Raw genomic sequence first — 72089 nt, 5'->3', positions numbered from 1 at the left:
CTTGAGCGGCCCACTTAGCCCAGCCAGTCCGCCGTCGACGCTGTTGAGTTTTTTCTGAAGGCCCTTCAGCTCAATTTTCTCTTTGGGGGCCCACGCTCTGGCGTCAGCCCCTACCACGGACAGGCTCTGGGCTGCACGCTGGGAAACCAGCAGCCTCTGCAATGAGAGGGAAGCAGATCAGGGTCACCCCTACTTTGGTAGAAGGAAATATAATAATGCCAGGCTCTGTGCTTAGCAACTTACATATATAGTCTCCAGACTTCACTGATAGCTTCTAAGGTAGGAATTATTTTACCCACTTTATAGGAAGGAAACTGAGGCTGAGCCCCGCCCCAACTGATTGGCGCAAGGTCTCACACACCGTGATTTGAACCGTGATCTGCTCCTTTCAGAGCCTGTGCCCTTTAATGGGCCCTAGAGAAATTAAGCAATTTGCCCACTCTCAATAAGGCTAGTTAGTGCTGTGGCAGGGACAGAGCTCCACTCTACAAGCTACTTTACCCCTGAATCTGGTGTCTGTGTGTGCTTGTGCGTTAGGAACCCTGTTTCTTCTGCCTGGAAACTTCTCCCAATTCCTTCTTTTTAAAAACATATTCCCGGGGTTCCCTGGTGGCACAGTGGTTAAGAATCCGCCTGCCAATGCAGGGGACACGGGTTCGAGCCCTGGTCCAGGAAGATCCCACATGCCAAGGAGCTACTAAGCCCATGCGCCACAACTACTGAGCCTGCGCTCTAGAGCCCGCGAGCCACAACTACTGAGCCTGTGCTCTAGGGCCCGTGCTCCGCAACAAAAGAAGCCACCACAATGAGAAACCCACTTGCCGCAACTAGAGAAAGCCCACTCGCAGTAACGACCCACTGCAGTCAAAGTATAAATAAATAATTTTTTTTAAAAAAGACACTTTTAAAAGTCACTCGTGAATGAATGAACACATGTGCCTGCCCTCAAGGGGCCTGCATTACATTTGGAGAAATGTGCGAAAACATTTCAAAGACTAAATTGTGTAGTTGAGAATATAAATGTAAAGGGAACTTGGAAAGCAAACCATTGGGCAGCATGTGGGGAAGTCTGAGGCGGATAGTTCTTGAGCAAAGCCTTGAAGAATGGATTTGCATAGGAGGAGCAGGGGGGATATTTCTGTGGCGGAAATGGGGTGAGCCCAGGATACCTGTCTGACACAAAGGGTGTGAGCTGCGATTAGGAAAGAGAGAGTTGAGCTGGGTGGAGTGGGTCCAGATTGCAGAGGTTCACAGAAGCCAGCCAGCCAGGCGAAGAGTCGCTATTCGTGTGGGAGGCCAGAGTAGATTATAGCAGGTTCTGGACTGGAAATATAATCATTTGCCCCAGACAGAGAGGAACGTTCCCACTCCTGCTAAATACCAGGAGCTCTTGTAGAAAACGCCTAGCTCTGGGCCTACAGCTCTGACCTAGGAGAGGGGAAAGGAGATGGCAGAGGAAATCAGAAAACTAACTCATCCATGAAGCTGCTAGAAGAACCTTGTTTAAAAACTTCAGCTAGGGCTTCCCTGGTGGTGCAGTGGTTGAGAATCCACCTGCCAGTGCGGGGGACACGGGTTCGAGCCCTGGTCCCGGAAGATCCCACATGCCGCAGAGCAAGTAAGCCCGTGCACCACAAGTACTGAGCCTGCACTCTAGAGCCTGTGAGCCGCAACTACTGAAGCCCGCGAGCCTGGAGCCCGTGCTCCACAGCAAGAGAAGCCACTGCAATGAGAAGCCCGCGCACCGCAACGAAGAGTAGACCCCCACCCACCGCAACTAGAGAAAGCCTGTGCACAGAAACAAAGACCCAGTGCAGCCAAAAATAAATAAATAAAATTTAAAAAAAAAAAAAACAATTTCAGCTGAATTCAGATTGTGTTTCAAAATCTCTAGTGCAAAAAAAGTAACCATCCTCCTTCAAGCAGTCATCCGTGTTAGGGCAGAGGTAGTGATAACTTGCAAAGCAGCTTTGGGGGCCCAGACAAGCTCTGGCCTGGGAAGCAGGTGCCCTGCTTTTTAGCCTTAGTTCTGCCACCAAACTAACTCTGTGACCTTGAGAAGTGTACTTAACCTCCTCTCTGGATTTCAAGGTCACCACTTCTGTATCTCTAAAGGCCTTTCTTATTATTAATCTATTTCTTAGAGAAAATAGTCATCTGATTATTATGAGAAATAATTAAATTTTTAAAAGTTGATTCAGAACATAGGCCAGATATAAGAATGACAGGTTTCTCAACTTTCTGCCTCTACTAAGCCCTGGAAGAATGAAGGGAGGGGGGAACGCACTGTGACTATCATTAGTGTTTCCCTCTTGCCCTTTTCCTTTGGGAGGTAGTGAAATATAATGGTTAAGACACAGGCTCTGGGATAGACTGACACGTTCAAATTCAGCTCCATGACTGACTGGGGAATGTGACCTCTCTGAACCTCTGTGTCTTCATCTGTGAGATAGGGGTAATAAAACCTACTTCACCTGGTTGTTGTGAGGGTTAAATGAGAGATACCATGTGATACCGGGCCCATAGCAGGGCTCAGTGAATAAAGGGTAGTTAATACAATTTGCAGAGTCACTGAAAGTCTAGCTGTACAGAGCTTCTATGTCTAGATTCCAACGATTTTCTTTCATCATTATTTCTTGGCACTCCCAGCACCATATGCGGCTTATAGACCACAGGCTTTACGTGTTTAACTTGAAAAAGCAGCACTGTTTCCCCCTGGAGTGTGGTTCCACTGTGGTGTTCGGCTACACCCAGAGAAGGAGGTTGGTAAGTAGTCGTGGAAGCGCACCTTCTAGGGCAGGAAGGCTCCAACGGTTCTTCTTGGAGATTACCATTCTTCTACCCCATTTTCTGAGTCAGCACAACAAGCATTTAGAGGAAGTTCCCTTCTTTTCCTCCTGATTTCTTCTCTTCTATCCCTTTTCCATTTCATCCTCCCTAAAGTGTGTTCGATGGTCAGGAATGCAGGTGGAAAAGAGAAGGAGCCAGAGACATCTCTTCCTTTCCCCCAACTTATGCAAAGATGCTTCTGAGCACCCTTGAACGACATGGATTTTAAACTACATGGAGCTTTGTAAGCCTGCAGCCCTCTTGGTTATCTGCATTTCAGTTAGAAGGTCTAAATAGAAAGCCCCTATTACTTCAATTGCTTCTTCTCTGTTCCAGGTTAACAAGACCCCCAGAGGCCAAGGCATGAGCCCAAATGCCCCACAAACAGGACCTGTGTTAGCCTCAGTGGTTCCCAGTCCCAGGAGTCCCCCAGCTCCAAACCCTGAGCTCCATGCAGTAGGGGAATTCTTTCTTGGAACTCCCAGCACCATATGAGGCTTCACCTCACTGAGCCCCAGTTTTTATGGCAGAAAACCATAGTCCCTACCTTACAGAGGCAATGTGAATACTCACTTGATTTTCTCCTCCACTCATGGTCTTTCTCATCCCAGCACATGCCAATAACATCTGTCCAGTTGCTGAGGAATCATCCTCAACTCCTCTCCTTCTCTCGCCCATCCCCCCACACCCAATACAATATGTTAGCAAATCTTGTTGACTTTACCTTCAAAATATATCCAGCATCTCTGACTTCTTGTGACCTGCACCATTATCCCACAGATCCAAGTCACCACCCAGCTCACACTTGAGTTACTGAAAATTTCATACTGGCCTCCCTGCTTAAGCACTTGCTGCTGCGCTGTGGTCTTTTTTCAATACAAAAACCAGAGCAATCCCTGAAAATATGTCAGATCATGTCACACCTCTTTCCAAAACCCTCCAATGACTTTTCAAGATAGTCGGAGTCAAAGGCAGTTTCTACAATGACCTCCATGGTCCCCGTGTCCTGGCTCCCTACTGCCTCCCTGATCTCATCCCTTCTCACTTGCCCCCTTGATGACTGCCGTCCAGCCACACTGTCCTCCTATTGCTCCTCAATATGCCAGGTATGTTCCTACCTTGGGGGCCTTTGTAATTTTGTCCCCTGTGACCAGTGAACTTTACCCCCAGGTATCCACGAGGTGGTGTTCTTCATTTCCTCAATTCAAATGTCACCTCTAGGCAAGCTCTTCCCTGACCATCTTATATAAAATAACAACTGCCCAACCTGAGACACTGTCGATCTCCCTTTCCCTGATTTTTTCCTCTGACCTACTATATATTTGCTTATTTAATTATTACTGCCTGTTTCTTCTCATTAGACTGTATGTTCCATGATTGGGAACTTTATTTAGCTCACTATTATATCCCCAGTACCTAGAACAATGTCTGGCACATAGTAGGAGCTCAATGAATATTATGAATCTCACATTATTTAGAATTTATCTATGTAGGGCCTTCTCTTTCATGAGATAACCACAGTGTCTTATGAAAGGAAGGACAGTGGAGGGGAGGAACCCAGTGAGAAATGATCTCCTAGAACTTCGATATCAAGATGATGGGGATGATGATGATGATAATAATGATGATGACGGCAACCATGGTGGGGAAGGGGATGACCCAGAGAGGATGGCTGCTGACACTGTGAGGCTGTGGGGGACCTGCAGTGTCACAGTCAGCTGACATTTACCGCTCGCTCACCGCAGGCACTATGCCAGGAATCTCACATGCTTCCCCCCGTCCATGCCCAGCGAGTCTTTGATGTAGGCATCACAGTGGTACTGATCCAGTTTACCGACGAGGGGGAACCACTCTTACACAAGGTGACGCATCTTGAGAATGGTGGGAGTCGGGCTAGAATCCAGGCGATTGATCCTGGAGCTCATACCCTCAACCAACACATGAATGTGTAGACCAGTAAGAAGACAAAGCCTAGTATGATGAGATAATTTATCCAAGGCTAGCCAGCCTTCTGATGAAATCCAGACTCTTAATAAGCACCATGAATCTCAGACCGGGAAGGACGGGAAGGGCTGTATCTCAACCTGACACTGGTGATTTACCTCCACAACTGCTTCTTCTCACCATGCTGCTGACGGACCTATTGTTCACCCCTCAGGAGTGCTGTAGGAGAAAAAGAATTATGAGAACCACTGCCTTAGCATGACATTAAAAAATCCTTCATAATCTGGGCCCTGCTTCTCTCTCTCTAGCCTCATGTCTTCCTCAAATCTCTTCCTACCCTACGTTTAGCCAGGCTCAGCTTTCCTATAGTTGCCCCACTTTGCCATATTCTCTCAGGAACTCAGCTTCCTTGACCCTTTCCCTGCCCCACCCCCAGTCTGGATAAGATGTCCCTCCCTGGGGCTATCCCAGCTCCCAGATGGGTCATAGCACTTACTATGATGTACTATAATTGCCTGTTTGCTTACTGTCATTCACACTGAACCTTTCAGGGAAGAGGCTGTCATCTGTTCCTTTTTCTCATCCCTGGTGCCAGGCAGTTTGCCTGGATTGAGGAGGTGCTCAGTCCACAATGGATTGGTCATTGAATGGCTACAACACTGTGTGACTTAGGATGCCAGACTTCTGATTCTCAGCATCCCCCCTTTCAGGGTACCCACTCTTTAGTGGGTGGGGGTGTTGGGAAAGTCTCAAAGTTTTGAAAGTTTAGAAGTGGGTACTATGTGGAAATGCAATGTTTTGTGATAGGCTCAGATAATTTGTTAATTTAACCAAAAAACCGGAAGAGGTGTGTGGAGATGATGGATTCCTCAGTGAATGGAATGGAGAGGTAGCTGCAAAAACCGTACTCTTCAGAGACCATTTTCATCCTGCCCTGCCTTGCTCAAGCATCTCCCAAGTCTCCTTATTAGAGTCAAACCACAATGGCCAGGAGTGTGTTGGGGGGATGGGGCTGTGAGAACTAAGCCTTCCCACTCACCAAGGATTCTACTCAACCTACCTCTCCCTGACCTACAGCCGCCTGCAAGCCTTCGTTCTTTGTTCCAGCTCTTCTCCCCAGCCCTTCTGCCTGGAAGTTCCAACTGCCTCCTTCTCTAGGAAAATCTAGTCCCTGACCACCTCCTCCCACCACCCCAGTTAGTCCCTCCATCATGTGGGTTGTTCAGAATGAGGAAGGGTGGTAAGGATACAGATTGGGTTTGATGCTATGTGGTTGTGTCCCTCTGGAAAGTTGTTTAACTTCTCTAGTCCTCATTTATAGTGTAGGATGAATACTTCACAGGATTCATGGGAAGTAATGAGTATGAAAAAGACCATTATAACTGTAAGTTACATGTACATAATTATCATTAATGTGTGTCAACTAGATAAATCCAGCCCCTCTATAATTCAGAGCCTATCTGTGTATTTTCAGCTAGAAAAAAAAAAAAAACATCCGTAAGCTGTGGCTTATAGTACCAATGGCCTAAGGTTGTGGTGAGGTTTCAGTGAAATAATATCAGTAAAGCACCCAGCATACCCTATTTCAGCAGAATGGAGATTATTATGTGATTAGTGTGATATCTTATCCCCACTAGGCCATGGACCTCTAGAGGGCAAAAACTTTGCCTCATTCACTGCATTATCCTTAGTGCTTATTGTTGTGTGGATAATTGACACTAAGAAAGTATTTCATGTGATTCATGCATTGGGCAAATTTGAGCATCTGACCTAGGCAAGGGGGCCAGAGCAGTGAACAAAGCCATCCAAAGTCCCTGCCCTCATGGAGCTTTCATGCCAGCAAGGGAGACCAGACAAATAACACATGAATAACTACAGCATGCTGGATAGTACTAAGTGCTAAGGGCAAAAAGTATAGTGAGGAAAGGGGAACAGGATGGCCATGGGATTGGGAGGGGGGTTGCAACTTTAGATTAGGTGGTCAGGGAGGTCTCACTGAGAAGGTGACATTTGAGTCAAGACCTGAAGGAAGCGAGGGGGCCAGCCATGCAGACATCTGGAAGAAGAGTCTTCCAAGTAGAGAAAAGAGTGAATGCAAAGTCCCTGAGATGAATCTGGGGAGCAGAGAGGAGGTCAGTGTAGCTGGAGCAAGTGACTAGTTCAGTCAACAAGTATTTATGTAGCCCCTACTTTTTTTTTTTTTTTGCGGTACGCGGGCCTCTCACTGCTGTGGCCTCTCTCGTTGTGGAGCACAGGCTCCAGACGCGCAGACTCAGCGGCCGTGGCTCACGGGCCCAGCCACTCCACGGCACGTGGGATCTTCCCGGACCGGGGCACGAACCCGTGTCCCCTGCATCGGCAGGTGACCTCTCAACCACTGCGCCACCAGGGAAGCCCAAGCCCCTACTATTTATTGAATAAATGAATACATGAGCACAATGCCTGGGACGTGGTCAGCTCTCAGCATGTGTTGCTGTTATTATCATCACTGTCATCATCACTCTTATCTCTAGGTCACTCCCACCACCACCCAGTACCCAGCCCACAACCCAGCACCTAGTTAGAGCTCAGTGAACTGAATCTCACTATGTCCCTAACCATTAACACCTGGTTATCCCTTGAAGTTTGGCTTCATTGGAGAGATCGTTTCCTGACGGCTGACCTTTTGCTCTGAAGATGCTTAGGTTTTAAAGTAATACCAGAATTGTATGTAAGTGCAGTATTGTATCACTTGGGTTGAATTCCTCAACCTTCAGAAAGGTAGACAGGGCAGACTCTACAGTTCAGATTCTGTGACTTCTGATTAGTCCCGGGCTTCTTCGTTTTATAGGGACAAACAGCAAGTGTCTGGGCTCTGGGCCCAGCATCCCCATCAGATCTGGGATATCACCTGGAACCCAGTGGCCAGAACGAGCAGCCTGCTGTCCGCAACTCAGATTAGCCTCTGAAAAGGTTTCTGCCTAAAAGGGGTGGATGAGAGTGAGGGAACTAGGAGCTCACCAGGAAACTTTCAAACACAGCGATCCTCACGGTGATTTGGGAGGCCTGTCCAGTGATGTGGAAACGATGTGGAAGAGCTTAAGAGTCACTAATGAACAAACGAACTCCTCTCTGAGTCTCTGCCAGCCAGGAGATTTCAGGTCACTTAGGAAGGAGACTCCTTGGTGAGGTAGGATAATCTCGTACTTTTCTCACAGCCAGGAAGTCAGTATTACTAATTTAAGCCCCTCTTGCTTCAATAAGCCTAGGTCCCCTTGTTCTCTCTTCAACTGAAAAAAATACCACCCCTCTCTTTGTCTATTTCTCTGACGTCCAATGAAGGCAAAGCAGACTTCTAATTATGGGAAGCTGGCAATTCAGTTGCAATGTCAGTCTTAATGCATTCATCCCTTCTGCAACTCAAGCCCCTCCAGGGCCTTCCAAGACCCCTGTTCTAAAGTGGACTGTGACCAGGGGGCAGAAGGGCCCTTCTTTTGCTGTCCCAATGTTTTCTCTCGTTGTTCCCAAACACACCCACCCCATAGGCAGCTGAGCTCTTTCTCCTCTCTGGTACCACACAAGTTCCTGCCTTCTAGAATGAATGAATTCATTCCTCCTCTCCACCCAAGAAAACACAGTTCTTCCAAGAAGAGAGCACTGGCTTTAGAGCAAAGAAGACATTCTCATTTTAAAGAAAAATAAGGATGGGGCCCAGAATGTTTTAGCGATTGGCCTAAAGTCACACAGCTCGTCCCTATAGTGTCAGGGTTTGAACCACGTGTGTCTTATTCCAAACCCCTCTCCCTTTCCACCAGTCCCCACTGCCTCTTGGATGAATGACCTCCAAGGAATACTGATTAGCACCCAATCCCAAAATAAATATTTGGTGTCAATTTGAAATGCAGGGAAGCATGGAAAACTGGTTTAAATGAGTACTATGTAGAGAACAGAAGTGATATCAAACAGAAGTGATATCAATAAATATTTGTCAAACCACTGAATGAATATCAGTGAAATGAAGTTAAGGCAGGTGGATCTTCTGAGAAGGAATGGCGTTTTCCATCCTCGAGAAAGGAGATTCTTTGCACTGTAAACAGATCTGCATGAGACGTTTTTTTTTAATGACTACGCCTGTGTTATTTTCACAACAGCTGTCCTTGGTTTACAGGCTAAGCTGCCCAGGGGCTGGGATTATCTGTGCCACTGGGTAGAGGTGGCCTGCAGTGGAGCCAGATTTTGCCTTTGCCTAGTTTATGAAGGCAAGGCCTTGGTAAAGTTCAAAGCGTCTCTCCATTTCTCTAAAGGAGAAGGGTTCCTTTCCTAAAAGGTACAGCATCTCTGAAGGTTTCTGAAATCTCTGGGATTAAAGGACGACCTGGACCTCTTTCCGTTTCTCATCCTGACATGTATTTGCATGTTTTCTCTGGAAATGTCTTACATCAGTTCATCCTGAAGCAGCCCTGTGCAAGCCAAAGATTCATTCAAGAGGAAGAGGGAAGAATTGTTTAATGTGTCAGGTGCTGAGCCAGGCATTTTATACCTAATTTCCCATTGAATTATCACAACCCTATTAGGTAAATGTTATTAAGTCTGTTTAGGGCAGAAAAATAAGAAGACTCAGTGCGGACAAGCGATCTGCCTAGATAACAAAGCCTGCAAGTGGCAAAAATAGGATTGAAACCTACATCTGCCTGAGTCCAAAGTCCACCCAGCTCTTTCTACTTCTTCCCCAGAGGCTTCCTGGACTTGCAACTGAATTCAGCTTGGCATTGACAACTCTCTCCATCAGCTCCCTACTTATCCAATTAGCTTTATTCTCCACAGTTTTCTACATCATCAGTGCCCAGGGAGTTTTTAAAAACTAGACGAACCCTGACCCCATATCAAAACTGCTAATGGGGGCTTCCCTGGTGGCGCAGTGGTTGAGAGTCCGCCTGCCGATGCAGGGGAACACGGGTTTGTGCCCCGGTCTGGGAGGATCCCACATGCTGCGGAGTGGCTGGGCCCGTGAGCCATGGCCGCTGAGCCTGCGCGTCCGGAGCCTGTGCTCCGCAACAGGAGAGGCCACAACAGTGAGAGGCCCGCGTACCACAAAAAAAAAAAACAACAAAAAAAACACTGCTAATGGTCTTGGACTTCTCAGCCTCCAGAACAGTGAGGAATTTCTGTTTACAAGGCACCCAGATTATGGTATTCTGTTATAGCAGCCTGAGTGGATTAAGGCACTCTTCATATTCTTCATTAAGGCACATTTATTATTTGAAGGGAGATTTACTCCAAGTGTGCAGACGTATATTAAGATGTGGTTACGAGGCAGAAGACTTGACTTTCTCCATGTCCAGGGCAAAAAAAAGCTATTCATTTCTTACTGCATTGGCTTGTTTCCAAAGAACATCCTTGCAGCCTGCAAGATTCAAGATTTCCGTACAAATACCTAGATTCAGAAAATCTCTCACGCGTACTTGAGAGTTGCAATATTAAGCATGAAAGTTATATGTAAATGTTAATCATGTTTGTCACTGTAAAATAAGAGTGGGGATTTGCATGATTTGGTATATCGGATGTACAATAGAGGCAAAATCTTTGGGCAATGCATCTTTTTAAAATAAATTTATTTATTTATTTTTGGCTGTGTTGGGTCTTTCTCTAGTTGCAGCTAACGTGGGCTACTCTTCACTGCGGTGCGCGGGCTTCTCATCGCGATGGCTTCTCTTGCGGAGCACGGGCTCTAGGCACGCAGGCTTCAGTAGTTGTGGCACACAGGCTCAATAGTTGTGGCTCGCGGGCTCTAGAGCACAGGCTCAGTAGTTGTGGTGCACGGGCTTAGTTGCTCCGTGGTATGTGGGATCTTCCAGAACCAGGGCTCGAACTCGTGTCTCCTGCATTGGCAGGCGGATTCTTTCTTTTTTTTTTTTAATTAATTAATTTATTATTTATTTATTTATTTTTGGCTGTGTTGGGTCTTTGTTGCAGTGCGTGGACTTCTCATTGCAGTGGCTTCTCTTGTTGTGGAGCACGGGCTCTAGGCGTGCGGGCTTCAGGAGCTGCAGAGCGCGGGCTCTAGGCACATGGGCTTCAGTATTGGTGGCACACAGGCTCAGTAGTTGTGGCTCGCGGGCTCTGGAGCACAGGCTCAGTAGTTGTGGCACACGGGCTTAGTTGCTCCTTGGCATGTGGGATCTTCCCGGACCAGGGCTCGAACCCATGTCCCCTGCATTGGCAGGCAGATTCTTAACCACTGTGCCACCAGGGAAGTCCCTGGATGATGCACTTTGAATTAACACAGTTGAAAAGAAAAGAGCTGACCTGTTGAAGGTTAGTAAGAAATTATTTTTTTAAATGTTTCCACTTCTTATCTTCTAAAAATAATCCAAAAAAAAAAAAACCCATAAAACTGCTAAGGACCAAGGCATGAGTACTTCTTTAAATCTTCACGGTCAATAGATATGTCCATCCCTGGTTAAGAATCACTATAACATATGGACCCTTTATTCCAGACAAACCCCCATTAGTGCCTTATATTTCCTCCCTTCCTCACCATTTCCCATGCAAGTTCCCTAAACTGAGCAATTCCAGTTGTCCTTCAACAACCCCTACCTCACCTCTCCATCAATGACAATTCTGTCTGTCATTTTTACAAATCAGTAAAGAAGACTTCAGTAAGTGTTAAATGTTTGGAAAAAAATGACCAATTTTGATGCTCAGATCACCCATACACTGTGACAAGCTACAAATGAATTAAATCATTAAATACAAAAGTTTCAACTTTAGGCAAATAGAAAATAAAGTGAATCATATCTTAAGATTTTGGGGAGGAAATGGAATTTAAACATGGAAGAAAAAGGTTTTATTAAAAGGGGGGAGTAGATCAGATTTAACTACACGAATACATAAGACTACTATATTAAAGAATAAGGAAAAAATATAGGAAAAATATTTGTTGTAAATATGGCAAGCAAATGTTAGTATATTATTATCTAAAAAGGTCATACAAATAGGGTAAGTGCTCTGAAGACTGGAACCCTATCTTGTTTGCTATTGTATTTCCTAAATCTATAGATGCTTGCCCTATAATAACAGATCAGTAAGTATTTGTCGAATGAAGAGATTTTTTTAGAAACCTTAAAACCCCAGGTGATAAGTGAGAAAGACATGAAAATAATTCACAAAAGAAATACGATTACTCAACACATAGGAGCATATTGCTAACCTCACTTGCGATATAAGAAATAGAAGTATTTAAAATACCAGTGGGTTATTATTTTTGCCTATGAAATTAGCTGAGATTTTTTTTTTTTTTTTTTTTTTTTGGCGTTACGCGGGCCTCTCACTGTTGTGGCCTCTCCTGTTGCGGAGCACAGGCTCCGGGCGCGCAGGCTCAGCGGCCATGGCTCATGGGCCCAGCCGCTCCGTGGCATGTGGCATCTTCCCAGACCGGGGCACGAACCCGTGTCCCCCTTCATCGGCAGGCGGACTCTCAACAACTGCGCCACCAGGGAAGCCCTGAGATTTTTTTTTAAACCATGGCATATAATGCCAAGGCAGGCTCCTACATGCTGTCATTGATTCGGCCACTTTGGAGGCCAGTAGAAATGGGCTCCAGGTTCTAATGGTATCGAGATGATCACTGTAACGGGAATCATTGGTTGTATCTGACCGCAACCCTCCATCCCCCTCTTCTGACAGACCCTACGATGCTCAGGCAGTGCACCTACCTTCTGAGTCAAGGGGAAAGGACAAGATTAAAAGCTGCTTGACCCTTTGCTGGGACTTTCACACCAGCGCTGGCTAGAAGAGAAGCCCTTCCTTTTCTCTGGTTGTGATTCAGTAAAGATGTGACTCTGGAAGCTGCCAGCAGTCATCTCTGTTGAAGCATCACGAGAGTATATCTGTAGTAGAAAAAAACCCAAAGATTGGTTTGCAGAAAGAATCGGATTGGCACTAGATTCTCTGGTTCCCATCATTCCTGAGGTCATTTTCTGTGTCCCTGCCCTCCCCAAGTGTTGTTGACATGAGCCAATCAACCCCCTCCCTAAGTGTACACCAGAGTGGGCTCCTTCTGGCTTGCAAGAGCCTATTGTTAAATTTTTAGGAATTTTGCCAACAGGTTGTTAAACAGTTAGAACTTGAAATCAGCCCTGTTAGAAGTATTTACTCTATAGCCACAGGGGAGTTTCCAGCCCATGGAAATCTGTAAACACTGCAAGTCAGGATTCTTTTTTTTTTTTTTTTCTGGAGAGACAGTTGTTAAACATTTACCAGCACACCCCTCTCTGTAAGCTACCTGAGCTGGATTTCTCTAGCAATCCAGAGAACTTCGGGCAATGCAGCCAGAGATGCTGACAGCACCCAAATCCCACCTGAAACTTTTATTATCCCCAGTTTACAAATAAAGAAACCTCCCCAGGCAGTCCCCAAAGGAGGCAAAACTCCAAGGGGGAGTTTTATTTTTAGCTGGGCTTTAGGATCTGCACCTCAGAGCAGAACTCTGATGCATGACTGTTTAGCAAGGTCACAGCTAGATACCTAAGGGGGCAGCCTTCTCCCCTGACCTGAATTCTGGGTCAGCCATTTGCAAGGAAAGGTGATACAGTGCACATCCATCAGTGCTGGGTGAGGTGGAACCACAGAGAAAGAGATCTCAAGAAAATGTGCATTTGCCTCTGAGCCTAGCAGGGAGCCCTGGCAGGACCAGGGTAGGTCCCAGGCCTGCTTGCCATATGAGAGTTTGGGGAGCAAACAAAATTCCTGGGCATCCTTTGGGAGTTCATGCTGTGGGTCACCTGTTCTCTCAGACTGCATTCAACAGATCTGGCAGGAAAAAAAGAAACTGTACCCATCTCCAGACTTCGTTCTGCCTGGTGATTCTGCCCACTGGCAAAGATGACCCAATGAGTGCCTGGGCATCTGGTTAATCACTTCCCTCCTCTTCCACCTCCTCTTGGAAAAGAGGCAAAAAAGAGGGCTGTAAGGAAAGAATCTGGAGATAGGAACCCCTTCTCCAAATGCCCTCAGAATTCTCTTGACAAGTAGGAACATTAAAACTAGTCATACCTTCTACAGCAGGGATTTCATTTCTAAAGAAACAATACAAAATAACAGAAAAGGTTTGTGCACAGACTTGTTTATTATTGAGTTATTTTGAATAGGGAAAAAAACCCTGGAATCCACACAAATATCTTAACAATAAGAGAATGATTTAGTAAATCACAATACATCAATTCAATTTAATGTATCGCAGTCATTAAAAATGCTTTGAAGAGATTATAATAAGATGGAAAAAATTCTTATGTTAACTAAATAAAAATTAGGGCTTAAATTTTATATTTGGAATGACTGGCAATATAAAAAGAAAAGAAAAAAGCTATCTAAACTATGCATTAATTGAAAACTGGAAAGGCATACTCCAAAATGTTAACTGTAGTTTTCTCCTTTGGGTGGTGGAACTATTGATGGTTTTCAGTTCTGCTTTCCTCTGTATTTTCCAAATTGCATTCAATAAACGTACATAAAAATGGATACCATATATTGAGTATTACTGAGTATTTACCTTGTGCCAGGCCCTATGCTAAGTACTTTTCATAGATTATTTTATTTAAATCTCCCAGCAAGCCTATGAGGCGGGTACTTTTAGTGTCTCCAGTTTACAAACTGAGGCTCAGAGAGCTTAAGTGACTTGCCCAGAGTCACACAGCTGATAGCCAGGATTTAGAGCCTGGCCTGTTTGATTTCAGAACCAAAGCCCTCTATGCACCCCACCTGCCCCAATAAGAGAAGAAAATAGATAAATACTTTATATATAACCATATATATAAAGTAAGCTTCTTTTAAGCAGTAGATCCACCCTTCAAGGCTAGTCCAAGGCCTACCTCTTTTGTGAGAACTTCTGTTCCTGTCCCTAACTCTGGCACTGATGTTTGCTCCCTTCTTTGACTCTTACATTGCTGGCTATCTTTTCTTCTCACTCTTATTCTTTCCTTCTTTTCTGCCTCTCCTCCCTTTTGCATCCTAGATATCGGCTACAGTGTCTCTGTACCATAAGGTAAAATGAGTTAGGTGCTCCCAAATTCATGTTCTAAGGGAAGTTTAAAAGCCTTACCCAAATATATGTGTTCTAAAAAAAAAAAGTGGTTCTGACGAACCTAGGGGCAGGGCAGGAATAAAGACACAGATGTAGAGAATGGACTTGAGGACACGGGGAGGAGGAAGCTGGGACGAAGTGAGAGTAGCATGGACATATATACACTATCAAATGTAAAATAGATAGCTAGTGGGAAGCAGCCGCATAGCACAGGGAGATCAGCTCAGTGCTTTGTGACCACCTAGAGGGGTGGGATAGGGAGGGTGGGAGGGAGACGCGAGAGGGAGGGGATATGGGGATATATGTATATGTATAGCTGATTCACTTTGTTATAAAGCAGAAACTAACACAACAATGTAAAGCAATTATACTCCAATAAAGATGTTAGGGGAAAAAAAGAATAAAAAAAAAGCTTTACCCAAGATTTCTGCAAATTCCCCGGGAGGCTCCTTTCTTAAGATTATTTTCTTAAGGCTGTTTCTGCCTCTAACTTCTGACTCCATTGAACTAGTTCATTCAGGAAATGGTCTCACCTTTCTGTCCCTGACCCAGATGGAAACTCAGCTCCTTCCTCGGTTTCTATAGAAAACCTACTCTACCAGGTGATCTGAACATGTAGACTTTATCAAAGGCATTGGAGGGCGAGGAGAGGTTTACACAGCTGAAACTCAAACAACTTCAACGGGAATATTTTTCCTGTGAAAACAAAACAAAACAGAACAAAACAAAACACAACACTCTGGCTCCCAGGCCCTGGAGAGAATGTATTATTTATTGGCTGCTTTGCTCTCTGACTATCTTATTGGATCATCCCTCCCTGCCTCCCTCCCATTGCCCTCCTGTCCCGCCCACACCCCACAGCCAACCCTAACTCTCTCTCCAGCATGCACAGCACAGGCAAGCCCCAACCCCCAGACTCAGCTCCTGACCCTTCCAGGTGCCCAACTGAACAAAAGGACCTTTCATCGAAGCCGAATCCACTCCTTACAAAGCATTTGTATTGGTGACTTCTTCTGTTACTCTTAAATATGTAAATATAATTGAGAACGTGCTTTGTGCCGGATGCTGGAGATATACAAAATTGGAAAAGTACGCAAGCAACAGTTCTAAGAATTTAATCATTAAGTTCCTTAGAACTCACAGCTTATGGAACAAGTAATCCCCATACCAGGTCATTGGTGCTATAACAGAGATGGGGGCAAAGTGCCGTGGGACGTCAGGGGATGGAGCAGCCTGTAGATTGGGGCCCCTTAGAGACTCAAGGCCGAGACCCACAGGAGTCTTGAATTCTGAGTTCCTTTCTCAAGCCATGGGTTCAGCTGGTGTTCCTCACATTTCTCTTCTAAAAGCTGCTCTTTGGCTGTGGCTGGCAAGGTTCTTTCCATTGCATTACACGATATACAGCATTTATGACTGACAATCACCCCAATTTGAAACGCACAGAACATTAGCTCTGCACTAGTGCTGTACCACCCTGCAGGGTACTGTGAACATCTGCAAGTCTATCTGGTGGGTTGAGCAACAGAGGATATTGAGGTTCTCCAAGGAAGTCAACGTGTGCTAAGATACTCAATAAAGTCCATTTTCAACCTAAGTTTCCTGTTTTTTTCCGCTCCCCCCCTCCCCCCCGCTTTCAAAACCAAGTGCAAACCAGAGCTCTTTTGTCAGATTCTTTCCAAATAAATGGGGGCGAGGGAGGGCTGGTGATCTCTGTTATCACAAAGGATGTTGCCTGTCTTGACACTGGTTTCGACAGTTCCTTTACAAAACACTGTGACTGTGCTTTATTTAGTTTTAGCTTGAATTTTGAGCATGGAACCATTGGTTGTCAAGACACTCAAACTGCTTGTCTTAGAAGTTCTAATATTTGTGAAACACGTTACACGCTAGTTATTGTGCTAAATATAATATCAAATTTAATCCCTAAAATGAGCCTATGGGGTGAAGGATATGTCAGATTTAAAAAAAAAAAAAAGAAAACCAAAGCTCTGAGAATTTGCCCCAAATCACACAGCTGATAAGTAGAAGAGCTGGAGTTTGAAGCCAGGTTCATTTGAGTCTAAACTCAGGGTATCTCTCAAATGCAATAATCTAGTGAAATAAAAATATTGGTTTTGAGGTCATTTCCCAGTAATTTGAGATTGGAAACCAAATATTTTACCTTTTAAGGATATAATCAGGATTTGCCTTCAGTATCATCATATACTACTATTAAGTTTGAAGTGCAGATTGTAATTATTATTGTACTCCAGATCGAGATGTTTTAAATTCATTTTATTATAAAAGAGATATACGGTTGCCATAAAAATTTTAAACGTTATGAAATATAAAGCGAAATAGAAATGTCAATAGCCCACAAAATTTGAATAGACACTTCACCAAAGAAGAGCTACAAATGGCAAATAAGTATAGAAAAACACACATCATTAATCATTAAAGAAATGAAATTTTAAACCACCCATTAGAAGAGCTAAAATTCTCAAAAGTCTGATCCTGCCAAATGCTGGCAAAGATATAGAGCAACTAGAACACTCATACAGGGCTGTTGGGATGTAAAGTGGTACAACCACTTTGAAAAAACAAATTTGCAGTTTCTTAAAAAGTTAAACATACACCTAACATACGATCTAGCTATTCCATTCCTAGGTACTTACAAAAGAGAAATGAAAGCACATGCAAGTACAAAGAGTGGTCCATGAATGCTCATAGGAGCTTTATTTGTAATATCCCCAAACTATTTTTTTTTAACAAATAATTTTTTTAAACTAATTTATTTTTATTTTTGGCTGCCTTGGGTCTTTGTTGCTGCATGCGGGCTTTTCTCTAGTTGCGGCAAGCGGGAGCTACTCTTCTTTGCGGTTCACAGGCTACTCACTGGATGGCTTCTCTTGTTGCAGAGCACGGGCTCTAGGCGCGCGGGCTTCAGTAGTTGTGGCTCGCGGGCTCAATAGTTGTGGCTCATGGGCTCTAGAGCGCAGGCTCAGTAGTTGTGGCGCACGGGCTTAGTTGCTCCGCAGCATGTGGGATCTTCCTGGACCAGGGCTCGAACCCGTGTCCCCTGAACTGGCAGGCGGATTCTTAACCACTGTGCCACCAGGGAAGTCTCTCCCCAAACTATTAACACTCCAAATGTCAATCAGAAGAATGGATAAGCAAATTGTGGTACAATGATACAACGTAATGCTATTTAGCAATTAAAAGGAATTAATTACTGATACACTTAACAATATGGATGAATCTTACATTAATTTCATTAAATGAAAGAAGCAAGACCAAAAATTAAGACATATTGTCTGATTCCATTTATGTAAAATTCTAGAAAATTGAAATCTTTAGTGACAGAAAGCAGATCAGTGGTTGCCTGGAGATGGGGGTGGGGCAGGACGGGATGGTGGAGAGCGAATACCAACAGGTGTGAGGAAAATTTTGAGGGTGATGGATATGTTCACTATTGTGATTGTGGTAACAGTTCCATAGGGGTTCATATAGGTCAAATTTTATCAAATTGTACACTTTAAATACATGCAGCTTATTGTATGCCAATTACACCTCAATAAAACTGTTAGACACACACAGTGAGTAAGCCCAAAACCCTCTCTTGAATTTACCACTGATACCAATTTTATGATCATCTTTCTGAACATTTGCACAACAGGGATCATATTATACACTATGCTAACAACTTGCTTTTTTCACTTGGATATTTTTATGTGGTACCCACAAATCCACCTCATTCCTCTAAATGGCTTACTGGTAATCCAGTGCGTGAATGTTTTGTGATATTTAACATATCCTCCATGTGAGGACATTTAAGTGACTTCCAGTTTTTGCTGGAGAATTTTTTTAATCAGTACAGTTCTTTCCTGAGTTATGGGCACCTGACTTAAGAAACTTCCTGCCTGTGAAAACAACCCCTTGCTGGTGCTTTCTCCTCTTCTTCGCCAGCAACCAAGCTGTTCTGGCTTACTTACTCCACCTGGTGGGCAGTGTGGGAAACCACCAAAGATTTGTTATTTTTCCTGTGTGAGTGGGTCTTCTTGACACCAATTTGCCCTTGTCAAATCCATCTTGTCCCTGGATACCAGAGTGACGTTTCTAAACATAAATCTGATCCTCTCACTCTCCTGATGAAAACTCATCACCTAAAATAAACACAGAACCCCTTATCAGAACATACAAAGTATTAATACTCTGGCCCTTGCCCAGCTCTCCAGCCTCAATTTTGGTAACTCCCTTCCCGGCACTTTGTACTCCAGAAATACATAGCAAGTTATAATTCTCTAAACACACAGTGCTGCTTCATACAGCCACATCTTTGTATCTGCTATTTGCCCTCTCTGGAGTGTCACTCTGCCCTCTCCTATTCCATGTTTTCCTAGTAAAGCCCTATTCAGCCTTCACAACCCTACTGAAGAGTACCGTTCTCTCTGCAATGGGGTTTGGTTTGCAGTTTACAGTCTTGTCCGTTTGGAGGCTACAAGGAAACTATCCTAGCAAATGGAGAGTTTCCTGACTTCTTCCCTATTTCCTCAGGAGAGAAATTGTGGAGTCATCATGACTCTCCTTTTGCTTCATTTGGGATCCAAAGGAAGGTATTTCATCCCTTTACTCATTCACTCAGCAAATATTTATTTGTTTCACTGTTTCAGGCACCAATATAGGCACATAGGATACATAAGTGAACAAAACAATGAACCCTGCAGTAATGGAGGTTAATTCTAATGGAGAAAGAAAAACAATACTAATAAACATAAGTAAGCACATTTTGTAGTATGCTAGAAGACGTTAGGGAGAAAAGAAAAAGTCAAGCAGATCAGAGGGTTCTGTCTATAAAGATATGCATATCAAAATGTACAAGTAGGCTTCCCTGGTGGCGCAGTGGTTGAGGGTCCGCCTGCCGATGCAGGGGATGTGGGTTCGTACCCCAGTCTGGGAAGATCCCAAATGCTGCGGAGCGGCTAGGCCCATGAGCCATGGCCGCTGAGCCTGCATCTCCGGAGCCTGTGCTCTGCAACGGGAGGGGCCACAACAGTGAGAGGCCTGCGTACTGCAAAAAAAAAAAAAAAAAAAAAAAAAAATGTACAAGCAAACAGAATATTGCTGCTATGGGAGATGATTTCCCCTCTGTTTAAGCCAGTTTGAATTGGATTTCTGTTCCTCAAAAGCATCTGAACTAAGCCAAGCCACCCGCCTTGGCATGCCTTCCTTAAGAGCAATGGTTGACATCCACTAGTTCCATCTGTTCCTTTCACAAGGAAAAATTAATTACAAGGAGGTGCCATAGTCTCAGATTCCACTTGGGGATTTTCCTGAGGGCCTTTGATGACACTATGTTCTTACTCACGTACCATTCAGTTATATCCATCCCAGGTAATCTCCTTCTCGCTGTCAGGCATGGAATTAAGACAGCTTCACCTCAAAGGGAACTCCCAGGTCAGGATTCCAAAGGAGCACAGCCAACTGTTATTCATAGGCATGATCTACGCAAGAGTCAAGGCCACCAGCACAACCCCAGGACAACCAGCATCATCTCCAGCCTGAATCGCAACCTCAGCCTCCCAACAGTTCTCCTTGCTTCCTTCTTGCTCTGCTAGGCTGTTACCTTCACGCAGTCAGGGTGACTCTTTTAAAACATCTATCACATCCTGTCCTTTCTCTCCAATCGCTTTTCATCACTTACAGGCCTTGTGTGATCTGGCCCTGGGTTACTTCCAACCTCCCACCCCCAACCCCTTCCCCACCACATTCCAGCCATGCTTGCTGCCTAGCTGTTTTTTTAAGTATGCCAATGTGCTCCCACCCCCTTTGCACTTCTTCCCTAACATCTCTTTTTTCTCCATTTTCCATAGGATTAAAAAAAAAAGTAGATTGGCGAGTCTAACAAAGAGAAAACAACTAAATAATGCGGGATGTAGCCATTTGCCCTTGCTTTTAAAGTCTGCACACATTCCTATTTCTCACCTCTGTGCCTTTGGTCATGCTGTCTTCTTATTCAGAACACTGACTCCCTTTCTTCTTCCAGCTAACGCACTAATTCACCCATCAAGACAGCCTCATTCATTCATTCATTCACAAAATATTTATGAGGAAACAAAACAATGCACCAGATATTACACCAGGCACCGGAGAGACAGCCATGAAGAGTGATGCAGCCCTTACCTGCATGGGGTCCAAGTGGAAGGAAGAGATTTAATAGGATATTTAATGAGACAGCGATGGTATCCGTTTCATCTGCAGCCACAAGAAAGTGGCCGACAACTACTCCCCTGTCTCTAAGAGAGACGTCAGACTACTTGGATAGGACCTACAAATGAGGCAGTCAAAAACAAGTTTTGTGACTGGTGGCTCCTCATCCACTCAAAGGTAGAGAGGGTTAGACTTAGAGAGTCCAGGAGAGACACAACACATAAATAGGGAAATCATGGAAGGGGACGAGGGTACCTGTGGAAGAGATGTGGGCAGGTCGAGAACAAGAGGGACAAGTCATCTAAAGGGCTCATCAGGGGAAGAAGAACCTGCAAAGACTGGGAAGGAATAGACAGAGAGGTGGGAGAGTCTGATGCACAGAAACAAAGCAAAGAATGTGCTTGAAGATGGGGAGAGTGTTGAAACTGCGACATTTGCTATACAGAGGTCAAGTAGCTTGAGGACTGAGAATTCACCATTGGATTTGGCACCTGGAGGTTTTCCAGGAACCTCCCTCACAATTCTCAAACTAGCCTAAATGCACTTCTTCTGTGCTCCCTTGGCATCCCGGGTGCTTTTAAAAAACCGTACTCCCTTGAAATTATCTGTGTTATCCTCTCCCATCAGACCATAGCTATTTAAATTTAAATTAGTTAAAAGGAAATAAAATTCAACATTGTGTTCCTCAGTTGCACTAGCCACATTTTAAGTTCTCGATAGCCACCTGTGGCTTGAGTACACTGAGATCAAAGAATAGTTCCGTCATTGCTGAAAGTTCTATCGGACAGTGTTGCTCCAATCTCAGCCACTGACCACAACAGTAGCATTTCCGAAGTATCACATCAAGTGACATTCTTAGGTCACGACTTCCCATCTTCCTTCTTCCTCCAGTGTCCCCGTCCTGAGGGATATTCATTCCCACAGAACCTCAAGCCCCTTGACTTTATCCGCAGAGCTGAGCCTCAGACCTCAGCTGGGGCACCCATGGAGGGGCTTAACATATCCCTTCCAGCCTCATTGTCTCCCTCTAGCGCACAACCCCACCCCAATTGTCATAGCCTTAACAGGGAGCCCCTAGCAAAGGAGAAATGTAATCTGTAGGGTCTCAGTCTCAGCCTTTTCATGCATTACAAATCAGAGCACAGAAGGTGGGTTAGGGGTGAGAGTCAATCATTTAATAACTGGCTGACACCCTAACAAACCTTCCCTGACCCATTCTCCCAGCCACCTCCCCCATCATTTCAGTCCCCTTTCTGGGCATTATTTTTTCCATAGCTTATTGATACCTAAAGTCATAGTATATATTTGTGATTTGTTATCCACCTTCCTTCCTAAGTTGTAAGCGCTTGGAGGCCTGGGCCCTTCCTTGACTATCTTGTATCTCGAATGCCTAGGATAGAGCTTGACACATGGTAATTGCTCTATAAAAGCATGCTCTATATTTATCATATGTTATGTAAATGCTATATGTCATGTATGTTATTATTAAAAATTATATTTAATAAAGGTATATAATACAGCTATATTTTATATAGTTTATATATATTTATTACATGTCATAATAAATGAAATGTTATACATTTATTTTATATATTGTATATATAATAAATGAAGGTATATATAATTATAATCTATTATTATATATGTATATTATGTATTGATTATATTAATATACTTTTAAATTTTATATATATATATGTATATACTAAATGAAGTTAAAGCCAACTGTTCCAAATCTAAATAACAGCTTACTTCTCACTCTCATAAAGTCCGAATGGAATTTCCCGACTAGCAGGCATCCAGAGACCCAGGTTCCTTCCATCCTATGACTTCTATCTTCTAGGGGAGAGTGGTGTCTAAGGGCCATCCTCTGGAAAGGGGCACCCATCCCTCCCCTCCCCTTCCATTGGCCAGAACTCGGTCACATGTTAACATCTAACCTCTGGGAGGCAGTGCACCAGAAGGAAAAGGAAACACAGGTATGAGTGGCTAGACAATCTCGGCACATATTCACATATACATACATTTCATTTTATTTTCATGGGATTTCCAAGTAGTTGGGCATTATTCTTCTCATTTTATAGATAAGATTGTTCAGACTCTGTAAGGTTAAACTGCTTGCCTAAAATTATATAGCTAATAGGTGGTAAGGCTGGGATTCAAATCTAGATTCATTTTAATAAACCCGCCTTCTTTTATGCTAATTTAATTTTTGCTAATTTCTCCCACTCCAGCTACTATCCCCCAAAGAAAATGCTTACATTGTTAGGTGTCTTCATAAATAGCTTTAGAATGGTTTGAAGCACTGGTTGATCAAACACCAATTTTCACAAAGTTCTGGGTAGTCCTAACTGATCTTTAATCTTTCTTGGCTTGCCTGGGGCTTATTTCAGCTTATCCTAGGTCCAGAAAATCTACATAGATTTTCCTCAAGAACCTCTCTGGTCAGCTCCCATGTAGTTCTGATCTTATTTAGAGAGATAGCGAGATATGTTTCCCATTTAAACAGAGATAGGGGAATGTATTTCCTTCCTACTTTCACAGCTAGCTCCCTAATCCCTCTGACTACCTTGTATATTTCCTGGTTTTCAATCAAAGCAAAAAGGAAAAGGGGGAAAAGAGTTATATTTAAAGTTGTCAGAGTTATTTCTCTTCCCTTCCCCGCTCTGCTCTGGGTTCTTGAGGACTACATTTCCCAGCCTCCTTTGCCAACCGGCTTCAGGGTTTGGCACTGGAGGGAGACAGGAGGGTAGGAAGAGGGGGGACGCACCCACTCTTGTCCCTCCTCCTCCCCTCTTCCACCCTCCACCTTTAGAGAGCCTCTCCAGCAAGGCTTATCTCCTCTATGGCTTCACCTCCTACTCCTCAGTCCCTCCTTCTCTGGCCTCACTTCCCACTGGACAGTCCTGACACCCAGGCTCTGCTTTTGTCCTTTTATTCCTTTAGCTCTAGAGATGGAAGTAGCTTTCCACTGATTCTATTATCTGGATTGTTTCACCAGCCCATAACAGGACTTTTAGCTCTTCCTTCCTGTCTATAATTTCTTCTCCCTATTGAATTCCCTGTATTTAACTATATGGAACAGACTCTCGTTTTCCTGAATGGATCTTGAGTTATTGGCCTAATGGATAGAGAATAGTAATATTCACATTGATATGTCAATACTGGCTGCTCTGTCAGGCTCATTCATTAGCTAAGTAAATGGCTCCTGTAGCACCAACTTGATGGATTCAGATTTGTTCCTTGGCAGAATTTTAAATTATCACATGTCACAGATCTTTAAGTCACTCAGGAAACTGTTGCCCAGTTGAAACTACAAATATTAAATCAGTATATAACGAGTATAATAATAGTAGCTATAGTTTATTGATCCATACAATGTACGTGGCAATCTGCTCAACTCCTTATAAACATTATCTCTGAGTTCTCTGACGAACTATGGGGTATTTGTTCTAGTCAACATTCTTAGTGGCAAATTATAGACACCTACTTTGAATAGATACTAGAAAGCTCTTGGGTACTTCATGGAATTAACAGGAAGGCTGAAGATCCAGGCTTGGGAAAGAACAAAAGGAAGTCAGGCATAGCTATCTTGTCCCAGGGATGATCTGCTTAGGACTCCATGCATTGGGACACCACCACTGCAGGCTCTGTGGATCATCCCTACCTGCCCGTGGTGGGCAGCATCTAATAGGTATGCTTAGGTCCCATGCCCATGGCCCAGTGAGGGTCTGGGAAGAATGTCTTCTCTCCTTTCAGCTTCGGTAGTAAAGTATTAATGGGATTACCATATTACCCCCTTTTTGGCTTCTATAGTAAATAGTAATAATGGGACTACCATTTGGGAAGCTGGACCACCAAAATGACAAATGGCCCCCACAATATCACTATCCATATTTTATACCTATGAAGGTAAAGCATGTGTATCAATATAATGAGTGATACATGTGAGCCCTCTGGTATGTACGAATCCAAAGCATCCCCTCTTTCCACCAGAATACATTTGTTCTTTATATACAGGTAGTTGGTACCTGAATTGATTTTCTCTTTGAAAACTTTGATCTACATATATCTGTAAAATTTTAAAAATCATTTTTAATTTACAAGTATAATCACAATAGCCTTCTATTAAATAAAGAAGTCAGCTTGAGCATTAAAATTCATTTGACCACAATTATGTTGTACCCAGATTTTCAGGATTTGCTGATTATGTAGTTAGAGGTATACTCTTAACATGAACAATCCCTATCAGGGAATCGGCCAGAGACACCTTGCTGTTTACTTGCTTCTTTACTCCAGATTTTCTTAGCAGAATTTACTTTTTTTTCTTTTTCTGACTGCTTCATATATACATATGAGAGATGCATGGGCAGCTTCATATTTTAAGAGAGTTGGCACCATTTCATTCTCCTTGCTACCTGGAAGGCACAGCCACCCCGGTACCTGGTCCAAGCACCCTTCTAGAGTAATGCAATGTGATTATAAATACTTTGGGCACTTAGTTGATACAGTGCTGGTATGCTTGTTGGCATGTTGTTATGGAAATTAAATAATAATGCCAATAGGTAATACTTTGCATGTGACTCTGTGTGTGTGTGTGTGTGTGTGTGTGTGTGTATGTAGAGAAGGCACGAAATGAGCTTTGTTTTCTATTCTTGACCAGCCACTTCAGTGAGTCACTCAGTATCCCTTTGCTCAGTCATAAACCCTGTAATACCTTCTACTCGAACCCTCTGGAACTTAAGTAAAAACTATTGTACAGACACCTGAATGTTCGGGGCTCTCAATTTTTTATCCTCAAAAAGTAATATAATTACTTAAGTCCCATACCACTTTGGTTTATCATCAAAGGAAAGAAACCCTTAGAGGTTGCAGGTGGGGCAAAACATGTTTTTAAAATCAAAGGAAACTCCATGCACCTTGACTGTCTAAGAATTGGGCTTGAAGGGAACAACTTAAAAAGTAAAGTTGAGTATTCCACCCCCCAGCATAAATAATTTTGACATACCTTAGTGAAGGGCCTTTTGCAAATCTATTCCTTTCCAGAGTTTACATAAAAAGCTCCTTTTCTTATCATGACTTTAAAAAAATATGAGTACAAAGGAGATGGGAAAACTATTGTGTAGTGTTAATAGCCCTCCATCACTAAGGCATATTGAGGAGGACATTCAATGATAAGAGTAGTATCATTGTGAGGCCATGTGAAATTACATTAATAATGTATGAATGAATACATTCTCATTGTAAAAAAAACAAGCCATTTGTATGTATATAGAATAAAGGAGGAACATCTCCCAACTTCCTTCCTTTACAGTTGGGAGGCTAACTTTTTAGTCCATTTTTATGCATGTCATGTATACAAAATACATACATGTGCTCTCTAGTGCCAGCTCTCTCTCAAGCATAAATGGTATCACCGCACAGTGACTGTTCTATAATTCATGTTTTTATGTTGAACGCTGTATCTGAAGAGTCACATTTCTTAATCTTTTCCTTTATGTCTTCTGGGTTTTGCCTTTACTTTTAGAAGCTCTTCCCCCACCCCGCTGGGTGTTCCAATTGATTTTTAAATTGAGGGCCCAAATCTTCATCCATGGTTGAAGGACTATGAAGACATTTAGAAAACAGCTGCCTGCTGGCCCAGAGGTGGGATAGAGAGCATGGCTGTCTTGGCTGAGCTCTGAGCCATCATCTCTTTGGCCTCGCATAGGTGTTCCTTTGAGCTTCATCTCTCCTTGGCCCCTCCCACTTCCTGCCCAGAGCTGTCCTCATTGCTGGCCCTCGCTCTCTTTTTTGGCTTTCCGAGGGACAACCGTGGTTGTCAGGTAAGTGGAGGGGGCCCATGGAGGGTGAGGGGGGTACTAGTTAAGAATGGTTTTCTTTTTAGTATGGTAGGTGTGAGGCAATTGGAATGAGAAATAATCTCCAATTTTACACCAATTCAGTTGAGTAGAGTCAGGGGAAAAACTGGTTTTGGTGAGTTGGAAACTTGATCAAGAATCAACATTTTGATTCTCTCTCAGAACTGGTAAATGATCTAAATCTGCCTTATATTCAAGACCAAAAGAAAAAAAAAAAAGAAAAATCTGCCAAGAAGGTGTGGCTAAATTTTGAACATTTAGTAATGGATCATCTTGTTCATATATTAGCCAAATTATTTTTCTTCCTTCTACTTTCTATTGCCCTTCCCCCCACCCCCCTTATTGCTTTTTAGTCCTTCCTAGCACGTTAAGATGGACAGGGGAGAGAAAAACAGATGGGATTCCATTTAATCAATTTTTCTACTTACAGTGGAGTCATATATTATGTGAGGGGTTAGGTTCTAAAGAGAGATCATAAGGTCAAAATCATGTGCAATCAAAGTTATCCTTGAAAATTCCTTAAGTGGACCATAAGACCTTGGAAACACCTTTTTTCTTTTCTTTTCCTTTTCCAGCTGTTCAGCTTTCAGGATCTTAGTTCCCCTACCAGGGATTGAACCCCGGCCCCGGCAGTGAAAGCACCGAGTCCTAACCACTGGACCACCAGGGGATTCCTGGAAACATATATATTTCTTCACCTGAGCACTATATAAAGTAATTGTCTTGTATTTGAGGACAGATAAAGGGAAAACAAGCACCTTAAACACTAGACTCATATTCTGTGTGGTGAGATCAGAACCAGCGACATGATTTTCGAGGTCTTGTGCAAAATGAAAATGCAGAGCTTCTTGTTTAAAAAATATTGAGAATTTCAAGTTGGCAGCATCAGAGCATTAAACCTAGTATGGGGCTCTTCCAAGGTCAGGGTCTTGAGCCACTGCATGCTCACGAAACCAGCCTTGGATAAGAAGTTTGGAACATAATTGAGAAGCTTGGAAACTGAGATCAACTCAGGAAAGCGAAGCCTCACAACTCCCACAGAGAGAAGAAGGGGTTAAAATCATTGGCAGAGTTCCAGTTATGCTGCTGTGCTCCACACTCCCCGTCCTATCTGTCTAGTTGAATTTGCATTACGCTAGATCAGCACAAGATGCAGCCCTGCTATAAAAGTTAAATGGCTGAGAGGTTGCAAATCCATATTAAAATTACATTTTGGAATTTTCTGATTTATACAAGGCTTCACTGTAATTTAAAACTCAGATTTAAGATGTGTCAAAAGAAAAGTAGTATTTACATTTCTTTACCAAGCAAAAATTTTGATCTGTCCTTTGTTATTTGCCAAAGGTAACAGATCAAATTTAATCTATTGTGTTAACTTAAACAAACTGCATTACCATGAGTTCTCTAAGTGATTCAAAACAGAAAAGTTAGAAAAATTAGGTGTGATGTCTTCTTCAAATAAAAAGCTAATTATTTTACTTACTAAAGAGGTTGCCTTTTCAGACAGTTTTTTTGGAAGGTCATGAACATAATCTGAGCAAGGAGGACTTTATTCTACGACGGCCTGAGCTCTCTGAGTAAGAATATGATACAAGGCTCTTTTTTTTTTAAGGAAACTACCTAATGTTTTACAGTACTGTATTTCTTCAAAGTGATTTTATATACAAGCCAGGCTAAGGACAATTAGTCAGGTAATTGACCCAAAGGTTTCCAGATAGCAAGTTATTTAACGTTGATGTAATAGAAGATTGTTTTTCCAGGAGAATTTTTTTCCTTAGCATGGGTCTCTGGTTTTACCCTACCTCTTCTGCCTCAAGGTTCTCACCCCAGCAAAGGCTGAAACTTGACTCATCTGCTTTGATAAAAATTGCTTCCTCGTGGCTTTGAGACTTACACATTTGAGCTTTAAAGTAAGTGTCATGCCCAGGGTCAGGCAGCTGGTGACCCAGGTAGACTGGACAACTCTCCCGACTAATGCTTACCTGCTTCACGTTATGTAATACGGCAAAACAATACTTAAGCTCCTGCAAAGCTAACAAAGGAAGCAAAGCTGCAATGTGTCATTGTCACAGTGTCCAGAAGTCTGGGGGATATTTTTAGTTAATCTTTCTATTGTGGAATCTTTAGGGTGGTGATGGCAGTTGTGTGGTGGTTGTTATTTGGCAAGAATTGAAATTAGAGGCTTCTGTCAACCTGACTTCTGATTCCAACAAACGGTATAAACAAGGTTCATAGGAAAGAACCTGGGTGGCAATAGCATTTTCTCTTTAATCTCTTGATTTGTAACAAGTTGTGTATTTTAGCAGAAGGGAGGAGAGAGTGGCATAAGGAGACACGAGTACTACAAATTTATACAGATCACCAGCTAAGGTTGTTCAGAGTGGTTTGCCAAATAGTTTCAACAACACTGATTGAGTGCTTACTGTGTACAGCTTTAAGCACTGCTTTATCTCATTTCATCCTCACAAAAACCCAATGAGACAGTTATCATGTTTCCCCATTGACCAAGATCTCATAGCAGTATGAGCCCATATTGTGACACTGAATGATTCCATCTAGGTTAACTGGCTTTCTGCCCTCCTTTAAAATGTTGCTTGTCTGGTTCTTTTTCTAGAACCAATTTTGCTTTCACAATCCAGACATGATTTCAGCACTAAATGGAAGTACTTGAGCCTATACAAAAGTCACTTACATTCTTGCATGAAACTGTCTCTCAAATAACACCAATGTACACCTGACAGAAGATACAGTGGCTTTCGTGTGTGCGGTTGGGGGAAGGGTGTTTCTGTACACTCTGAAGCACACCCACAGCAAAGCCGAACAGTAGGCCTGACCGCACCGAGCTCCCTGGGACTGCTTATTTACATTAACCGCTGTCGAAACTTCTCCGGGAGATAGATGCCCAAGAACCCTAGGGGAAGTAAGATGCTTTATCTTTTGCGTCCACACGAAGTTTACGTCTTCAGAGAGCCTGGGTGGGTGTGACTTCCAGGAGCTAATCGTTCTGTCCAGTCATATGCAAATCTGGACTCCTGCTTCTGTGGAGGTGCAGACACAAACATAGGTGACAAGTTGGTTGCTGACGTGAGTGGGAATGCACTTGCCCGTTTGTGGGTTGGGTTGTCTCAGTTTAGACCGTGTGATAGTGGGCACTTAACTTGGATCGCCCGGTCTAGATGAGGGGTGTTCGGGCTGTAAAAGTTCCACGCGCGGCCGGGGACCTAGCAGCATTGCTTACGGTGGTGCGCCCCGGGAGCCCGGGGTCGGGGGGGGTCAATCCAGCGCTCCACAAGCACCTCCGCCGGTGGCTCCGCCCTGTCCCCAGAATCCCGGCTCCGCCCCAAGAATCCCCGCTCCGCCCCGTCCCCAGCGTCCCGACAGGCCCCGCCTCCAACACGGAGAGCTGGGGATGGCACCGCTGCCCCAGTTCCGTAAACACTTCTCTCCCCGCCCCTAGCAGTCCCCGGACCGCACCACTCTCAGCCCACGGGGGGGAAACCGTTCCCTCTCGCACCCAGAACACACCCAATCCGAGCTCTCCTTGGCCTCTTTCATCCGAAGCTGAGGGAAATGTCCTGTATTAGGTCAGATCTGTCAGAGCTCGGACATGGAAGCTGAAGTGCCCTAGATTTCCCCTTCTCCCCGATGCCGTCTTCCCCCCTCTCTCCGGTTACGTGATGGCCACGCCGTGGCTGCCTCTCTAGAGTCCCTCCCGGCCCTTTAAATGCCGCGTGGGGGTGGGAGGGGGCCGGGGAGGTTGAGGGTTGCTGGACTCGTGGGCTTCTGAGGTGTTTATGCCGTGCTGGGCGAGGGAACACGCAGAGACGCCCGAACCGGGCTCACTCAGTCGCCTTTCTCCTCCGCCTGTCGCCGCGTCGGAGCCGGTGCGTACCATCCCGGGGAAGGGGGTCGCGGGCTCTGAGGCGATGGGCCCGGGTCGGCGGAGGGACACGTCGCCCCCGGGCAGCCTGAGGGTCTCCCCCACCCCACCTTGGAGCGCCGTCCTGGGACCCGGGGGCAGGGGCGGTAAAGGCCCGCTCCTTGCTCCCCCAACCCGCCACATCACCTTGTTTGACCTCGAACCGCTGTCCCGCGTGGGAGCGGGACGCGGGCGCCGAGTTGCCACGGTGGGTGTTGGAGCTGCCGTGGGCTTTGGGCCCTGGAGGCGCCAGGGTCGGGGCCGCTTGGCCTCTGCTTACATCCCCCTGGGTCCGTGCCAGCGACCGCGCCGCGAGCGGCTTCCCACCATCGGGGCTCCGGGAGCGGGCATCCTGTCGCCTGCAACCCCTGGCCCGGGTGGGCGAACTGAGTCGCTGTCGGGGCCGGGAGGGGCCCCACCTGTGTGTTTGGGGTTTGTTGCCCGGGTTTCCTCGGTGCTCGGCTCGGCCTACGCCGTCCCCTCCCCCAAGAGTTTGTTTTGACAGGAAACGTGCCGCTGGAGGGGAGGGGCGCCCAGAGGACATGGGCGAGGGGTGTGCCGATGCGTCCCCACGACTGTACCCTCAGTTGCGGGGAAGAGGCGGGACATGCCCACCAGGCCCGGGCTCGAACCCCTGGGGCGGTCAGGGTTGCCTTGTGCTTCCCAAGGCTGCTACTCTGTGTGGCGCCACTTCGGGTCACAGCGATGATTTGAGGTGGCACGTGGGCGAACGTGGTTAAGTGTTTTCGTTAGTATTAAGAAAAACTGTTCCCTTAAGCCGAGCGACTTCACAATGATATAAAGTTTCCTTTCAAACTAAGTGTATCTAAATGCAAAAATCTAGTTCAGATAAAGAGAAGTGTTTGATAGAGCACAGGTGAGGATGGAAATGTGGAAACAGGCGTGAAGAGTGGCCCTCAAGTGACCAAAGTTTATGCTGTCTTCGATGGTTATCCTGTTACTTTCACCTTGAAGAAACTAGACAAGCTGTCCTTGTCCCCGGTCGGCCCCTCGGCCCCCAAGATCCTCTTGGCCCCGTGGGTCTCCAGCCCAGTCAGAGACCTTGCTCTGTCCCACCTGCAAACTTAATGAGGTTATGACAGTGGTTCCCACTGCAGGAGGCGCTCGGCCTGTCTTTTCCTCTTGCCTCCAGGGATTTCATCTATCACCCTGGCAGCCCGTGGAGTTTGCCTGACTTGAAGTGGCCCAGAGCTGAAGATACCCAGTCGTGTGTGGAAGCAGCTTCAATGCCATTTTGTGGAGGGTTGAGGGCCCAGAGGGGGAAACAGGTACTAAAACAGGCCAACCAGGGGTGGGAGAAGAAGTGTTTTCAAGTGTGAAAAGTGCCTAGAAATCCTTCTCCCTGACGTTGTAATGTTATGTGTGGCGTGAACATCTGCTTTTTTAGACAATGACTGGCTTTGTTGGCTTTTATCTAGCTCTTTGTTGGCTCTAATTTGATGAAGACCAGTATTCTCTAGCTGAATGGAGCAGGCACCTACCTCTCTGCCCTGTGGTTTTTGCTTTGCTGCGTGTGAATAACTTTTTAAGCGCTGCTGCTGTTTAGGACTGGTTCTAAAGCAGCACTTTGCAGAAGATGAAGATTTTCCCTTATCATCTGCAGTGTTTTCTTCAGAGCCCAGTCCTACTCCTCTGACTCCCTGCCCTTTACTACAAATATATGAATGCTTGTCTTTGCAGCTGACCTTGATCTGGTCTTGAAGAATGATACCTGCTAGATATTTCTTGAAATTTTCTTTTCATGACTTAACCTTAATTGAATGGGTTCCATTCCTCAGGACCCTACTGGATAATCTGAATAATTCACTTCAAAATGCTTTTGACTCATGCTATCTATAAGCAATTAACCCTTTTGATAATATTTGGGTTTTAAGGAGGGATTTTGCAGTGCATAAAGGATGGCTCCCTGATAGAGGATTTTCAGTCAATCTAGTGGGGTGGTTGAGAATAAGTTTGGTCAATGGACTCTTTCAGTGATGCCCTTCACGGTATAGCACTTAAGCAGACACCCCGGGGGTAAGGTCAGCTTGTTACCACATGTGCAAGTGTCCACATGGTAGTGCGTGGATCGATGGCAGAGTGGGAGAGGAAAGAACGAGCAGTACACCAAATTTTCTGCAGCCATCCTAGAGTGGTAAAGAGCACAGGCTTTAAGGATCCACTGCCTGGATTAGAGTTGTGCCTCTGCCGCTGCTATGAACCCTCGAGCAAATAACTTAACCTCTCTGAGCCTCAGGGTCTTATCTATAAAACAGGGATAATGATGATACCTTAGCTAACAAGGTTATGATGAAGATTCAAGAAGATAAAACATTTTAAGCACTTATCATGGGGGCCGAGCCATGGTAAGTATTCAATAACTGTTAACTCCAATTGTTATTATTTGCTATCAGTTAGCATCAGGAGGTTGGAAAGGCACAATGTAAAAGTTTCTCTAAGCTCTGGGACTGTGAGTCTTTGCTAATTTGCACTGGGAATTGGAGAAGGGAGATGTAGCTTCTTCCCACAAGGAGCTTAAAATTTAGTGGCGAGACAGATTTGCAGAAAACAACTATCGTACTTTAAATGACTGCATAATGGGAATATGAGCAGTGTGAGTGAGGCAGAGGAGAAGGGCGGCCCAAGTTGTCTTTTGAATAGAACGTGGCTTAATTTGTTCATCAGTGATGCTCACTGAGCTCCTTCTCTATCCCATGCGGTGTTCTAAGCTCTAAGATGACAAATTTAAATGGAATTAGTGGAGATATTAAGGAAGGTCACTTTGAAGTTGTAACATTTGCTTTCAAATCTGAATGACAACAAGGCTCCAACCACACAGAGATCAGGGAGAAAAACATCCCATTGGAACAGAAAAGCAGGTGCAAGTGCTCCAAAGGAGGAAGCTTGGCATGTCTGAGGAGCCCAAAGAAGGCCATTGTGTCCAGAGCATGAAGGATTAGGGGGAGAGTGGTAACAGAATGAAGTGGGCAGAGGCCAGATCACAGAGGGGTTATAAACCACTGCCAGGAGACTTCTTAAGAAAAGGAAACCCACCTGGAGAAGAACTCTTAAAAAGGATGATTTCTTTTGCCTTTTCAGAAGGACTCTGGGCGATTTCCTGTTATATTCACTAGGCACTGTTCAAGAAGGACATTGGGATGGGTTTGACTGTCTAGAAGAGTTTCTGTAATAGAGTGGATCTAAGCTATTGTAGTGGTGTGAACAATCAAGATCTGAAAACTACAGGAGACTGGGCTGTTCTGAATTAGACTTGGACTTTTGGTTCAGTACTTCTTCCCTTTTAACCTTTTGCTTGGAAATAATTTCAAACTTACAGAAAAAGTTGCAAGAACAGTACAAAGAACTCCCTGTTGTCTACCTTTTACTCATATTCACCTATTAACCTTTTGCTCCATAGGCTTTATTGTTTTGTCTTTTTCTCTCTCGTTGGAGAGAAAGTTGCATATATCGCCGGCCTTTTTTCCTAAATGCACAATCACAGCACATTTATCAACTTCAGTAAATTTAACATTGTAATACAGACAGTAGATTCAAGTATTGTAACCATGTTGTCAATTGATGTAATAATGTTCTCTTTTTTTTTTGCGGTACGTACGCGGGCTTCTCACTGCTGTGGCCTCTCCCGTTGCAGAGCACAGGCTCTGGATGCGCAGGCTCAGCAGCCATGGCTCACGGGCCCAGCCGCTCCGCGGCACGTGGGATCTTCTCGGACCGGGGCACGAACCCGTGTCCTCTGCATCGGCAGGCGGACTCTCAACCACTGCGCCACCAGGGAAGCCCTAATAATGTTCTTTATAGCATTTTTTTCTTTGGTACAGGATGCAATCTAGGTTCATCTATTGCAGTCGGTTGTCAAGTCCTCTTTCATCTGGAACATATCCTCAACCTTTCTTTGTTTTTTATGACATTGATATATTTTTTTAATTCATGACTTCCTCTAATAAGAATAAAATAATAATTGATATCTGTCAAGCACTTAGTAGGTGTTTAAGTACTTGACATAGACTATTTCAATTAATCTTCACAACAATTCTACAAGGTAGATAATAGTATTGTCCCCAATTCATAAATGGTAAGTTCCCTGTCTCCAGTCAGTAAATATCTCGAGTTGAGATCAAGGAACCAGTCCATCTGGCTCCAGAGCCAGTGTTCTAACTGCTTCGGTGACATGTGCATTGTCACTGGTGGATCTTTGCAATCCTGAACCAGTGCAGGATCATTTGCAGATAGAGTTTGCTGCAGAAAGGAAATAGGAAGTAAAGCCGGTCTGGATGCAGCCTGAGGATCACTGGCAAATTAAAAACTGATCTCTGCTCCATATGTGCTGGAACACGGGACTAGCCCCTTCAGGTCTCTGTAGCTGTTCTCTCCTCTCTAAAATGTCAGTGGTCATACTGCCATTCGTTCAACAATAAGTATTCAAGTGCCTGCTGCCTCCCAGTCATTGACCTTGGAAAGAATGACATAATACTGCCTTTATTATTATAAAATGTGGAACGGTACAATGAAAAATGTGATGATTCTCTTTGAATAGTGACTCACTGGAGTGTTGGAGGCTTTGTTTTGGCGTTATCTTCTCTCTTCACATTGACTTTACATTTGGCCAGTGAGTAAATCCTCCCAGGTAGGATGAGAAGTGGTGTTCCTGGAAAGTTGTTTGGTTTGTTTGTGAGTCGCAATGGTGACGGTTAAGTAAATCTAGGTTTGTCAGTATGAGAAACATTACCTTCCTTAAAGAAACAACCTGTTTTCGTTATCACTATTCTAAGAGAGAATCCAAAATAGCTTTAAAAACAGTCTAATTACCGTCAGTGTCTTTGAGTCAAGTAGCTTTGTCCCCAGATGACCTGTATGGAAACCAGAGACCAAGAAAGGTAAGAGCAAGTGTGAAGGAACTTACAGAAAACTGTTTACACCATGATGGGCCATTTGCTTTTGCTTTTTGTATTTCAAACAAATGCAAGAATTCTGTCCTAGGTTAAATACCGGTCTTTGTTATCTGTAAGGTAACATGCTTTTATCATCATGGAATAGAGCTGTTCTTCCCTCTAGAGTTTTTAATGACTGAAATGATGATAATAACAACTACTAAAGCAAATAATACTAACAATAGCAAACATCTGTATCCTGTTTACTCTGTGTCAGACACTGTTCCAAGCACTCTACGTAGATTGACTGAATGAAATCTCACACCAACCCTGTGAGTTAGGTATTATTAATATGAGGACGCAGGCGATTTCTTGATAGAGTAATAGTGTGCATTTTGGCCTCAAAGAAAAGTTTCTGCTTGGATCCACTAAAACCCAGATGTAATGTGGAGGCTTAACTAAACAAGAGTTTCTAAACATTTTGATGCTTTTACATTTTCTGTTACATCCCCTATGCCAGAAACTCTACCTCTAGTGAATTGTTGGAAGAAAGCGTAGTTGCATGTTATTAAGTATGTCTACGATGAGCGCATTTAATTTCTCAGAGCTTCTAGTGATGCCTCATGGAACTCTGGGTTTATAGCATGTTAGCAGTTCCTTACTAAAAGGCACCTGGTAGCTGGCCCAGCCCCCTCAGAAAAATGAGGTGAAGAGAGCAGACTCGATGTGGATAAAGTCATGCAGCAAATCAACAACAGACCCAGGCCTTACACCCAGGACTTCTACCTCCTAACCTAGAGCTTTTTATTTTTTTTAATCTTTGTACTTAGCTGCCTTGTTAGACACAGTTAAGAAACCTATGAAGTGTGCTGTTCAGCTGGAGTAGAAAAGTGAAATGGAGAGTTATAGCTATTAACCCAGTTCATAAATTCCAATGGATGGAAGCTCTTATTCACTCTTACTTGGAAAAATAGCCAAAGTGAAGAGAAATTGAGGGCAGAGCATCACAGCACAGTTGTTACAGTTGAATGAATGAAAGAAATAATGAAATGGAAACAGAGTTTAAGATATTCTAGTAAGAGTGTGACAGGACCAGGGAATATTGAGTCTTAAGCCTAATAAAGCAGGTTGAGGTGGTAGGTACTCTGCTCCAGGCCTTGAACTTTGACAGCAGCAGGGCTGTAAATGTGAAGTGATAATCAGTTTGCAAATGTTCTGGCTGCAGCTGTACCAGATGGGATTCAGTGATTCCCATTCAGCTAACACCAAATGAATATTTGTCACATACTTGACACTGATGATGGTGGGACGAGACACCGTTCCTGCCTATTAAGGAGAGTCGGAAGTAGCCACAGGAGGAAAATAGCTACAAGGGTCTAAGGTGCTATTGTGCAGATACAAGAAATGTGCTGCAGGTGTACAAAGAAGAGTGCCCTTAGCTCTGGCCACGGCGTAGAGGGAAGGCTTCCTGGAGAAGCTAGCATTTTCGAGAAATGCCATCAGTGAGAAGTAAAATGTTGGCGAAGAGAGAAGCCTAGAGGGAAGGGTACGCGCAACAGTTGGGATCTGGGGTTCGGTGGAATTGAAAGGGTTGGAGCAGACCCCTTTCTTCTGTCCTCTGTCCTCACCCCCATCTGTCCCCCTTCCAGCAGATGGGAGTTAACGCTCAAGGAGAATCTAGTTTGCCTGCGGCAAAGGAGGTGAGTTCACTGCCGAGGATGCCAGGGGTCGGCCCTCAGTCTGTGTCCGAGATGGTTGGCTTCTGGGCTTTAGGAGAAGGCGAGTGTATCTACTGGGGAGCTTCCTGGCAGCTCGTCCCCACTCCCTGCCCTTCGGTTTGCAGAGGCAGCCTCCAAGTTGGTGGTTTTCTGTTTGCGAAAGTGGTAGGCTGAGCACGGGTGCATTTCTACAAGTGGCAGGACTGGAGAGGTTGTTTAGGTGAGGCCAGGGGCAAGTGCCCTTGGCTTTTGACCTTTAGTAGGTCCCTCTCAGGCCCATCCATTTCTCTGTCATCACCCGAAGGATAAAGAATAGCACTGTTTCTCTCAGCAAAGGCTCGATCCCCCTACCTTGCTCCCAACCCTGCCTCTCCTTTCGCGTGCTTCCTCAGCAATGCCTTGGTTTCCCGTTCCTTGTCCTCTAGCATCTGGCACACGCAATTTTAGGTAACTGGACTTGAGAGCCATGAGAAGATGGCCCTGTGTATTTTGTTCACTGTTACTTTTCCCAGTGCCTGGTGCATAGTAGGCACTTAATACACATCAAAGGAATCATTGAAGAAACTGCAGGCATTTCCAGGCATTCCATGGGTAGTTGTGGTTTCCCGTTCTGATAGCTTTAAAAGCTCTGAGTATCTCATTGCTGGCTCAGGTTTAAAGAGATTCAGTGAACCTTTACTATCATTACCATCTGTTCAGGATTTGAGGTGCCTTTCTCCTCGGGCCCAGGTTTCCCCTCAGTGTCAGCTATCACCACACTCATATCAGGGCCAGCTTCCTCCCAGGCCTGGCTGAGGATCCTGGGATCAGGCCTGAGCGTCCTGGGTACCCAGGATCTCCTTTCCAGTGGCTGACTGGGCCCAACTGCCCTGCCCTTCCCTGGGAAGCAATCTGATGTCCCAGAAACAGCCGTGGATATATACAGCATAAAACCAGGGACTGGTTTTATGGCACAGTATGTCTCCTAGTGTCTGTTCTCCCACCAACCTGTGAATCAGGATCTTTTGTTCCTGTTTGTTCATTGGATGGCAGTAGGTACTGTCTAAAGCACAAACGAAATACCAGGCCTTACTCTTCATAGCGTGACAGTTCATGGGAAAATGGAGGAGAAAAACCTATATACTTGCTGGCCAGAAATTTTAATTAGTCTTCCTCTTCCCCTAGGAGGCTCACAGACAACTAAAAAGGCTGATTTCAAAAATATTTTATTTAAAACAAAGACAGAGGAACAATAATAATAGCAAACATTTGAATGCTGTGCTAAGCACTTTAATAAGATTAATCCTGTTTCATCTTCAAGCAACCCTATGAGGTTAGTCTTTCAGCCCAGCTTGACTCATGAGGTAGGGAGTTAAGTGACTTCTCCAAGGTCACATGTCAAAAGACAGAACAAGCTTCAAACCCAGAGCCCCACACTCTCACTCTTACCCTCCCACGCTTTAGCACCCTCAGGAGGAGAGAGTGTGTGCTCTGCGCATTGTTTTTTGAGGATGCTTTATTGCTGGGGGCTGCTCCACGTTCACACCAAGTATGTCCTGTGTGAGCTCACACCTTGGCTGTGGAATCCCTTTCTGGAAGGCAGTCTTGCAGGCCTAGTGATAGCCTGGCCCGGGTGCCATGGGAGGAAGGAGGTCATCTTCTGGGGGCCTTTCCAGTGCTGTGACACATGCGACACGGCTTTCTACGTTGAACGAAGCACCAGCACCACTGGAGGGAGTACCGCAGAACGTTGACACAGGGTCTGTTTGTCTGTGCAGGTGCTGTCTCTTTACCCACACTCCAGTGACACAAAATGCCCTTCAATGGTGAGAAGCAGTGTGTGGGCGAGGACCAGCCAAGTGATTCAGACTCTTCCCGGTTTTCCGAAAGCATGGCTTCGCTCAGTGACTATGAGTGCTCCAGGCAGAGCTTTACCAGTGACTCTTCTAGCAAATCCAGCTCTCCTGCTTGTAAGCCAATGGGGAGTGGAGGTGGTTCTAGACACACATGTTGGATTTTAAAACTCGGAAATGAATGAGAGCAAAGTACTGACTTTTCCCTTCTAGATGTACTGGAATGGCACTGCCAGGGCCCTGCAGCTGTCTTGTACATGCTCTCAGCAATAAATTACCACTGATGTTTACAATCTGCCCATTTTTATTTTCATCATTGTCTCTGATCTGCTTTGGTTTGGCTATAAATCAGGTGTCCCAACCCCACCTGTCTTCTCTCTCGATTAGCAGAAAGCTACTCCTTCTTGAGATCATTTTTTGAGCCACATTCAATGGTAAATTCAAATCGGTCCTTTCTTGCTTACATGGAACGAAACTTGCCCCAACTTAAGGGTCAGGCAGGAAATGAAATAATCTAAAGGGTTTCCTACTGATTTCAAAAACTGTTGTGCAAATCACCCCAGAAAAGTGCCCACGAGGAGAATTACTGCACCAGGAGTACGAGAAGGAATGAAAGGAGTGCCATGGTGAAGGGAGATGTCTTTTTCCTTTTTTGCGTGTGATAGCTAGAAATGTGTGAAGACGTGTGTTTGTCATTTTTTTTTTAGCTTTTTAATTGACATTTTGTATGGGAAATATAACTCCTTAAGCTGCCCAAGCAAATGCAGAGAGAAGCAACTAGCATTTAATATGATCAAATGCCCACTTCAGAAAAAGTTTGTTCATTTGTATTTATTTATTTTAACATCTTTATTGGAGTATAATTGCATTACAATGGTGTGTTAGTTTCTGCTTTATAACAAAGTGAATCAGTTATACATATACATATATTCCCATATCTCTTCCCTCTTGCATCTCCCTCCCTCCCACCTTCCCTATCCCACCCCTCCAGGCGGTCACAAAGCACGGAGCTGATTTCCCTGTGCCATGCAGCTGCTTCCCACTAGCTATCTGTTTTACATGTGATAGTGTATATATGTCCATGCCACTCTCTCACTTTGTCCCAGCTTACCCTTTCCCCTCCCAGTGTCCTCAAGTCTGTTCTCTAGTAGGTCTGCATCTTTATTCCTGTCTTGCCCCTAGGTTCCTCATGACCTTTTTTTTTTTTTTTAGATTCCATATATATGTGTTAGCATACGGTCTTTGTTTTTCTCTTTCTGACTTACTTCACGCTGTATGACAGACTATATATAGGTCCATCCACCTCACTACAAATAACTCAATTTCGTTTCTTTTTATGGCTGAGTAATATTCCATTGCATATATGTGCCATATCTTCTTTATCCATTCATCTGCCGTGTATTTATTCTAAATTAGTACATTCTCATTTAAAAAAATGGAAAGGTAGATAAGTAGAAAGAAAAGAAATTATCGCCTATAATGTCACCCAAAGATGACAGGTGATAGTGCTTTGTCATATCTTCATACTGCAGATAGATATACATTTGTATATGTATGTGGACTTTTTTCACTTATTATTATAACTAAAATATTTACTCATGATAATGTTTTTTTTAAAACGTTTTTATGACTGCTTACTACTTTACCAAGTGAAAATACCATCAATTTATTTAACCTCTGATTTATCATTGGGCATTTAGTTCATTTCCTTTTTTTTTTTTTTTTTTGCTGTTACAAATAGTGCTTTATGAACATCGTGGTGCATAAAGCCTTTCTAGGAATTCCTTTGGATATAATTGGATTGCTGGACCAAAGGATACAGACAGTTTTAAGGAGAATCTTAATGGGAAAGAGAATTGGCAAAAGAATTTATTAGCAGCCCCCCAGCTTTCAGTGCTTTTTCTCACTCTTTATTACTATACATGGAGTTGATGTCTCCAGCAGGGTACCTAGGTGTCCTGAAGAAGGGTTTTACTAATTGTATATCAGCATTCCTTCCTCCTCCTCTTCTTCCTCTTCCATCTCCACCTTCTCCACTACCTCCTCCTCTTCTTATTTCTAAAATTATTTTAAGGACTTCCCTGGCAGTCCAGTGGTTAAGGCTCCGTGCTTCCAATGCAGGGGGTGCAGTTTTGATCCCTGGTCTGGGAATTAAGATTTTATATGCCGCGTGACGCAGCCAAAAATTTTTTTAAAAATAAATTATTTTAGGTAGCAAAGTATTGCCAGTCAGGATTGTTGTTTGAGGTAATGATTTTTAATTAACAGAAGCCAAGAGTTCCAACAACGATTTCAAAAAGACATGACTTGTTAATTTTTTGAATAATCTTTACAGATAACTAAAATAATTCTTTACCCACTATTTCCTACTGAGAAGTAGATTATCAGCTTATCAGATTTATTTTATTTTAATTATCTACATTTATTGAGTTCTTACCATGTTCTTTACTTAAATTATCTTGTTTAGTCACCTCAGGACAGTCCTACGAGGAGGTAAGTTATGCTTCAACGAAGTCAAATGATAACTACCAATTAGCAAAACTTAGAATTGTGCTATACGGCATATACTTTTCAAAATTATAGTTTTAAAAAAATCAGTTCATTTTGAGTCTGCTTAAATTAATGGGAGTTATGAATTACAGAATAAAAAGTAGTCATCAATTTCCTGTAGAGTACATGTAATAAATGCAGATATCAATATTCGCTAAAAAATGAGGTGATTTAATTTTTAAAAATAACTTATAATAGGCTATATTAATAAAATTTTCTCAGAAACATTTGACAATTTATTTTCTTTCTTTTTTTTTGAAGTTGTAAAGAATAGTTTTATTGCTTTGCCAAGCAAAGGGGCCACAGGGGGCTAATGCTCTCAAAACTGAGTGTCCTGACCTGGAGGGGTTAGTGAGGAGTTTTATAGTAATGGTTCAAAGAGGAGGACGTGATCAGCTCATGGGCTTTCTTCTGATTGGCTGGTGGTGAGGTACGTGGGAGTCAGCAGCCTCAACCTTCTGGTTCCAACTGGTCCTGGGTCTGAGCGTTGTGGCAGCATATAGTTAACTTCTCCCACCTGGTGGGGGTTTCAGTATCTGGTTTCAGGATTTAATGAAGCTCAGGTTCTTGATGTCTCATGGCAGAAAGAATTCAGTGAGAGACAAAGTGATAGGTAAGAAGTGGATTTATTTAGAGAGAAACACACTCCACAGACAGAGCGTGGGCTATCTCAGAAGGCGAGAGCGACCAACAATTTATTTTCAATACAGTAACTGAAGCTATCAAAGGAGTTCTTAAATTTTTGGAGCCTTAAGTATTAAGCGGGGGAATCGATCTATTTTGATAATATATTCTTCTTACTGAAAATATATGTTGGAGTAACTTAAACCCTGTGTGCATCAGGAGGCTTCATTGGATGACAACTCCTTCCAGAGCATTAACTGGTTTTTGTCTTCCTTTCAGCAACAAGCCCTCCCAGAGTTGTAACATTTGATGAAGTGATGGCTGCAGCAAGGAACTTATCAAACATGACTCTTGCTCATGAGATTGCTGTAAATGAGAACTTTCAATTGAAACAAGATGCCCTCCCTGAGAACAGGTAACCTGGAGGCATGTGTTGTGCATAACCTGTGCTGCAGATGTGTGTGTGTGTGTGTGTGTGTGTGTGTACTGCAAACACAGATTTTCACACTGATTCCTGGACAGTCTCATATAATATCCACTGGGAGTTAACAGTATTTATTTTAGTTCTCTAACAAGGTCTTATAGTTGTTTTTAAAACCACTCCTCTAGGGTATATGTTACTCATAATCTTTAGAATTCAGCTTATATGTCTCTTCCTGAAGGAAGCTTTTCCTGACATTCCTGAGCTCACTAGACTACATTAAATCCCCTTCTAAAGACTCCTATAGCCCCCTCTACCTCCCTCTTGTTAAGATGTTTTATAATTTTAGGTTCAAAGTCTGTCTTTCCCACTTGACCAAAAGCCCCATTAACGGAGAAACTATGTCTATGTTGTTTGCTCTGTCCTTATTGCCTAGCAGAGTGCCTGACATATAGTACCTGCTCAAGAAATATTTGCAGCCTGACTTATTAAAAACTAATATTCAGGTTGTGAAAGATAAGTAAGTGCAGCTGAGCTGCCAAAGTGGTAAGAGGTGATCCAGAAGCCTCTGGAGGGAGGAATCACAGCTGCATAGGCACCCCTGGTTAACCTCATGCCCAAGGGGTCTCTAGTTAGAGCCATGCCCTTATATCCTACCTCAGTCTTTCTGGTTTTAGTGGCTCACAGGTCCCCTGGCACAAAAAGGAGAAAAGTCTTGTAGCCGTTACTGCAGGTAAATAGTCTTTAGAGGGAAAATTGGCTCATGGTGGCGCAGTGGTTGAGAGTCCGCCTGCCGATGCGGGGGACGCAGATTCGTGCCCCGGTCCAGGAGGATCCCATGTGCCGCGGAGCGGCTGGGCCCGTGAGCCATGGCCGCGCTCAGCCTGCGCGTCCGGAGCCTGTGCTCCGCAACGGGAGAGGCCACAGCAGTCAGAGGCCCGTGTACCGCAAAAAAAAAAAAAAAAAAAATGGCTCATGGATAACGGCACTGAATCTTAAAACTCACAGTGCCATTCATAAATTGGGAGGCATTCTCTCTGTCAATTAAGACAACATATAATATTTGATTCCATTCAGAACTTTTTTTGTTTTAAAGCAGGAAATTAGTAAACACAATAATTTTCCTTCTTTAAAATATGGATCATAGACTTCCTCCTGGGGATGTTGTTTATAATAATCACTAATACTTTTTAGGATTACTGGCCAAAGTAGGTTTATCTGTTTGGTTTTCTATGGTGACTGCATTTTACCATGATCCTTTATATCAGCTGGGCTGCTTACACCCCCAGGCCAGGCCACCATCGTCTCTGACCTGTACTCTTTGTGTCCTAACTAGTTGCCCAGTCTCCATCCTTAGCTCCTGCATTGTCCATCCTCCACATCCACAGGTAGCCACAGTGATCTTTCTAATGGGTAAATCAGATTAGATCATGTCTTTGCTTATAGAACCCTTCAATGGTTCTATTACACTTAGAATAAAAATGCAAACTCTTTAGTATGGTGAGCAAGGTCCCCCTTCACTGACCATGTCTCTTCCTCCTTTTCCTGCTGCCTGCTGTGCTTCAGCCACACTGAAGCTTCCTTGCTGATCCTGGAGTACACCAGCTTGATCCCGTCCCAGGGACTTGGACCTTCTTCCTTCCTTTTTTTTTTTTTTTTTTGCGGTACGCGGGCCTCTCACTGTTGTGGCCTCTCCCATTGTGGAGCACAGGCTCCGGACGCACAGGCGCAGCGGCCATAGCTCACGGGCCCAGCCACTCCGCGGCATGTGGGATCTTCCCGGACCGGGGCACGAACCCGCGTCCCCTGCATTGGCAGGCGGACTCTCAACCACTGCGCCACCAGGGAAGCCCCTTCCTTCTTTTTTAATGTTTTTCCCGTAGATCTTCACCAGCTGCTTTCTTTTCCCCATTTGGGTCTCAGCTCTAAGGTCGCTTACTGTCTTAGAGAAGCTTTCTTCAACCACCCCGCCAAATCGGCACCTCTTCATCACTGTGGACCACATTGTCTTCCTCTGCCTTCCTTGTGGCTCTGAAATTGTCTTACTCCCTTTCAGTGTGTTTTTCTTCTGTCTCTGCTAATATGTAAGCTTTTTGAGAACAGAGGCTTTCTTTTCACTACACCCAAGCACCTGAAACAGGGCCTACCACATATTGAATTTTGAATAAACATTTATTGACTAATAAAAATGAATTTTTGAAGTTAAAATAAGTATGTTTTATGCAGTACAGAAAAGACAAATTGGGAGTGTTTGTGCTTTAAATTCAAAAGTTGCAAATACAGGCTGAATGAAGGCCCTTTAGGATCAGACAGACCCCGGGGTTTGAAGCCTGGCTCTGCTGTGACCATATCTGAGCCTCGCATTCTCCACAACACTCACTCTAAATGCATGTTCCTGGGCATATAAGTGCCTTGCATGTAAGTACTTTGATACTGTGGAAGGTACGAATTCCCCTTCTCTTCATTTTCTGCCACGGCTAGAAAATGTGAGCAAGGGAGACAACATGTAGAGTTGGGACACATTACGTTTGTTTAAAAGTGAAATAGCGTATCATTAGCTGCTGATTTTTCAGATGACCCTCCACAATGACCAAGTCGTTACTTTTTTTTCTTTTTTTTATCAAAGCATAAGCGTTTATTATTTGTGACAAATAAGGAGACAGGGTGATAGCTCTCAAAGCACTGTCTCTTGTTACTCTTTAAAATATGGCCGACTCTCATATTTTACCAGGTGGGGGGAAACACTTGGTAAAATAAGTCAGGTTTCTGATACCAGGTAGGAGTTAGCTCACTCCTGGTTGGGGCCTTCAAGCCAAGTACACGAGGCCTGTAAAGTTCAGAGCGAAAGTCTGTCCCAGCAACGTTTGTCCTTCTCATTGTTCTGTAATTGCTCGAGAGAGTCTCAAACATTGGAAATGGCATTTATGTTGAATAAATCTATTCAGGCAACTAGAATAAGTTTTCACATTTAAAGTGGCTGAGTAGAATATAGTATTCGCACTTACGGAAACCGTTTTAACTCATACTCCTCAGAAAGCTAATTTTCACTTCTCATAGCATTATTGTATATTTAGCTATTTGTACTTTAAAAGAAAAATTAGGAGATATGCTTAACTATCAAATTACTAATTCATTCACCATGCATTCAGTGAACCCTCAGTAAATGACAAGTGTTATGCTAGGTACAGTGGCAGGTACCTAGAAGAAATGACCTCTACCTGAGAGAGGTGTATAGCCCTGTGTGGGATAGAGACTTGCAGGTAATTACAGTTCAGGGAAATACGCGCTTTTCTAAAAGCTGTTGCAAAATGGTGTAGGAGTTCAGTAGGAATGTGTGTTTTATTTATTTATTTATTTTAAATTTTATTTATTTATTTTTATGGCTGCGTCAGGTCTTAGTTGTGGCACGCAGGATCTTCGTTGAGGCATGCAGGATCTTTTGTTGCGGTGCACGGGCTTCTCTTTAGTTGTGGCGGGTGGGCTCTGTAGTTTGTGGCTCACGGGCTCTAGTTGAGGCACGCAAGCCCAGTAGCTGTGGCGTGTGGGCTGAGCTGCCCCGCGGCCTGTGGCATCTTAGTTCCCCGACCAGGGATTGAACCTGCGTCCCCTGCACTGGAAGGTGGATTCTTTACCATTGGATCACCAGAGAGGTCCCTGTGTGTTTTAACATACACCTATTTTAGGGCATTGACGTACAGGGTAAAGCAAGGTGGCCACCTACTCTATTGTTAGCTTTTCCTAGGAAGGCTCCTATTTCAGCAGTTTTGGTCTGGCCAACTTTAAATGGGACATCTAAGCTGAAGCTGGCAGGCAATCAAATGCATGTCTCCATGGGCCAATCTGTTCTGTTCCATGCCATGAAACTTCAGCTGTTAAGGAAAGAGCAATTTTGCCATCTCATCCCCAAAATCTAGACCAAGTCTAAAAGTCTGTGTAGAAGAGTAGCTAGGTAAATTATGGTATCTCCTTAGGACGAAATTTTATGAACATATCAAAAGCTATAAGGAGGAAGCATTTAAAAAATCTAGGGGAGACACTTAAGACAGAGTATTAAATGAAATAATATTGTACAGACTCAGTATTAAAACAATTATATTAAAACAATGCATTCATTGAACATATGTCAAATACGTCAAAAGATTAATAACAGGATTATGAGCAATTTTTATTCTCTGTTTTTCTGCATTTTCTAAGATTTCTACAATAAGCATCTTTCTTTTATAATCAGGAGAAATAGTGCTTATTTTAAAATTGATCCATTTCATTCCTGTAGCTTGGCCGGTAGAGTGAGGCACGTTGTCCACCAGGCCTTCTGGGACGTCTTGGAATCAGAACTGAACGCTGAGCCCCCTGAGTATGAACACGCCATCAAGCTGTTTGAAGAAATCAGAGAGGCAAGTTGATGTTGTCTGTATTAATTAGTAATTTTCCCCCCAAAGGCTGTTTTCGTGTCCTGCAGAGAGTATTGGAGACTCTTCTGAAACCCTGAGCCAGTTCAGTCATCGAAAGGGTTTTTTCCTGCACCTCCTGGAATGGGGTGCAGGCTGGGAAAACAGGGCAGCGGCAGGAACTCAAGCCAATGCTTAGCATGTAGGGCAGTGGCTGTGGTGCTTCAGAGCACGGAGCCTGAGTTAGATAGACCTGCTTTAGTGACAGGCTCTCTCTTCTTAAGTCTGTCTCCGGAGTAGTTGTGAGAATTAAATCAGATGACAGTCATAGCTAACTTTTACAAGACACTTGCTCTGTGCCAAGCACTAGATTATTCATTTATCCTTACTATAATGCTGTGAGGTAGTTATGCCTGTTATTATCTTATATAAAGAAACCAAGTTCCCTGACTCACCCAAGGTCATGCAGCTTTGAGGGGTGGAAGGGATTTGAACTGAGGCACTCCGGCTCAGAGCTTGTTCTCCTAACCACGTGCTGTGTCTCTAAGTACAGTGTCTGCTGTGTAGTGAATACACAATATAGGTTGCTCATATAATATGTAATATTTCACATGTAAATATATTATACTAATAGAGCCCATGGGGATGTTTCTATTCGCCCTTCTTTAAAGGGTTCTTTTGGAGCCATGATCTGCAACTTGTCTGTGCACGGTTTCTCTGTAAACTTTTTGAAGTTCTTTCAATAGTATTGCTTCCTTGCCAGTTGTTTTCATTCCTATAGTGTTAGTAACTTCCCATGGGAGGGGAGGGGAGGCTTTCATTCAGAAGACAGAGCTTTCTTTTTAGAGTCAGGACCCTGGAGTGCTCCTCTGATCCACCACTTGATGCAAACTTCTGTGGCATCCAGGGCATTAAAATATGGACAGGGAGCTTGGTCATCTAGACATTGAAATTAGAAATGACAACCTTTATTCATGTAAGGATGCTGTTAATTTTTCTTTCCTTTCCCTGTATAGGTTCTCCTCTCTTTTCTGACTCCTGGTGGCAACCGGCTTCGCAACCAGATCTGTGAAGTTTTGGACACAGACCTCATTAGGCAGCAGGCTGAGCACAGTGCTGTCGACATCCAAGGCCTAGCCAACTACGTCATCAGTACGATGGGAAAGCTGTGCGCTCCTGTGCGAGATGATGATATCAGAGAGTTAAAGGCTACCTGCAACATCGTGGATGTGCTGAGGTTAGCGGTTCTGCTGCTTGCATTTTCTTAGAATACCTTTGAGTTCATTCAGAAGGGAAGTGTGGGAATTGAGGAACACAGAATAAGGGTTCCTCCTCTCCCAAAGGAACCCTTGACCCTAGGAAGAAACCACCTAAGCAAGGGACAAGTCAATCATTTATTGTGTGCATGGAGTTTTCACACTGAGTGACCCAACAAGGTTGTTAGCTGGCAGTGCTGGGCCCTAGAGGTGCAGTGATGAAAGACGCAGAAGCAATCTCTGATGCAATCTCTGATTACAGTCTAGTGGGGAGGCAGCTCTTGAACAAGGAATTACAGTTGTGATAAGTGCTATGAAAAGGGAAGTAGAGGGGATTAATGGAGCCTCCAGCAGGGGGACCTAACCTAGTTAAGGATCCAGGAAGGCTTCTTCATTAGTTAGGGTACTGCTAGCTGCTATGCCATGTAAACGCTGAGTTCTCAGTGATTTAACCAATAAACGTTGTTTCTCACTCATGTCAGAGTCCGAGTCAGGGATTCTTGGTCAGGCAGCCTTCCATGTGTCATTCAGGGACCCAGCCTCCTTCTCTCCTTGGCTCCACCCTTGCCCAGCTCCTTGGAGTCCTTTACATTTAGCTGGTGAATGGGAAAGAGATCATGAGGAAGGCATATCCAGTGTTTAACCACCTAGGCCCAGAAGCAATGCATTACATTGACTATACCTAGTCCCATGGTACCACCTACATTGAAGGTGGCCTGGGAAACGTGGCTGCTGTCTGGGAACACATTTCCCAGCCACAAATCCACACTGCAGGAAGGCAACATGGACCTTTGGTGGTCGTCTAGCTATCTGTGCTGCAGCTTCCCTCAGGAAGTGATGTGTACAGTAAGATCGTAAGACTCTAATCTGGCTGTGTAGACAGTAATTTCTTTGTGATCCCAGAGGAGAGAGGAGTCTGCAGTACTTTTTGCCATTGAGGGGAATTCTTCTCCTTTTTTTGAGAATACAGCCACATTGAGAACTAAGTTTCACCTAATAGTATAGGAAAGGGAAGGGGAAAGGAAGCTGGTTTGCATATAATGGGTTACTTACTTTATGACTCTGGGAAAGTTGACAACCTCTCAAAGTCACACTTTCCCCATCTGTAAAATAGGCTGTAAGTATCCTTAGAGTTGCACTCAGCTCTGGCAGATTGAGATTCTCCAGTTGTAGAATCCTTGCTTTGAAGGATTTTCTGTGGTGTTCATCTTCCTCGTGTATTGAGCACCTACTGGTTGTCACTCTCCCCTGCATTTTGTGTTCACTATCTCATTGACTCTCACAACATCCCTCCAAGGTTGATCTTGTCCCTTTCTTTCACAGATGAAGAAACTAAGGTTCAGAGAGATTGAGTAACTTGTTCCTGGCCACAGAGCTGGTCAGTTGTAAAGCTGCAATTGAATACAGGGCTGCCTAACTCTAAAATGCAGTGTTTTTCCCCCTGTGCTTTACTGCCCTGTCCTTTCTTTCCTTTTCTTTTTCTTCTTTCCTTAGGAACAGAAACAATGTACACTATGTTCAGACTCCATAAAATTTCAAATGAAGATTCCCTCTTGAATTTTTTTTGTCTCATTGTTAAGAGTCATTGTTTATGCTTCTTAGTGTCTATCAGTTTATGGCTGAATATAGTGGATCAGCTGGAGGTGTATTTGCTAAAGCAAATACTCTTGAGATCTCTGGAAGAATACATTTGGAATGCATGTATAATGCCTTTTGTGAAAAATGACCTTGTCAAAGTGATTGGAATTTTAAAACCGTTTCGTGGATGTTTATATTTTCCAGCCTGTAAAATTAGTAATAGTTAATGAATTTTAGATTGATTTCTTAATCACCTCTCTAACTATTTTAACTCTAAAATTTTTAGACAAATATTTCATGTCCTGGATCTCATGAAAATGGACATGGTCAATTTTACAATTAGGAGTCTGAGACCACATCTCCAACGCCAGTTGGTAGATTATGAGAGAACCAAGTTCCAAGAAATTTTAGAAGAAACTCCGAGTAAGTACAATATAAGTGTGTATATATATTGAAATTGGGTGAAAATATGATATTTTTATTTTTGATATCTTAAATAGTATCACTAAAGACTTTGGGCATTTCTGTTCAACATTTTTTTAACTTCTAAAATTGACATCATAAACTTATAGCTATTGACTCTGACCCAGGAACTGTGCTAAGCACTAGTCACTTTTTTTTTTTTTAATTTATTTATATTTGGCTGCATTGGGTCTTCGTTGTGGTGCACGGGCTTCTCACTGCAGTGGCTTCTCTTGTTGTGGAGCATGGGCTCTAGGTGCACGGGCTTCAGTAGTTGTGGCATGCAGGCTCAGTAGTTGTGGTGCACGGGCTTTGTTGTTCTGCGGCATGTGGGATCTTCCCGGACCAGGGCTCGAACCCATGTCCCCTGCACTGGCAGGCAGATTCTTAACCACTGTTGCACCAGGGAAGCCCTTCATACATTTACAAAACAAACAAACAAACATTTATTAAGCACCTCCCGTGTCCCAGACACACCTTGGGTGCTATGGATAGAGCAAAAGAGAATAAAGCTGCTGCCCCCAAGGAGCTGACCTTCTAGTGGGCGTGACAAACAAAAAACATGTATTGTCGGATGTGTTATTAAGTGCTATGAAGAAAAATAGGATAAAGGGACAGATAGTAACGGGACAGCAGTGAGGGTAGGGGGTGATTTTTAGATGCGGTGGACTGGGAAGGCCTCTCTAATAAGTAACTATTTGAATGAGGAAGGAATGAGGAATTAAAGGAATGAGGAAGGGTCATAGGAAGATGTGAGAGAATAACATTCCAGGTAGAGAGAATTGCACATACAAAGGCCCTGCAGCAGGAACTTGCTTGTGAAATTGGACAAACACAAGGCAGACTGTGTGGCTGGAGTGGAGTAGGCAGGAGAGAGTGGTAGCAGGTGAGGCCAAGAGGTAGGCAAAGGCAGGTCACAAGGAGCCTTGTTAGGAAATGAGAGTAATTTAGGTTTCATTCCAAGTGTGATGGGAAGTCACTGGAGCGTTTGAGCAGGGAAGCAACATCTGATTTTGATTTTTTAGGTATACGCTGGCTCCTGGGTAGAGAACAGATTGTACAGGAGCAAGAAGGGAAACAGGTACCAATTAGGTGGTATCGCAGATGGTGGACTGGTCCAGGTTGTAGTGGTGGAAGTAATGAGAAGAGGTCAGGTTCTGGTTGTATTTTGAAAATGGAGTAACAAGTTTTGCTGAAAGTTGGATGAGAGAAAAAAGGGAGTTGAGGGTGACTCTAAGCAACTGGGTAAAGAGTGATGCCTGTTAGAGAGATGGGAGAGGCCAGGGAAAGGTGGGAGATGGTATGGAGTCAGCATTCAGTTTTAGTTGTGTGAACTTTGAGATCTTGTTTGACATCAACATGAAGATGCCAGGAGGCATTTAGATATGAGACTAGAGTTCAGAGGAATGATGGGCACTGGGGATATACATCTGGGCATCATCAATATCTTTATAGTGGATAAAGCCATGGAACTGGATAGTAGCTAACATGTATAGAATGCTTACCACATTCTAAACACCTTATCTGTTTTAACTGATTTAATCTTTACCAAACTTGGGGAAATTACTCCCCATTTTATGGATGTGGAAACTGAGGCATAGAGAGGTTAAATCACTTCCCTCCACAACACAACCTGTGAATTACAGAGCTGGGACTCACCCCAAGCAGTTTGACTCCACACTCTTATCCACTCCATGCTCTTATCCACAGTATTACACTGGATGAGGTTACCTAGGGAGTGAGTGTAGATACTGAATGGGCCTGACCTGGGACCTCTAGAGCATCTAGAGCTTGAGAAGAGGAAAAGGATCCAGCAACAGAGACTGTGAAAGGGTAGCCAGAGAGGTGAAGACAGCCAGGAGAGGGTGGTGTCCTGTAAGACAAGTGAAGAACGTGTTTGAAGAAGGAAAGCACGATCAGCTGCGACAAGTGCTGCTAAATGGTCAAGAAAGATGAAGGCCAAGGCTTGACCATTGGATTTGACCGTGTGAGGATCCTTGGTAACTGTGATGGGAGCAGTTTCAGTGGACTAGTGGGCATTAAAACTGGACTGGAAGAGACGTCAAGAAAGAATGGGAGTAAAGGAAGTGTTACCTCATTGAATCCCCACAATTACTCAGTGAGAGAGGTACTGTTATTCCCTTTGTTTCACAGGTGAGGAAGCTGAGATGCCAGATGTTGGACAGCTGGCAAGAGGCTGGTTAGCTGGTTCCCTCATTGGCAAACCCTTGACAGCAGCCTCTGGGCTTTGGTTAACCACAGTCTAAGGCTGGGTTAGGTGATGCACCCACCCCACCCTACCCCTCGTGGACTGAGCTTTTCTGTCAAGGTGGTCAATATGATAGCCTCATGTAAACAAAGCCAAACAGATGCCACTTTAAAAGGGGCTCCAGCAGGCTGGAGCCTGTCCAGGGAAGAGGGCATGGGCCACGGAGGGTGACAGGAGGAACAATCAGTGAAGCTGGGCCCATTCTGCTTGATAACAGGGAGACTCAGGTGGGCCATGAGCACTGCCTTCCCTGTCGATAGTGATTCAGGGCTTTGGTTAAGCTCTGTAGGGCAGACTAGGACCCATGGGAGGGAAGCAGCAGACAGCCAATTTTGGCCTTCCTAGGAGCTGGAGCTGCTGTTTTAACTTTGGAATGGGCCTCTCTATTACTGATAGTAACGCATGCTAGCTAACATTTTGTTTGAGCACTTATTGTGTGCCAAGTCCTTACTATGTACCAAACACCATACGTTTATTAGCTTATTCAAGCTACACAAGTCACCCTATGAGGCTGGTGCTGTTATCACCTACTGTTTATAAAAGAAGAAACTGAGGTTAAGGTATTTACCCTAGGTGACTGCTAGTAAGTGGTAAAGCCTGGATAACCCAGCTATGTCTGCCCCAAAGCGTGTGCATTCAACCACTATGCAAAACTGACTCTCTCCAGACAATATATCGACTATCTTGGGGGGATTTGCAGAGAGAGCTCTAGCGTCAAGTGACAGATATGACTAGATGACTTCTAAGGATCCTTCTACAACAAAAATTCTATGACTTCAGAGCTATATTGTTTTGGCTTCAAAGGCAGAGAGGGATTATGGGACATAGAACCCTACATAGAACCTGGATCTGAAACCTGAACTATGATAACCACATTCTTAGCAGCATTTTCCTGAGATTCATTGGTTGGTTCCACTTGTGTCCCTGTATATGTGTATGTACACATGTGTGCAAATGTCTTCATGTCGTGAGTCAAGATAGCCTGTAATCTTGAACAAATTCCTTACTGTAGGGTTGAACTACAGTTTCATTCATCTCAAATGATTTGTTTCTCTCCTTAAAACCCAGGCTTAGTGACTTATATTTCATTTGCACCTTTCACATTGACTTGGATATTTCCAGAGATTTAAGAATAGAATAAATCCAGCTGTACAAGTAGGTCATTGTTGCCCAGATCTAAATATGTTCCCAGAGAAATCAAGAGTCCAGGAAGCAGAGTGTATGTCAACTATTAATTATATCCTCAAGTCACTCTGCCAAAAGTCGGCCACTGTGCCCTAGTATCAAAATAAGAGTCTTACAGTATTGCACAGAAGGACAAAAGTGTTGGATTTTTGTGTGTACATGATTTTTATAAAATAATTATTCAGAAAATTAATACAGAGAAGTACTCTGGGTTTCTTAATTGACTCCCCCCAAAATTGTATTTTGCCAACAGAGAGATTTTATATAATTGCCCTATTAAAATATACCCAAGAAAGCCTTAGGCAGTGATTGGGTGATGTATTAAATGTCAACAAAGTAACCACATTAGATCCAACAACTAAATTATCTGTAGAAAGAATGGCACATTACCCCTGGGGGGCTGGGCCACAAGTAATTTTTCAGATACTCAGAAAGAAAAGGTTTTATTTATTTAGATAATCTCTTATATCTGATAAAATGTTCTCAGGAACTTCATTTCATGTGGTTCAGAAATCCTTATGGGACATAAATGTTTTTCAGAAATATATAAAACTGCATTATGATTGTCTTTGCCTGGCACCCAAGGCATTCAGGAAATATTTATGAAACATTTTAGAGATGAGCAAGCTGATGCTTAGCAACGACCTGCCCAGAGACAGAGCCACACAACTGAGAAGTAGCGGAGCTGGGACTGGAAGCCAGGTCTCTCATGGCCAAGTCAGGAGTAAACCAAGCTGCTGCTTTGGCTCCTTTCTTTGGATTTTTAAATTTGGTGTTATATCAGCTGGGGTATATCGCAGGCAACAGAAACTAACTGGCTGATTTAGCAGAAAAGGAAGTGAATGGAAGGAGTGGGGCAGTTTACAGAAAAGCGAAAATACCTGAGTCTGCGCAAGGCCAGAAACTGGGAGGGCATCAGGAATCTGGGGAGGAAGAAACAAGGGAAAGTTCCGAGCTCCCTCCTCAGATGGTTAATGTGCACTTCAACATGGGCCATCCTTGAACGCTGTGGTCATCATTCAGAGTCCTAGGAAGGAGTCTGATGGGCATATGACTCAGCGAGGCCAACCCCTGGTCAGGGAGATTGCCTAGTCATGGGACCTCTAATTGATGTTCACAAAAAGAAAGCATGGAGTGAGGGAAAATGATTTCTCAAAATCAGTACCAAAAAAAGGGAAGGTGAGGTGTTGCTAGGCATAAAAGAGTGGATGTCATGGATAAGAGAACTACATTCTTCTAACTGAAAATTGGGGTATTTGCTCTGAATATTTTCCAGAATATTGAAAATAGAGGCCATCTAAAGCTTTGGACAACATCAGGGACTCCCATCCATGTATTCTGCACCATTCTCCTAGCTTATTGAATGGTGCCTGTTCAGAATTGTACAGACCAAGAGCTAGCCTGGCCATCCCCCAAGTCCAGGATGTAGAGTCATTGCCTTTTTAAGGGTCACTCAGATTTCATGCTTAGGTACCATATTAGAAGTCGGGTAGAGATGGGAATTGTATTCCTTGATGAATCAATACAGGGATACCCTTGATGCATTCATCTCAGAAAGCTCAAATACTAAACTCATTCATACCAAACTGGCAGAGTTCACAGAGCCTTCCCTGGACTGAATTCTCTGAAGCACTAAATAGCACAATCAATGGCTTTTACGTAATGTAAATATTTACATGTGTGTTTTGTGTTGATAAAGCTTTATGTGACCTTATCACATAGGTTGTTTGCTAGGTTTTTGCCTTAGACTCAGTGACTTAGTTGGCCAACCCATAACCCATATCTTTTTAAAAAAACTTTATTGAAACATTCAATACATAGAATAAAAACACGCAAACTCTAAGTGTATAGTTCTGTGAGTTTTGACTAAAGAATATGCCCATGTAACCACCACTAGAAACAAGAAATAAAGCATTTCTGTCACTCCAAAAAGAATCCTCAGGCCCCTTGCAACCAACCTCCCCCCATCGAGGTAAAACTGATATAATTTTTATCAATGTAGATTAGTTTTGCTTCTTTTAGAATGTCATATTAAATGGAATCATACTGTGTGTTCACTTTTCTGTCTAGCTTCTGTCACTCAACATAAGGTTTTTGCTATTCATCCATGTTGTTGTGAGTATCCATAGTTTATATTATTGAAAGTTATCCTATTATATTGTAATCCTATATGATTACATACCTCATTTATCCATTTACCTGTTGATGGACATCTGTGTTGTTTCTGGTTTTAGGCTACTATGAATAAAGCTTCTGTGAACATTTGTGTACCAGTCTTTGTGTGGGCATGTGTTTTCATTTTCTTGGATAAACACCTAGGAGTGGAATGGCTGAGTCATATGGTAAATATATGGTTAATTTTAGAAAAAACGGCCAATTATTTTCGTAGTTGTGCCATTTTATACTCACCATCAGTGTATGAGAGTTCCAACTGCTTTACATTTTCACCAACACTAGGTATTATCAGTCTTTTAAATTTTACCCTATATATATTTATAGAGAATGTGAAAGTATCTCATGTGGTTTTAATATACATTTCCCTGATGACTAATGGTGTTTAGCATCTTTTTATATGCTAAATGGCCATTTATTTATCTTCTTACGTGAAGTGTCTGTTCAAATCTTTTGCCCATTTTTAAATTGGGTTGTCTTATTATTGATTTGAAGAGCTCTTTATATATTGTGGAAGCAAGTCCCTTGTCATATTTTTGTGTTGTGAAACTTTCTTCCCATCTGTGGCTTGCATTTTTCATTCTCTTAACCCTATCCTTTGAAAAGAAGAAGTTTTTTATTTTGATGAAGTGCAAATAATAAAATTTTCTTCTATGGTTTGTGTATTTAGTGAATTGTTTACAAAATCTGTATATCCTAAGGTCATGAAAATTTTTTTTGTATGTTCTAGAAGTTTCAGACTTTTAGGCTTATGAATCATTTCAAGGCAGTATATTTCAAGGTTCAAAATTTTCCATTCATATATCCAATTCTAGAACTATTTGTTGAAAAAGACTATCTTTTCTCCTTTGAATTGCTTTGGCATTTTTGTTGAAAATCAATTGACCATACATTTGTGATTCTATTTCTGAACTCTTTATTCTTTTTTTAAATTGAGATATAATTTACATACCATAAAATTAAATTTTAAATGTGTATAATTCAGTGTTTTTTAGTATTTTCACAAGGTTATGCAACCATCACCAGTATTTAATTCCATAAGATTTTCATGCTTCCAGAATAAACCCCAAACTCATTAGCAGTATCTCCTCATTCCTCCCTTCCCTTAGCCCTTGACAACCACAGTTCTACTTTCTGTCTTTATGGATTTGACGGTTCAGGACATTTCATATAAATGGAATCATATAATATGTAGCTTTTTGTGTCTGGTTTCTTACACTTAGTATTGTGTTTTAAAGATTTACCCATGTTGTAGCACATATCAGTACTTCATTCCTTTTTATTAGACTCTCTAGTCTTTTCCATTGATCTATATTTCTACTCTTAGCTGATACAACACTATCCTGGTTACTGAGGCTAAGTCTTGAAGTCAGATAGTGTTAGCTTCTAACTTAATTCTTTTTCAAAATTGTTTTGCCTATTTTAGGTCCTTTGAATTTCCATATGCATTTTTTAATTAGTTTATCTCGTTCTGCAAAAAAGCCAGCTGGGATGGTGATTGGAATTATGTTGAACTGACATCTTAATAATGTTGAGTCTACTGATATGTGAACTCAATATCTCTACTTAAATCTTTAATTTATTTCAGCAATATTGTTTTAGTTTTGGTGTACTGGTCTTGTAATTTTTTTTAATTTATTTAATTAATTTATTTTTGGCTGCATTGGATCTTCGTTGCTGCGCGCGGGGTTTCTATAGTTGCAGTGAGTGGGGGCTACTCTTCGTTGTGGTGCACAGGCTTCTGATTGCAGTGGCTTCTCTTGTTGTGTGCAGAGCACGGGCTCTAGGTGCACGGACTTCAGTAGTTGTGGCATGTGGGCTCAGTAGTTGTGGCATGTGGGCTCAGTAGTTGTGGCTCGCGGGCTCTAGAGCCCAGGCTCAGTAGTTGTGGCACATGGGCTTAGTTGCTCCACGGCATGTGGGATCTTCCCAGACCGGGGATCGAACCTGTGTCCCCTGCATTGGCAGGCAGATTCTTAACCACTGCGCCACCAGGGAAGCTCCTATTTTGTTAAATTTAATCTCATTTTATGTTCTTCTGGTGTTATAAATGCTATTTTATAAAACTTTTTGTTTTCTAGCATATAGAAATATAATTGATTTTTGAGGATCGACTTTGCATCCTGAGACCTTGCTAAATTAACTTATTAATTCTAATAGCTTTTAGGAGTATTCCTTAGGTTTTTCTATAGTATATACAATCATGTTGCCTTTTATTTCTTTGGATTATCTTATTGCACTGACTGGGACCTCCAATCAGATGTTGAATAGAAGTCATGAGACAGGGCATCCTTGCTTTTCTAGCAGAAGAATGTTTATTGTTTGAGCATTAAATATGATGTTAGCCGCAGCTTCTCATAGATGTCATTTTTTGGGGTTAAGGAAGTTTTCTTCTATTTCTAGATTGTTGAGAATTTTTTTTTTTTTTTTTTTTTTTTTCTGCGGTACGTGGGCCTCTCACTGTTGTGGCCTCTCCCATTGCGGAGCACAGGCTCCGGACGCACAGGCTCAGCGGCCATGGCTCATGGGCCCAGCCGCTCCGCGGCATGTGGGATCTTCCCGGACCGGGGCATGAACCCATGTCCCCTGCATCGGCAGGCGGACTCTCAACCACTGCGCCACCAGGGAAGCCCTGTTGAGAATTTTTATCTGAATAGGTCACATATTAAATTTGTTCCCATGCTTTTTCTGCATTTACTCAATTGGTCATATTTTTCTTCTCCTTGATTGTGTTAATGTGGCGAATTAGAGTGACTGATTTTTTTTCTAGTGTTAAACCAAGCTTGCAATCCTGAGATGTTTATCCAATCACTTGGCCCCGGTGTATTATCTTTATCTTATTGCCTTTCTAATGCTTCCTTAAGGATTTTTACATCTGTATTTATGAAAGATGTCCCCCTGTAATTTTCTTTTCTTATAATGTCATTGCTTGGTTTTGGTGTCAGAGCAAAGCTGCCCTCATAAGATAAATTAGGAAGTGTTCCCTCCTCTGCTTTCTGAAAGAGTTAAAACACCCTGTGTCTTCTAGTTTGATTTGCATGCACAGTGTGTATTAGTAAACATTTTACTGCATGACAGTTGAGGGAAAGATATCTTCAGGCATATAGGACCAAATCAATTTGTCAGTCTAAAGGAGACTATTTGAGTCGGTACTTAAGCCCATGGTTACCTCCAGAGATGGTGAATTAAATAGGAAACCTACCGGGTCTCTCATGCCAGGTATAGAGAGCAGAAGTTTTTTGAGAACCTACCAAGTGACAAGTACCACTGGAAAAACATTTGATTAGTTTCCAGCGCAAAGGGGTCTGCCAAAACAAGGCCAGATATCTCACACAACTATCAGGTTGTGCTGTGAGCTAAGTCAAGGGAAAACTATATAAAAAATAAACGTCATAGGCTTGGACTCTCAAGGAGTCTCATTTTCATATCACTAGTAATATTAAAGGCACATGAACTATTTAATAACTTTTTTTTAGTAAATAGAGAAGCTCTTTTTCAGGTCAGCTATTTAAGAGAAATGACAGCCAGATCAAAAATACAAAGGCAGATGTGCCTCAAGAAGGCAGTGATAGGGCTTCCCTGGTGGCGCAGTGGTTAAGAATCCGCCTGCCAGTGCAGGGGACACGGGTTCTTGCCCCGGTCTGGGAGGATCCCACATGCCGCGGAGTGGCTGGGCCCGTGAGCCGTGGCCACCGAGCCTGCGCGTCCGGAGCCTGTGCTCCGCAACGGGAGAGGCCACAACAGTGATAGGCCCGCGTACCGCAAAAAAAAAAAAAAAAAAAAAAGAAAGGCTTCCCACAGGAAGAGGCTGGACCACTGAGGACTGGCAGGATATGGACTGAGAGAACCAGAGATAGTTTTGGCGGGGTTAGTCCAAGACTTCCTGGCAGGAAACAGGAACATATATTGGTGGGGAAGTGCTCTTGGGCCTCCACTGCCCCTGAGAAATTCTTAGGTAAATGCACCTGTAAAACCATTGCCTATTGTTCTGTTTCTCTCTCCTGGTAGATAAGGAGGTTTTTGAGTATAGGGACTGTGTTTACTCATCTGTGAATTCTCTGCACTTGGTATAGTATCTGGCGTATAGTAGGTGCTCAGTTGTCATTGAAGAAATGAATGGAGAGGCTCTTTTCCATATGAAAAACCAAGGAGTACCAGTGCCTCATAGGGTTGACCTCGATTTTGGAGCCACATAGAACAGTCAGTGTACTAGCTTGTGGGAGTGAAATCTCAGCGGATCCCTTAGAGAAAAGCCCATGTTTCCCCCTAAACTCATGCTCTTTCTGCTTTACCAGTTGTACTCAATTCTGGCTACATATTAGGATCACCTAGGGTGTTTAAACACAAATGCCTGAGCCCCATCTCAGACTGATCAAATCAAAATCTCCAAGAGCCAGTGCCCAAGATCACATTTCTTTCTTTTTAAAGTTCCCCAGGTGATTCTACAATCAGCCAGGATTGAGAACCTCTGCTACACTGTTGCTTTTGTTTGAGATAAAGAAATGGGCTTTTAAATCTGTCAGCTGTAAATGATTAAGCTTGCAGCATAAATGCTTATTACCGCCATATTGTAATTATATCCATGATGGTTTCCACTGTTTCTGTCTGTTGGGTACCTTTTAAATAAAAGACTGCAAGTCTTTTATATCTTTATAAACAGAACTGGGAAAACCAAGAACAACATTTGCCAACTGAGGAGAAACAAAGTTGTGAAATTCTGGAGGTGGTGTTGCTTAAGTGTGGCAAACTGAGCTGCTCATAAATTACCCCTGTTTCCAGGGTGACTATTTATTTTGTTCTCTGGGTCTTTTTAAAAAATCTGCACCTGTGTTCAGTCTGCATTTTTAAGCAATCTCCACCTTATAAATTCTACCAAATACATAATTTTATAAGAAATGTGGTATAAAAAGCAGTTTATTTCTAGGGGGAGACCTTAGAACTGGGTCTGAAGTAAAATAAAGTGTGCACGCCAGCATGCTGGGAAAGGCATAGCTCTATTCAGACACTCCGAGGAGGGGTCTGGAACCCAAAAATGTTTAATTAATCATCAATGCCTTTAATCTAAATACCTTCTCTGCACAAGACTCAAGGTCATGTGTGAGCTGGCCTGTCTATCCATCTGCTGCCGTCTGCTGCCACTCTCTCTCCCTCCTAGTTCTTTATAGACCAGCAGTACAGATTTGCTTGTAGCATCCAAATTACCATATTTTCTCACTATTCCGGGTCTTTGTGTGGGCTATTCTCCTATCCTGGCGTGACAGCTCTTTCCTCTGTCTGCCTTGTATCCTGAAGTGTCACTTATGGAGTTCCTCTTACAGCCTGTCCTGGACAGCCTCTCCTCCCTCCACTCCTGCTGTGTCTTCTAGTATTCACTGTATTCTGCTGTAATTGTGAGCTTACAGGTCTGTCTGCCCATCTGGACTCTAAGCTCAGCTCCTTGAGGGCCATGGCTGTTTTGTCATTCATGCCCAGCACCTAACCTGACATCTGTCATGTAGAATGCACAAATGAAGGAATCCATCAGCTGTAGGACAAATATGTGGCCTTTGTACTTGCAGGTGCTCTTGATCAAACTACAGAATGGATAAAAGAATCTGTACATGAAGAATTACTTTCTCTTTCTGAGACTGCTTTAACTCCCGGGGCCAAAAACAGCTCCAAGCCAAGCCTGAGCCCTACATTGGTGCTAAATAATAGTTATTTGAAATTGTTACAGTGGGATTATCAGAAAAAAGAATTACCAGAGGTGAGTGATTTTTTTTTTCCTTCACTCAAGTTTTCCAGTATTCTAATTCTTAAGTTCAAACTGTGAATCAGCTGGTCTGTGTTGCATGTGATTTAATGACTTTACTGAAATCAGATAAAAATGGGAGTTTGATGTAACATTGCTTATTTTACAAGTTCATGGTATTGAGCTTCCCTTACTATTTTTACATTTTAAATAAACATGCTAGACACTCATGACAGATGGAGCACGTCTTCAGGAACTGACAGAAAAGCTGAATCAACTGAAAATGATTGCCTGCCTGTCCCTAATCACCAACAACATGGTGGGTGCTATGACAGACGGCCTACCTGAGCTTGCAATCAGGGTAAAAAAGATTTCAGCTGTTCTACTTGAAGGCATGAACAAAGAGTAAGTTCCAAGCATTTTTATCTGCTTTGCCTTGTATTCAGGGTCTGCATGTGTTTCAGAGAATGTAAATAACCTTGACATCTGGATGTGATATTCAGGACTGTGCTTTTGAGAAGCTTAGCTCACACCGTCTTCTTTTAGAATTTCTTTTAATATCACTGAAGGCTTAGATGTCCCATCATAGGAAAGGAGAGGTCTTTTCTATAACAAGTGCCAGGGTGAGTATAGTGTTTCCGCTTAGGATGGGTGTGTGCAAAGGCTCTTCTTTGACAGTGTTGTGGAAAAAAACAACAAAATGCAGAAATACACCATGCTCAGTGTTTAGAACGCCCTATCAAAGAGGCTTTCCGATTCAGTTGTTCCAACTCCATAGGTTTTCTGCCATGAAATGTTTACCAGCTTCACTGACCTAGCCTCTGTGAAATCTTCACAGTGGTGACATCTCTGTCCTTCAGAGATGCTCTGCAAGTCCAGTGTAAGTTTTGTTTTTGCCAAATTCATTTCCCAGTATCAAACCTTCATTGAATACTAGAATCCCATTTCAATTTTGCGTTTAGATCATCCTATTGGGAATCCTGTCCAAGTTAGAAAATTCCTAGTCTTAGCCAATGGCCAGATGATTCCATGGGTCTCATATGGGTCAGCTCCTCTTGCTGGTTCCCCTTTCAGGTGTTTTCAGGGACTTTATTCCTCTCTTTGAAGGGAGATACACCCAACCTCCCATCCTCCTGCCCATTACTTAGAGAGCACATAAATGACTTGATAAAATCCTAGAATATTAAAAGCCCAAAGAAGCCCAAGTGGTTATAGCATCCAAAGTTCTCATTTTGACCTGAAGCTCAGAGAGAGAATATGATTTGCCTTGGGTTGCACACCAAGAAAAGGACAAGCCAAGGCCTGAACCCTGGCCTATGTCAAGGCCCTGCCCTTTCTACTGATCCTGGTGCTAACTTGCCAGGCTCTTTTATTTCACGTTCCAGGACCCAAGACCTGTAATAAAAAGAAACCTGCTCTGGCTCTGGTTTTGCAATAGATCTTATTTTAGCATTTTCCCACACTGGGTAACCATTATTTTCCAGGAATTCTAATTTATTAAGCCTTTAGTGAACCCCCAGTACTGCTTAAGTATTAATATAAAGCACACAGCAAAATGGTTACTAAGAGGACAGGCTTTGGGGTCAGGCAAACCAGGGTTTAAATCCTAGCTATGCTACTGACTTGTTATGTACCATTGAATAAGATCCTGAATCACTCTGAGTCTCACCTCCTCATTTGTAAAAAGGGAATAATTGTACCTACCTTAGGGTTAATGGAAACTTAAGATGACTGTGTGAAGCACTTAGGGCAGGTGTCTGGCACATGGTAAGTGCTTGATAAACGTTAGCTTTTAATAACTACTTAGTTGTTAAGTCATCTTCTTTATAGTTGTTTTGCCTATCTGATTATATTATTGTTTTGTCTAATTCCCCCCACCCCATCCCCCCATCTCTTATCCTTTAATTCCCATTTTGCACAAAGTTGTCTTAAAGACCCTTTCTGACTAGTGAGCAGCAATTTTCCATCATCATTCCCCAATAGTGCGGATCCAACAAATGCTGTTTCTAATTACACCTTTTTCCTTACCTGTTAAATAACCCACCACTAACTACTTTTTACAGTTTTCTGGACTGTATATATTTGGGATTACTGATCAGTTACTTGAAAGTAACAATGCGAAGGAGTTTCTTACCTTCCATCATGATAGGTCAAGAGTTTTAGGTAACTTGTCTTCATGGTATTGGCTTCTGAATATCTTCATTTCTTGTGTTTGATTGGTGTTAGAGATTTACTGCTCAGGCGTGGATAAAGGAATTGATCGTACCTCATTTTCCAAGCACATTAAAAAAAAAAATCTATGAATGAATCCACTCAGACCAGAGGGTTTATTTTAAGAAGTAAATAGGTTACTTTTTAAAGAACCTACTCTTCCCCTTTCTGATATCCCTGCCTGAAGATGGGGTTGCAGACTTATTTTCAGGGACCACATTTTTCTGTCTGTGCTTTCCTATTTAAACGTTACCCACAGAATTGAGTGGTTTTAAGCATTTACAAATCTGCTACAAATAAAGGATGGTTGGGAGGAGTTACTATTTTCTAAGCTCATTCTAATAGAGGTAATTATTGTCTGTATAGGGAAAAATTGGTAGACATTTGAAATAAGTTGGTATACTTTTAAAACAACAACAACAACAAAAATCCTGCTAAATAAAAACTATCCCTGATGGGATTTTTGTTTCATGTTTTGTAGGACCTTTAACTTGAAGGAAGTCCTAAATTCTATCGGTGTTCAGACTTGTGTCGAGGTAAACAAGACCCTGATGGAGAGAGGTTTACCTGCTCTAGATGCTGAGGTTCAAGCTAACCTTGTAGGTCAATTCTCAAGCATCAAAGAGGAGGACAATCCTATCTGGTCCTTGATTGGTGAGTCTTCATGTTTTTATTGGTTTCTGCTTCAATTCCAATTTGCTTAACCATGCTGGTTTTGGCTAATGTTAACTGTCAGTCAAATTTTAGTCTTAAACAGATTACCTGCTTCTTTTGGTGAGTGAATAAATATTGAAAATATGAATAAAGCATTAATATTTTCAAAGGTTTGGGACTCATTGCTGCTTCTGTGTGTATATGTAGCAGAGTGGGAGGATGTTTCAGAGCCTTCTACCTTACTACCCAGCCGATAGGTTTCTGTGAAGAAAATAACATCATGCTGCCAGTAATGTTAAATTCCTAGATCAATAGAGCAATCCAAACCAGCTGGCAGTATGTTCACAGAAAGTAGACACGGGCTCTGCTGGAAGCAAACCTGTGTGAGCTGAGGCCCCTATGTTGGTCAGGCTTAGAGAGACAAAGAGTTAAAAAGACCCTGCAACTGAGAGGCATAGTGGGTAGACTTTTTTTTGTACTTGATTGCTAAGAAAATAAATATCTTAAGGTCAAGTTGTATTGGTGAGTTGGGGAGAATGTATCAGTTAGGACTTTTTCTATTACTTGTGACAGAGAACCTAAGCTTCTAAAGTGGCTTAAGCAAAAAGGGAATGTATTTGCTCATATAACAGAAAACAGCAGGGTGGGATTGGCTGCTGGTACAGCTTAATCAGAGCTTAAACTATGTCCTGGGTGCTGGTTTCCCCACTTTGGTCCCTCAGCACTGCCTTCCTCTGGGCTGGCTGTCTCCATGGAGAGTCTCTTCCCAACACAGCAAGATGACTTCAGCTCCAGCCTACATCTTTCTGTGTTTAAGTCAAGCCAAAAAAAAAAAAGGAGTCAGTTTCCCTCCCCTCTTAGCTCAGACGGTGACCCCAGAATTGAGTCTCATTGACTCCAGACGGTGGTCATGTCCCATTGTTGACTCATTCATGGTGGCCAGAGGGGAAGAAACTTAAACTTGAGACGTGTTCAATTCCTGGTGAGTCAGCTTTACCTGTAACACCTGGTCTGAAACTGGGGAAGAGATTGTTTTCCCGCAAACAAGATCAGGGTGCTGTGGCCTTAAGAAGGGAAGAGGGTGATGTGGGACACAAAGCGAGTGTCTACTGCAGAGGGTGAGGAATGGACCAGACAGAGGAAAGAGTGTGGCATTCGAATATACTAACATTCCAGGACTAATCTGCAAGTTTTCAAAGTGCAGCACTGACTTCCCTAAGAATACAAGTACTTGCTATTATTTAGTTGAGGCTCTTAAATAGTTTCTCTCATTCTTATCCCTGGGGACACGGGATGCTGGAGATCTAGGCCACCCAGGCCACTTAATAGCTCTAGGCTTCAACCCCACCCCCAAGAAAAGAGCCGTCTGGTGTGTAGCATGTGGGCTGCTGAGGGGTGACGGGTGAAAACAGTAACACACACGGCATAACCGCAGCTGCCTGTGCCTGAGCCCTTCCCTGCATAACCTTCACTGCTGACATGCATCTCATGGCCCATAGTCTCCAGCTGAACGCCAACAACAGGGAGACGGTGTTCCCTGGAGAAAGAGGGGCAGGCCGTCTGCAGTCTGCCACGTACCAAGAGACCCCCCACTAGTGCACAGGCCTCACGAGGACGGGGTGCATATTTGCTCACTGCTATTTCCCCATACCATGCTGGGCCCAGAGACGACCTTTAATAAATATCTGTGGAATGGGTGAATGCATGGAGACTTAGAGCAGTTAAGTAACTCTCACCTGAGGTCGCATAACTAGCAGGGTGCAGAGTATGGCTTCTTCCTGAGCCTCTGACTCATATTCTTTTTTGTTTTGTTTGTTTTTAAACAGAAGAAATTTATTTTCTTACAGTTCTAGAGGCTGGAAGTCTGGGGTCAAGGTGCCAGCGTGGTTGGGCTCTGGTGAGAGCTCTCTTCTTGGCTGGCAGATGGTTGCTTTCTTGTGTCCTCACATAGCAGAGAAAGAGAAAGAGAAAGAGGAAGAGGAAGAGGAAGAAGTGTAAGAGAGAAAAAGAGAGAGAGAGGGTGGGGTGGGACGGGGAGAGTGACTCATATTAACTGCTCTAATGGGCACTACAGTCAAAGCTGGAGCCCTGCTGCTCATTGGCAGCATGGCCAGAGCATTGGGTGTCCTCCATGCCCTTGCTTTAGATCAGGGAAGTACTTGCAATGTCAAGGGAGAGGGAAGCTGGGGTCCAGGAGATGCCCCACCCCGAGGTGGCCTCTTAAAATCCAGTCAAGCAACTTTTTTCCACCCAGCTCTCCCCAGTCCAAGTTTCCTGTTCTTTTGCAAACTGGAAGTATTTTGTAACCTCATTCAAAGTATTGTTGCCTAGCAACATGAATGACTCACTTGAGCGTCCCTCTCTGGGCTCTGGAAGCCAAGGGCACGTCTTTGGCAGGGGCTCCATTTGGCTGCTCCTAAATGGACAGACGCTTCTGTCACCTTAGTCTTGGCCTAAAAACTGTGACTCATCCACAGAGGAGATAGAACCACTTGTCAGCATAATAACAGTTTTGAAAAAGTTTCATTCTTTAAACAGCCTTGTGAAAAGTGTTTGGACCGTATCTGTGATGAAAATAGACCCAGCTTCTGAGAGTCGACCAGCCAGCCTAACGGGGAATTTAGCAGACAGTTTCCTCTTAATTCTCTGCCTGCAGAGGAGCTGGAATACATTAAGCACTTAGAGGGATCCCTGGGACAGAAGAAGGGCTCCAATTTACCCCTGCCTTTCCTCCCCTGTAGTTCATGGTACCCACAGTCTGCCTTCTTTTGTTCTTAGTTGATGTGCTATTTGTCTACAATGGAATTACAACTCCCACTGTGTTCTTAGCCATTAAAAAAGGTAATTAGAGAGGGAGTTTTCCTTCAAACTATTTTTTTTCCAAATATATACCAAAACCATGTAAAAATGATTTATGGATTACCTGCTGTGTAAATTATTTGCATGCTAATAGCCACCTACATTTTTAAAAAGTAATTTTCAATTATACAAGTGATACATCCATGAATAATTTCCTCTTGTTGACAAATTATGGATAAGGCCCAAGTCATCTTTGACTGCCTTCTCCAGCCCCCATTCCTCTCTGGCTCCCATTGCTTTCAGTTTGGGGTTTATCTTTATAGACCTTTTTCATTCCAATCTCACTTTAATTCAAGCGGCATTTATGACGTGCCTGCCACATGCCAGACCAGGGATATTATAAGACAAAAAAATAGCCCTGACCCTTAGAAAGCCCACCGTCTAAGAAGGGAGAGATAAATTCTCAAGTAACAGTAATATGGGATGATAGTGTAACAGTTGCTAGGAAAAGCCACAGAAAGGAGGTGACTTTAGCATCAGCATTGAAGTATGCTCTCGACTTGTGCAGACATGAGGTGAGGTGGAAAGGCATTCTAGTAAGAGGAAACAATTTGGGCTAAGATATGGACATGGGACACTGGGGACTTTGAGTTTTAGGTCAGGTCTGGCTGAAATGTGTGATTTTTGGGACAAGTGTTTAGAGATAAGTTTCAGCAATATAGTTATCTGTATTCGATGGAGTGTATTTTCCTTAGTAAACTTCCTTATTTGTGAGATTTCTGTTTCCAAAGCCAGAGAACATCCTTGGAGCAGCATGGGCTGGGGCATTTCAGGCTTGTCCAGTACCATTTGTCCAATACCACTGCAGCTTCACTTATTTATGCATTTGCGTGCTTTTGTGAAGTCGTCTCAAATGCAGATACGCTGAGGCACTGAAGCAGGAAGAATGGAGAAGGTGGCAGTGCCAGTGGGGTGGCCCTTCCTTAGTGACTCCAGATTGTTGCCCACATGGGGAGTGATCATATAATTTATTTTCCACCCCAGGACACTTTTGAGAGTGCTCTTTTTAATTATGCCAGGACAGCAGGTGTCAACTTTAACTGTCCTGTGAAAACTCGGATGTGTGCTCACCCTTGCCATGTGGCAGTTTGGGCCCCTAAGTTTGCCAGATCTGTAGATTTTTCAAGAAGAACCAAAACTTTGATTTTCTATGTGAAATCCCCTCGTTTTAAATGACTTCTATTTTTAAAAAACACTACGTGGACCAAACTGGCAGTGCCAGTTTACAAACTCAGCTTTAGGATACATAATTAAAATTATGGACGTTGAGTTTTTGTAAAAGATTCCCCACCCCACCCTGAAAATGCTGTGCATGTTTTGTTAGCTAGCTATTACTGCATACCAAATCACCCCAAAACTCCATCTGTTATTGCTTACGAGTCTGTGGGGCAACTGGGTAGTTCTTTTGATCTTGCTGGACGCACGCGTGCATTTGTGGTCAGCTGTGGCTTGGGTGGGTAGCTCTGCTGATCTTGCCTGGGCTCTCTCAGGTGCTTGGGAGTTGGTTGGCTACAGGTTGGTCTAGGATGGCCTAAGATGGAACAACTGGGCTTCCCTCAACATGGTCCCTCATCAGGCCCAGGCTTGTTTACATGGTGGTGGTAGGCAGAGAGAGTGGGTTCAAACAATGCCTCTTGAGCACGGAACTCACATACCAGCACTTCTGCCACATTCTGCATTGGCCAAAGCAAGTCGTAAGGCCATCCCTGCTCCAAGGCATGGGGAAACAGACTCCAGTCTTTGATGGGAAGAGCTGCAAGGCTGCTTTGGAAAGGGCACGAATATAGGGAGAGGTCAAGAACTGAGAATGTTGCCGCAATCCACATACCACAATTACTGTTCTCATTTTTCAAAATCACGTGCTTTAATAATGGGACAGATAAAGATGCCTTCTTTTTCCCCAGAAAAACGAATCCAGCTATACATGAAAAGCCTACTTTGTCTGCCAGACCCTCCAAAATGCATGCCTGCCGTGCCAGGAGGCCTCACTGTCGTTCAGCAGGAGCTAGAGGTGCTAGGCTCGCAATATGCAAGCATTGTGAATCTCAACAAACAAGTGTATGGACCATTTTATGCAAATATACTTCGAAAGCTGCTCTTTAGTGAGGAAGCCACGGGGAAGGCGGAAGCTTCATCATCTACTAACTAAAGAGGAACTGACATTGGATAAGAGATTGGAAGCCCAGCACTTAGGTACCCAGTCTGTTTCCATCAATGGCATTTCAGATGCGGCACGTTCTCAGTCCTGTCTGTGGCACAGCGTTAGCCCGAATCTGTATAATTCAGTAATATTAGCATTGCAAAGACATGCACGTTGTAATGACCCTGTTTGTGCACTATCTACAAGTCCAAAAGAGATGTTTTTAATGAACAGCAAGCAATTTGTAATTAATTATATTACCTATATAATACTTGTAAATGTTTTCTTAAGCATATATATCTGGCTTATTCATTCAACCTGTAAGGAGTTGTATTTCACATCAAATCTAATGATTTTTTTAACTTTGGTACAGCTTCTTAAAGGGTTGAATTTTGTGAACATAACCAAGGGGATTGATGTTCTGAATAAATGATATGAAGTAAGGGATAATCGTATTTTAAATGTACAATTAAATTTTATTAATGTGTAATAGAAGCTTACGTAGTATAAGTCCTCAAATTCTACAGATATACCAAATCACACTTTGTGATACCAATTGTCAGTATTTGTTTAGAATTTCAATGTATTAAATACATTTTAAAGCTACATACAAATTTTAGATAAAACCTCCCTTGTTCATTTAGTGAAAATAGAAACAAACCCCTTCTAAAATTTTATTCTAGAGGGTGGATTCTTCTCACTTATCCTGCTCTCTGAGGGAAACAGTTTTTGCACACATCTCTTCGTGAATGTCCCTGCATTTCTCAGGCCACTGATAAGGTTTATATAAGATTTTAATATTTTTACATAAGGCAGGAGTGGTTTGAATTGTTTTACTTGTAAGAAGAAAAATTGATAAAACAAGATCCCCATTCTCAGTGAAATTCATGTCTGAAAAAGAAACAGTTGAACTCTGGAATTTTTAACCATATAATGTGCTAGCAAACGCCTTCTGCGCTGTTTAAATTCTTACCTGCTGTGACCAAGATGCTCTTCTAAGTATCATCATCATTTGCCACTCTTATGCATTTAATTAAACTTTGCCAAGCTGGCACTGGTTGTCAGGATTCTAGAGAAATCTGCATACTGTCCTGGAATTACATACTTCTTCCGAAATGTTAAGTGAAGCACTACCTTTTGGACGGACTCAGCCTGGAAAGTGCTTTATTTGCATGAAGTGCATTTTGATTGTTTGGTTTTCTGAGGACTCATTGAACCTTAGTAACTTGATGGGGAAGAGTGGGTAGGAAGTAAAAAATAATGCTCCTTTCTTCCTCTCTTCCTCACCACGACCTTCACCATTATGGTGCTACCTAATTATTTGATAAAGTTCTAGGAAATGATTGTGTGAGTAAATTATCTCCGGTCTTTACATTTTGGAGGGATCTGCCAGAATTCGAGGAAATTTTGAAAGTCAGTTTTTTTTCCTCATGTGACCAATACATAAATCAGCCATTCTGTCCATTTGAGCAGCTGTGTATAAATGGAATTTTACTGAAGAGCACATCATTGGTCTCACCCATTATTTCCCTCTTCCTGTATTTCCATTCTGCCTGTTTCCTATGCTTAGAAACCAAAAGGTGCTGTAGATTTTTGTTTTCATTTTTTCTTACGTTGAAGTAGTTTTCAACTGTGTTCACTTTGGGGCCTGGACAGCAGGGAGGGTGTGACATAGAAATGTAATGTGTAGCATAACTTTTTGTTGCTTTCTGAGGTGAACTGTATATTTAACCAGAAGACCAGGTGATACACTTTTTTATTATCAGATTGGAATCCATCTGGTATTCTTATATACTTGATTATACTGAGTTGCCAGCAGGAAAACAATGTGCAAACATTTTTTAAAAATGCATTTAAAATGAAGGGCATTCTGCCTTTTTTTTTTTTTTTTAAGTGACAAAGTAAATCTCAATGTCTGAAGTCTGGATTTAGGCAACTACATTTATTAGGATTTTAAAATCCTATCCCTTAGCGTGTTGTTTACTTGGTTTTTACTGAAATGTTTACTTCTACTTTTGAGAATTTTCTTAACATGGTCTTGTTTTGTAATGTCAATTTTATTAAACACCATACACACATTTTCATTCTTCTTCTGCTAAAACATGTATTGTGTGCGCTAGTCAAATTTTAAAGCATTAAAAATTATTTCAAGATAGCTGGTGTCTCTTTGTTTTCTAAACCACCTTTGGGTAACTCAGGGCTGGAATACTGCACAGTCTTTATTGCAGTTGTTTTAGAAGGATTCTTCTGCTGATCATCAGAGCCTCACAGACATCAGGTCATGTTCATTCGTTCATTCAGTCAACAGATAGCTATTGAGCATCTACGGTGTGCCAAGAAGTATCCTAGAT

At 43.0% G+C, this 72089-nt stretch overlaps 1 protein-coding gene across 2 annotated transcripts; it reads left to right on the top strand.

Moving 5' to 3' along the window:
- The first annotated feature begins 30578 nt into the window (after nt 1-30578).
- On the top strand, nt 30579-71882 carry TCP11L2 (t-complex 11 like 2). 2 transcript variants are annotated; one of them, XM_030856176.3, is made up of 10 exons: nt 30580-30764; nt 39164-39355; nt 42692-42827; nt 47107-47227; nt 48238-48458; nt 50342-50478; nt 61702-61889; nt 62098-62279; nt 64567-64739; nt 69503-71882. In XM_030856176.3, the coding sequence occupies exons 2-10, from the start codon at nt 39199-39201 to the stop codon at nt 69745-69747; spliced, it is 1560 nt and encodes a 519-aa protein (XP_030712036.2). In that variant the 5' UTR covers nt 30580-30764; nt 39164-39198; the 3' UTR covers nt 69748-71882. The 2 variants fall into 2 exon arrangements, with proteins under 2 accessions (XP_030712039.2, XP_030712036.2); XM_030856179.3 differs by lacking the exon at nt 39164-39355 and having other exon boundaries at nt 30579-30764.
- The last annotated feature ends 207 nt before the right edge of the window (nt 71883-72089 follow it).

Source organism: Globicephala melas, chromosome 10 (genome assembly GCF_963455315.2).
Source record: "Globicephala melas chromosome 10, mGloMel1.2, whole genome shotgun sequence".
Lineage (NCBI taxonomy): Eukaryota > Metazoa > Chordata > Mammalia > Artiodactyla > Delphinidae > Globicephala > Globicephala melas.
This window is presented reverse-complemented; position numbering and strand designations above follow the sequence as displayed.

Bases quoted from the DNA above. Each gene is read 5' to 3' on its own strand.
- TCP11L2 (XM_030856176.3), top strand. From the start codon at position 39,199: ATGCCCTTCAATGGTGAGAAGCAGTGTGTGGGCGAGGACCAGCCAAGT. The intron at 39,356-42,691 runs GTAAGCCAATGG...TCTTCCTTTCAG, and splicing joins CAAATCCAGCTCTCCTGCTT to CAACAAGCCCTCCCAGAGTT. The intron at 61,890-62,097 runs GTGAGTGATTTT...TAAACATGCTAG, and splicing joins AGAAAAAAGAATTACCAGAG to ACACTCATGACAGATGGAGC.